Genomic DNA, 72,089 nt, shown 5'->3' with positions numbered 1-72,089 from the left:
GCCCTTGGAAAACACATCAACAAAGTCCTGGTATTCCACGGGAATGAGTTCGGGAATGGCAGCAGCTATTCTGACGGGAAACGTAATACATTCCTTATTACAGATGGTACCCCATTGTGAAATCTCCCCCGACTGCCAATCAATGATGGGATTATGAAAGGCCAGCCAAGGGTGACCCAGAACCACTGGAACTGCTGGGCAATGGGTAAGGAAAAACTCGATCTTTTCGGAATGAAGAGCTCCTACCGTAAGTAGTATAGGGGGTGTACGGAGGGAAATAACCCCATTGGACAAGGGACTCCCATCTAAACCATGCATGGTGATACACCTACCCAAGGCTAACTGAGGAATACCTAAGGCTTTGGCCCACGTTAAGTCCATAAAGTTCCCTGCAGCTCCACTGTCAACAAAAGCCGACACCGAAGAACTGAGGCTGCCAAAGGAAACTTTAGCTGGGACTAAAAGGGAGTTATTCGAGGAGATAAGCTGCAGACCAAAGTGAACCCCCTCACAATTCACTTGGTCGAGGCGTTTCCCGACTTGTTCGGACAATTACGGGCAAAATGTCCCTTACCCCCACAGTACAAACAAAGACCAGAGTTTTGCCTTCTGGCTCTTTCTTCTGGAGACAGCCAGGAGAGACCCATCTGCATGGGCTCCTCTATGTCCTCAGGAATGGAAAATACACATGGAGTAGACCTGACAGGTGCTCCTTTTTCAGCCCTCCGCTCTCTGAGACGACGATCAATCTTAATAGAAAGCTCCATGAGTTTATCGAGAGTCTCAGGAGCGGGATACTGAAGGAGACTGTCTTTTATAGACTCAGATAAGCCGAGGCGAAACTGACTGCGCAGGGCTGGGTCATTCCAGCCACAGTCGTTCGACCAACGGCGAAACTCTGTACAATAAACCTCTGCAGGATTTCTACCCTGTCTGAGAGCGCGTAACTGACTCTCAGCGGATGCCTCTCTATCAGGGTCATCATACAAAAGCCCTAAAGACCCCAAAAAGGCATCTACTGACAACAATGCCGGATCCTCTGCTTTTAAACCAAAAGCCCAGGTCTGAGGATCCCCCTGGAGCAAAGAAATAATAATTCCGACCCGCTGAGATTCAGTACCTGAGGAGATCGGTCTTAAACGAAAATAAAGTTTACAGGATTCTTTAAAATTAAAAAACTCCTTCCTATCACCAGAAAAACGGTCAGGTAAGTGCATTTTTGGTTCAGGGACTACCCTCGGGGAAGTTCGTAAAAGATCTTCCTGCGACTTCACCCGAAGGGAAAGATCCTGAACCATCTGAGTAAGTTCTTGAATCTGGCTGACTAGGAGCTGGCCAGGATTTGGCCCTAAACCTGTGGGATTCATGAGGCCGATAACTCTTACAAAACTGAATAAGAAAAAAATCAAACCCTGTTTAATTTTAAGTTTTGGTAAGGCCGGTAATAATGTTATGATTCCAGTACTCCTGACCGGAGGAGATCTAATGACAATGGCCAGAGTACTGGAAGGGGAATGCTGGTTACGGGAGCTAGAAAGACTAGTTGCCCCTGGCGCCCTAACTCTATTGTCTCACCCGTGCTATCGAAAATCCCTTGCGAGACTATGGTTTCTTGAGCCCCTGGCAGCCACGTTTGAAAGGCGGATTATGTCTGCCCAACTCCGGTGCCCCCCGGTCTTAGTGAGAGACAAAGGGAAATCCGAGGCAGGATGATGACAAGAGGACCTCTGACTGACAACAGGCCAGGGGCAACAAGCTAACTAACCAAACCAGAAGTATGCGCGGAAAAACCGCCAGATAAAAGGACAACCAAAATCCACTAGTCCGTTACTCCTACCCAGCACCGCTGGATACCAGAGTGGATCTGTGGGAGCGGAATCCTCCGCAAAAGCTCCGAAACACAAATAATAAATAATAAGTAATAAAGCGGCCAAGCCGCAACACACGGCTACGCCGTGACTCACGAACACCACTGGATGTTTAAAGGTGCTCAGTCAGGACTCCAGGAACAGATGACGACTTCCGAGTACAGGACAACTGAGGACAGGAACGACCGGGTACAGCAGGACTGGAAACACTCTCAGCAAACAGATACAGTATGCAGGAAGCTATTACCGGCGTCTGTGAGAAGCCCTGGAAGTGTACTTAACAGGGAGTCCTCCAATCAGCTGTTCAGAGGCTGATTGGATTAAATGCCGTGCAGCTGCCTTGCTGCACGGCCAGGAAACAGGTGCCCTATTAATTTAAATGGACCCAGCAACGGGGAACGTGGTCCGCCAGTGGCGTCCCCGTTGCTAGTGTCCGTGCGGCTCCGTGCGCCCGGCGTCTAGCGTTGCCAGGGAGCCGGCGGCTGTACGCGCACGGCGTCCCTGGTTGCTAGGCGCCGGGCCGCACCGACGAGCGGACCCCGGCGCCTAACACCAACATGCCCTGCCACAGTTTTACTATTAATGTATGCTAAAACTGAGGCAGGGCATGCTGGGATGTGTAGTTCCACAGCAGCTGAAGCTCCGCAGGTGAAGACCCATGCATTAGCACATACTGTATCACCAGCCTTCAGTGATTAGATTTCTTCAGTGCTGTTTTTGTAATGGATATGACCAACGCAGCCTAACAAAGCACACATAAATGTAGTTGCTTCTTTTTTTTTTATAGCCCTGACTTTATTCACGACCCCAAAATTACTGTATACCTGCCTACACTCATTAAATGTCGGGGAGACTACAGAATTTCTGGGATTTTTCCCACGCCTCCTGAATCCCACTCATATTTTCAGTGAAATTGGCCTTTCCAGGAGCTTGAGGATGAGAATCGCATAATCATGGCCCCACAACCTGCTGATCAATGCAGCTCATGGTGGCAGTGTACAGCAGTTGCATTCAGAGTCACAATTCCTGGCATCATGCCGCTTGCATCTACCATCTGGATCTCTTGAGGATAACCAAAAGGTCGGCAAGTTTGCCACACAAGAGTATGAAAACTGTGACTGTAAAAAACACATTTTGGAACTCCGCAATCAAATAATTATAACAGTTTCTTAAAGAATTTAGCTGGTTTGGCTCTTATTTATATCATAAATAACTCATGAACGTGAGGGGCCATTAATGTTTCCCTTATTTCATATGTCACCACTATACAGTATATTAACTTTCTATTGTATATTATTTATATTGGCTTATGTGCATATAGTAATGTAAGTCCCCCATGATCTGTGCCCTGAAGGAGGAAAACCTGTCCCTTCTGAAACAGGGGTCATTATTTGGTTACCACACCTCCAAAGTGACATGTACAAATTACTCATCCAGGGCAGGATTACATGTGAGTACTAGAGGGCCTGTGCTGCCCCCTGCCCCCATTTAGATATTTTTTAAATAATAATAATAATAATAATAATAATAATAATACTCTGGGGCTGGGAGGGGGGGGTAGAGGCTGGTTAAAAATTAAACATTTCTGTTACATTCCCTCAGACAGTTGGACCAAGAGTGATATTTTCTTTATTAAGAGCTATAAGTAGATCAAAACTATCCCCTGGCCATGGTAGAATGGTGCAGGAATGATGGGGGGGCCTCCTTTCAGAATGTACATATTGCTGCATAAGTCACCATGCAGTCACACTGTCACCATACGGGGTGCAGTTCTGCACATGCTATGCTACCTGACTTCTGCTCCTAGACCTGGATTCTACCTTCCTAATCTCAGCTACTCCCATTTCCTGTTTAGCTGTGTGCATTACGACAGCCCCTTCCACACATGTCTCTATGTCCCTGTGTCTCTCTGTCTCCTCTTCATGTGGGTATGTCCTTTCTTATATACCCCTACGGTGTCTGTCTACTTTACCCCAACTATTATTCCCTTGCGTCCCTCATCACTCACTGTTCCATTTGCCTCGCACTTTTTTCAGCTACCGGTTCTGAAACTTTTGTCCTCTCCACCCCTTACCGCAATCCTCCTATTTTACTCAAGACATTAGGATCCTGAAGTGACAAGGACGAACCTGATGAAGGCAGTTGAGGACAACATTATTACTTTATTATATAATGATTGCCTTGGTGCAAAGAGGTAAGTTAATACTTACCACATTGAAACAGTATCACCGGAGAAGCAGCTGAGTATTGCTGAGTTTCCCTAGTGATATTTTGTTTGATAAATTGTAGCTAATGTGGGTATTTTTTTTATCGCTATGTTTAATGACAAAAAAAAATGTTACATATTCCCACAAAGGGTCTGTTCATGATAAATAAGCCTCTGTATCTTTGAATAACTAATGTTTTTTGTAATATACTGAAAGACCTTAAAATTTCAGATTTGCAATAGCAAAATAATAATAATAATAATAATAATAATAATTTTATTTAAATAGCACTCTTTCTCCTATATGAGTCAAAGCGCTTAACAGTTAAGGTCCATACACACTTGACGATGCACACGTCGTTAACGACTGTCGTAAACGACTTCCCTTGAACTTCCCTTGAACAGCTGAGCAAACGACATGAGCATACACACTACCAACGACCAAAGACCGTTCATCGATGAAGCATCCAAGCTGAACAGTTTATTAAAATAATGGGCTGGGAACAGGGTTGGCGAGTCCAGTGTAATGGCGCTGGGTGTGTCCGGGGAGTGGCTTGGTCATTGGTCGTTCACACCATACACATTGAACGACGTCTCTGGTCGGTAACGACCATAGTGGAAATTGAGCATACATGCTCCACAGATAAGCGAGGGTCATTAACGTCCCGCGGGGCCGCGCATCGGTGGTCGTCGGATGCATACACACTTGACGATATAATGAGCGACGTCGTTGATGAGGGCTAAAATGAACGACGTCGCTCATTTTATCGTCAAGTGTGTATGGGCCTTTAGAATGAGCATAATACAGTACAAAAACAATAAAGTAAAGAAAAGTATTTCATAAAATAAAGAGCATGGAGATACATAAGGAAATGTTTGCATAAGCAGGAAAGTCCTGAGTCTGTTTCTGAAGGATTCTAGAGTGTAACATACTTACAGTACTTTGTATAGCAATACAAGCTCCTCACATGGATGGACTCCCTCCAGGGGAGTATTAAGAGAGGAGGGGACCAATGCTGTCTCCTTCTGTGACCCCTCCCTCTCTCTCTCTATTACTGGCAGCGTAGTCTCTCTGAGTTTCAGCACTAGTAGAAGCTAGCTCTGTGCTAGAGTCCACTGCGATTTCCCTACTGCAGAAGTGTACAGTGCAGCAACATTTTTCTGGTGATTTTGCAAGGCTGCCACAGCAGATGCCAGACTCCTGAGAGGTGAGTACTGAAGAAATGGGTGCAGCATGTACACCCATTATAGATGTGCCACTATCTCAGACTTGCCTACTCTCCCGGATTCTGCGGGAGACACCCGGTTTCTCAGGTAGTCCCCCGCAGCCCCGGAAGAGTGGGCACCCCTCCCACATTCTGCCCACTTACTAGGAAAGTGGGCAGAATGGGGAGCTAAACAGTGCTGAATCGAGGACCCGGCAGAGGGGGTGGGGCTTAATGACGCAATTGGTATTTGCTTGTGCAGTGGGTGTGGCCTGATGACATCATTGACCCGGCCCCACCTCCTTTGCCGCCCACCTGCTTCTCCTCTCCGAGTATCTCCCGGAGAGGAGAGGAGAGGAGAGAAGAAAAGTAGGTAAGTATGCACTATCTCCCTCCCCTGTGCTAGTCCAGAGAAGCTACAGCTGCAAAGCAAAGGTGTAGCAGACCAGCCAGGAGAGGGAGCTAAGCGTTGCCGGCTAGCCTCTCTAGCCGGCAACGCTTAGCTCCCTCTCCTGGAGCCTGCACCGTCCTCCTCTCTAGAAATGCCCCAGGGTAGGTGGCATTCAGTCTATGATGCTTTAGTTTTGTTAGTGCATATGGCTCTTCAGTGTTTTTGGTGGCTCCACACTCTGAGCAGGGGAGGTGCATCCTGCTGCTCTGTCACTTTAGAGAGCCAATCCCATGAGGTTTTCTGATGTGAAGAAGTGGAGTTCCTCCTTTGTTTTGGAGTGCCTGCATTTGGGAAAGCCTAATACTATTAGTGTAACTATAAAAAAAAAAAAGGTGCTGACCACAAAAGCCTTTCAGATCATTTCCTTTTTCTATAATACAGTAGTTTAGAAAACAAAAGCAGAGTTCTCCTTGATTGCCATGGTCCACACCACCTTTCATGCACTATTTTGTCAATCCTCCCCGTTAACAAATGCTTGTGGGGGTTATTCAGATCGCATCACTCAGCGATGCGGCCACAATAACCCCAGTGGCAGCATCACTGCGCACACACAGGCACTGTCCTGCACGTGCGCGGCTGCTGAATGCGATCAACGTGCAATGAGTGCGAACACCTGTGACTGATTGACAGGCAGAGGCATTCACGGGGCGGGCGGTAGGCAGTGACATAGCATTGCAGGCAAAACGTGGACAGGTTGGTGGTCACACACAGCTGCTCCGATGAGAAAAATGGTGGCTGACTGCCTGCATATGCAGCCCAGCTGCGGCTGCAGGGAGTTGTCCACAGTTACTGCGATTGCAATTAAATTGTGGTCGCAGCCTCTGGGCAGGCCATTCTGCGTGCTGGGCAGCCTGCGATGGGCGGCCACCAGCGTGTGAAAGAAAGGATTGCAGATACTGCTTTTTAGCAGTATCTGCATTCTGTACTGAATAACCCCGTGTCCTTAGAAACAGATACAATTCCCAAAAAAAAAGACGACACAACAAAGAACACTTTTGCATTTCATAAGTGATGTCTGGCCAATTTGCCATTTGATAATGACAAATCGCCTACATCACTCAGTTTGTGTGGGTGATTGCATGCTCCTGCATTCGCTAGCATGGTTTCTTGTTTTGATTGCTGCACATCAAACCCAGTGATAACACTAGTTACATTGTTTATGCTAGTGAAGGATGGAACGTGAGTGTTCCCTCCTTCATTAAAGTCGTTCTAATGTGTATGAGCAATCCCTGCTCAAGGGCATTCATTCCAATGTCAGAACGAATGGCCGTCGTTCTAGTGTGTACCTACCCAGCTACCGTAAGCCAGCATAAGAGGAAGGAGAAGTACTGTATGCTACCTAGTATCTAGGTACTATCGCATCCAAGAGAATTACATTTATAAGAGACATCAGGTGTGGTTTGCATGTTCTGCACTCATTCTCCACTACTGCTGCAGCTGAGTCTCATCGTAAGACACATATGGTGGAGAACAAATTACTAATGCTTTCCAGTTTTTTTTACCAGCTGCCTTATAGCGCTAGCTAGCAAACTGAGCAGTTTATTGAACAAGGGATAAAATGTTAGTATAAAATAAGGACAGGGATCAGGTGGACCATTATGAAACATAATGGGCAGTATTCAATTCTTTTCACCCCCTTCAACACCCGCTCTGTTTCTGCTGACGGGCGTGGTGTAATCATTTCAGCTCGGGCACCCAACCCATTACCCAGCTAAACCTGGTTACTATGGGTGCAAAATGCTCGATAACAGGGATCACTTTAGAAAGGAGATTGGGTGTGATATATCATTTGAATACCGCCCATTGTATGTACATTGAAGAGAGTGACTTGTGGTGTTATGCCACATAAAAGAGACAGATACATTTTGTAAACCATTATAATATACAGTATCAGCACTAACCACACTGCCATAGCCTTTGAATAGGCCCAATTCAATTTTCATCGAGAACAGTGATGATCCACTATATAGCTGTTTAGTCAGGGGCGTAAGTTATTACCAGACGCCCGGAGGCGAAAAAGTTTATATTGACCCCCCTCGGCCCAGTACAGGTATACACTCACAGCCACATATACAGGCTTACACGCACTCACATATATACAAATACACACCCAACCACACACACACACACACACACACACACACACACACACACACACACACACACACACATTATACCACTTATACACACACAGCCACATATCTACACACTCACAGCCACATACACATCTATACAAATACATACACACACACACACACACACACAGCCACATTGACACACACACTGTCCCCATCCTGACACTTTCCTCCATCAGTTACCTCTTCTCACCTGCCTCAGTGTCAGCAGCTGCGTTGTGGGCAGGAGCTGGGCAGCGGCGTTGTGGGGCAGGAGCTGAAGCCGGGCAGCTGTGCTGTAGTGCAGGAGCCGGAACCGGGCAACTGCACTGTGGGGCGTGATGTCATCAGGCTGAAGCTGAGTAGCTGTGCTATCAGGGGGCGGGATCTGACGAGACGCGGTAATATTATCCAGGAGCCGGGCAGCCGCACTTCTCAGCCGGGGTGTAATTCGGGGGATGGGAGTCGCAGCCGGACAGCCGCACTGTCAGAGGCAATGGAGAAGGTGCCCCCTCCATTGCTGGAGCCCGGCGGCATCCGACTCCATTGCCTCCCAGACTTCCGCCACTGTGTTTAGTAAGAGAGCATCTACAGTTGTCAAAGCAGTATCCATGCAGCAATGACTATTGCAATTTTTCCCCATCCCTATATACTATGGACAGCAGTGGTACAGTAACGCAGCTGTTCTCCAATGGACAAAGCCGCAGTAAAAAATATTCTTCCACCCAGCCTGTGACATGGCAGTTAGGAGCTGATTGGCTTGTACTCTATCACTGCACAGTTTATCACTTTTCAAGGCTTAGTATATCTCCTGTGGTTTATTTTTTATTTTTTATAAAACCACTTCAGGCATGCACGTCTTGGCACTTACCTGGCCTGGCAAATGATAAGACTACTCTTACCACCGCATGCCAGTGTTTCAAGAAAGCCCTGGTGTCTTTTTCTTAATTAATATCCAATAATGTATCCTATAACTTCAATGAGCAATGATTGAAGCAATATTTATTTGGAGGTGTTTTAATAAATAGATTCCTGTAGACAATACAAGAAAAATCTGAAAATAAGCCATTAACTTGATTTGGGCACAAGAGGTGTACACAGATAATCAGCAGTGACAGAGAGACAGCCACAGATGTGATACAGGCACACTAGTAGGCTCATGTCGAAAGTATGGACACAACTTCAACCACCTGACTATTCCAAAACTATAAATGTTATGCCTGCTTACACAGTAACTGAATTTCATCACATTTTGTACACACACATTGCTCCATTGCATTACTGATACAGAGAGCACTCTGTAAACTAATAGCTATTAATAAACAAATTTCCCCAGCACACTGCAACGGTCCAGCAAAAGACACTTGTATCCTACATAATAATACAATGCTGTGGACTCAGTTATCTATACAGTATTTACAAACATATGGTAAGGCACCAGCCATGACAAGTTTTCTCTGCTCTGGTGCTCCGACCTACACAACATAATAATAGCAACAATTTGGGTCAGATATTTGTATTTCTAAACTAAAAGCCAACTCACCTGGAGGCACCCTATGATCCTCCAAAATGGCACTACAAGGATCAGCATACCCTCCAGCATTGGTCCCATACATGCCTTTAAAAACAGTGATACACAGAATTGAAGTAGCTTAATCAATTTATTGGCCATCATAGGTGCATGTAAGGAAGCAGTGGCATCAGGGCCGGCTCTACCATTAGGCAGCTTTAGGCAGCTGCCTAGGGGCGCCAGCCACAGAAGGGCACCACTGAATTCATCTAGTGAAAACTAACTGAAACGTCTCTTTATACAGGTTAGTAATGAACTTACAGATGGGGGGATGGAACACAATAAGGAGCATACAAATATATATATATATATATATATGTATGTGTGTATATATGTATGTATACATGTACAATTAAAGGGATGTAGGTAGCATCCCGGCGGACGGGATATTGCATTCAGAATCCCGATAGCCAGCATCCTGAATGTCAGGATTATGGGGAGGGTTAGGGTTAGGCTGGGGGGAGGGAGGCAATAAAATATGTAATTATTACTGCGCTTGAGAAAATGTTAGCTGCTTCAATAAAAATTATTAAAGAGTTAAATATAGAAGCGCTTAATGTTAATTGTACCGCTCATACCTGTGAATAAAAGATAATGGTTACTTAAAATGTTTACAGACCCTTTTTGAGGTTTTTGTATTGGAGGGTTTAATTGTGGAGATTTGAGGATTCCAAATGTAAAAAGTCCGAGAACAATTGTTGTTATTTGTTCCGTGCAAAAGTCCCGTCCTATCTGACCCTGCTATCCCTACCTTGTAAGCCGCTGGCCGCGGCTTACTTCCAGCTTCCGGACCTGGTTTCCTCCCGCTGGCTAGCGGTGTGTGAGCGGGTTGCTCTGCCGTGTGCTCAATGATTACGTGTGTCAGCGTCTCCTTCCTCCGTCTTTCTCAAGCCAACGCGTTTCGGGCTTTGAGGCCCTTTGTCAAGGATGAGAGAGTGTTGTTTCCTTTTCCTTTTATTTTGTAAAAATTCAAAAAAACTTTATTAATCCTCTATCTAAAAACAGGAACTGGTAATCCCGGAAATTCTGTAATTTGGCGGCAAGCATGTGCCTATATTGCTCATTATATTTTATTTTCATTTTAAATTAAAAAATGGTGGTATGGCGGTTTTTAATTTATGTTAATAAATATTAATAAAGTCGTGGGGGGAGGGAGGGTTAGGGTAAGGGGTAAGGTTAATTAATTTCATTCAAATTTCAGAATTATGGTGGTCCGGATGCTGCTGTCGGTATTCTGCCCGGTGTATCCCATACCCAACCTCAAGTGAATATCACCACCAGACCCCCACATACAGTATTATAAAATATTTAAAGAATAGATGGCACTGAAGGACTTTTAAAGTGAACGTATATTGTGAAAAAAGTTACAAAAACTTTAAAAGTCCTTGAGTGTTGTCCCTTTCCTCTGTATATGTATAATGATGCAATTCATCCCAGCCCACCTAGTGGCCCCCCGCATCTCCCCTCCGAGAGGTGTTGGTGGTGGGATTTTCAGGTTAGGGGGATCTAGGCTAAAGATTTGCCTAGGGTGCTGCGAGACCTTGCACCGGCCCTGAGTGGCATAGTCACGTTTTGACATGTAGAGCAGCAAAGGGTAAAAAATGGGTGTTAGCAGCTGCAGGGCGGGCCATATAGTGGCAGATTGTTGCTTGAGCACACTGTGCTCTACAGTCACCGCAGTGCAGAGAGGAGCAAGGAGCTGTAGTTGCTGCAAAAATACATTTGCTCATTCACTGCTGGGGAGGCGCCTCTTGGAACTATTTATGTATTAGGTAGGCGGAGCATTCAACCCCCCTGCTTCCCCCTGGTTATGCCACTGTAAGGGAGGGGGTTAATCTATACAAGAAAAACTAAATCCCCCAGCACACTTCAATGGGCCAGAAAATGAGACTTGCATCCTACTGTATGTACATAATTATCAAATGCAGAGGACTCAGTTGTATACATTTGCAAACATGACAAGCCACCAGCTGTGTCAAGGTATCTCTGCTCTGGTGGTTGTACACTACATAATAATATCACCACTTTGAGTCATATACTGTATTTATATGTTTCTAAATTTAGAGCCAATAAATTGGTTGATCAACTTCCGTACTGTGTATCACTGTAATAATTACTACTAACAGCAACGCACAGCTATTTATCTTTATTTTCGTTATTCTTTATTTCTTTTTTATTTCAATGTTTTTATTGCTTGTATTCTACTAGCATGGCTACTATTATATGTATCCATTGTTTTTGTTCATTGATGTTTAAGCTGATTATTTCTATTTTTAGCTAGTTGATGTTAACCAGAACCATCTCCTGTGTTTATTGAGTACTCCAGATAGTTCTTGTCTACACAATAATTTTGAATAATTCCAGCGCATTGAGGCACTGCTTGTATGTTTGTTTGTTTGTCTCTCTCCCACTTGCTGAAGGTTATGTAGTTACTTATTAACCTATAATGCTAAACAGTATAGCGTAGAGGTTTCATTACTTATTTGTTAAGGATTGTTCTGTAAATATAATTTGTTGTTCTGCATGCGTTTCTGAAGGACACTGCATTTTTTCTATTCCAACTATCTGAAATTAAACCATCCTAATTACTTAAACAGTAATTTGTTGAAATGATCCTATATTTCCATTCAGGAGGATATATTGTCAGCTACATTGGATTCTTATTGTGATTGCAAAAGAAACATACAGACAGTGATATTAAGTTGCTACTAAACATTGTGTGTATTATGGAGAAAACAGATTGTTTTCTGTCTGGTTCTTTAGCACAACCTACGTTAGCTCTTTGTTTTGATTGAAGCAGCTACCCAAGTCTTCACTTACAGAAGGCTAAACACATATAAATGATCCCTGTAGTTTATAGAAGTGTTTCTGTTTATGCAAATACATTTCATGACTCAATGTTATTTCCAGGGTTCCAAATGTTCCATCAGTTGTATGAGACAAGACAGGTAGGGAAAAGAAAAAGCTAAAGGGAAATATTTAAAATATAAGAACCACTGGCGTTTATACAGGGACGGTTCGAGCCCTCTCTGCGCCCCGTGCAGGAAATGGGGGCGTGGCTTAATGCAGGGGGCATGGTCAGTTACGCCCCCTGTACAGTAGTAGCGCCGCTTAAATGCTGAGTGGTGCGCGATGACGTCACCGCGCACCGCTCAGCAAAGGTCCTCTCCACGAAGGGAAACTAGATGCTACGCGTCTAGTTCCCTTCACAGGGGACGCAGCCGCACAGCCAGGGGACACTGCGGGAAGCGGAGGGCACAGCAGTGGCGGATCTTGCCATGGTGCGGCGCCCTCCGGATGGCGCCAGCGCCCTCCTGAAGGCGGCGCCCCGGGCAAAAGTCCTGCTTGCCCGTGGCAAGATCCGCTACTGCGTTTATATAATGGGTGCAGTGTGTGCGGTGCACATGGGCCCCTGGGTCCAGGGGGGGCCCACACCACACACACTGCACCCATATTCTAATACTCATCTTTCCGGCGTCCAGCGCCGAGCGCTGCTCTCGCGGCTATAAGCCCAGGTAAAATGGCTGCCACGCATGCGCAATAGCTAAATTGGTCTCAGGAACATGGCGGGCGCCACGTTTCCGGAGACCTGTCCATGCGCAGTAGACTTTGGCATATTGCCGGAGACTACCACACCATGCAGGGGAGGGGGCCCACCTGGAGGTGCACACGGGCCCCCTCCTCTGTTAAAACGTCCCTGATAAGAACTTTTACAAACGCAAACTTTTCCTGAACAATGGAGCTATTTCAGAAATGGACACAGGGCCTAATTCAGATCTAATCGCTGTTGTGCATTTTCGAACAGCATGCGATCAGTTCCTAACTGCGTATGCCTATGCACCTCAATATGCATTGTCGGACAGCAACAATGGGCATCGCTGGGATGGTGCGAAAAATCCGATCGCATTGGTGTGCGCAAGGTGATTGACAGGAAGAGGCCGTTTGTGGGTGGCAACTGAGCGTTTACTGGGAGTGTTCGGGGAAATGCAGGCATGCCCAAGCGTTTTCAGGGAGGGTGTCAGCTCTGGCACCGGTCAGCCCGTTCTCATCGTTCTGTAGGAGTAAGTCCTGGGTTGCGCACAGACTGTGCAAAGTTCGTTTTTGCAGCTCAGCTACATATGCGATCGCAAACTTGCACGGCGAATTTACACTCCCCCTGTAGGCGGCGACTATCTGATCGCAGGATAGCAAAATTAGCAGCCCAGCGATCAGATCTGAATTAGGCCCATTATTCCCTCAGCAGCTTCATTGCCATCCAGCCCGGACAATAAGTAGGACTGACATGCTCTCCGTTTTCTGTAATGCTGACCTCCGTCGGCCCTTCCCCTCCCTCAGATGGCCACAGTATGTCAATCATGCTGTGGCTTATGGGGTACTGCGACTGTTATTGCAGACACAGATCTGCATATGCACAGTACAGAACCTGGAAATGTGCAGATCTACATACTTCAGAGCTGTACGTAAACCATTGGGTCTGTATACATCTCTGAATTATGCCCATAGTACATTACACCTCTGTTAAGTGAGGGTTAACTGTAGCAGCTTGATCTGTGTCATTTTAAGCATAAATACGTTAGGTAGATATGATATTATTCTACCATGAACAAATAACTGTATACCATTGGGCAGAATTAGCATGCATACTTGTGGTCATCACTTGACCATGCAGGCCTGTTGGATCCAGCCACATGGCTTGAGTTCTGGTTGATAGTAAAAATTGTCTGTACACGTTTATGGCCACATTTGACAGAAATCTGTGTGCTTTTTGGTAAGGCTGACCGACCATATCACCGAATCGATCAATATATGGTATAAGAATATTTGAATATTTCAAGTGCCCCTGCACACGAAGACACTGCCATCCATTTGATAATTATGTCCAATACACAATAAAATAACACATTTTCTACTTGTAATAATTGTTCTGTCAGTGATATGATTCACAGCTACAATACAGTTAAATCATAATCTGGGGAATGTATCAATGTACAAAACATGGCATTAATTAAAAATTAATGACTTTTTAAAATGTTTTAATGAGCAGCTAAAGGGAAGTATGATATAGGCCCTCATTCCGAGTTGATCGCTAGCTGCAGTTGTTCGCAGCACAGCAATCAGGCTAAAAATCGGCATTTCTGCGCATGCGTACAGGCCGCAGTACGCAAGCGCGAAGTACTTTCACACAAAACTATGCAGTTTTACACAAGGTCGAGCAACGCTTTTCTGTCGCTCTGTTGATCGGTGAGTGATTGACAGGAAGCGGGTGTTTCTGGGTGGTAACTGACCGTTTTCAGGGAGTGTGCTAAAAAACGCAGGCGTGACAGGTAAAACGCAGGTGTGCCTGGGGAAACGGGGGAGTGGCTGGCCGAACGCAGGGCGTGTTTGTGATGTCAAAGCAGGAACTAAACTGACTGAGGTGATCGCAAGGTAGGGGTAGGTCTGGAGCTGCTCAGAAACGACATGAAAATTTTTACAAGCAGTTCTGCTAACCTTTCGTTTGCACTTCTGCTAAGCTAAGATACACTCCCAGAGGGCAGCGGCCTAGCGTTTGCACTGCTGCTAAAAGCAGCTAGCGAGCGATCAACTCAGAATGAGGGCCATGGATGGAAAGTTTATTTCTAAACTTTGTTATTTGCAAGTGCACCACAAGCACCACTCTGCAAATTTATACACTGCCCCCCCCCCCCCACTTCCTCCAGAATTGCATTCAACAGATTCACCCTTACCTGCAAAGCCTTCAACAACCCCATCCCTTCATCCATCTGAAATCTCATTTCATTCTTGTTGAAAGAGTCTTTGTGTTCTCCAGGGAGGCTTTATGCCCTATCCCAAGATGGCCACCCAGATCTCTAATACTGTGCTGGGTCCATCTTGAAACTGTGTAGTGTGACTCTGTGGCAAACACAAGTCTCCACAATGATTCCAGTGTTCCTGCATCACTAAAAAGTAGAGATAAGCAGTTCAGGTTCTGAGGAGCTATAATCTGCTATACTGGCTGTGCTGTATCTAGACTCACAAGTGGCTGTACTGTATAGTGAGTGACTGTGTATAGGTGACATGCTGCATGCTGCTGTGTGCTGCGCTATACTCTGCTATACTGGCTGTGCTGTGTCCAGAGTTTCACAAGTGGCTGTACTGTTACTGACTGTGCAAAGAAGGATAGTGCTGTGTGCTATACTCTAATATACTGGCTGTGCTGTGCCAAGACTCACAAGTGGCTGTGCTGTAAAAATGCCTGTGTATAGGGGGCATGCTGCACTCTGCTGTGTGCTGTGTTATACTCTGCTATACTGGCTGTGCTGTATAGTGACAGTGTAGAGATGGCATGGTACATGCTGCTGTGTGCTGTACAATACTCTGCTATACTGACTGTGCTGTGTCCAGACTCACAAGTGGCTGTGCTGTATAGTGACTGTGTTTAGGGGGCATGCTGCTGTGTGCTGCGCTATACTCTCCTGTCCTGTAAATTGTACTATTTAGCACGCTTTGTTTATGTGAATCCATAAGCCCCATGATTCACGTAGTTCAAACTGAGCTGCAAGCTTAAAAATTGAATATATATATATATATATATATATATATATACACACACACACACACACACACACACACACACATATCAATCATATATCTATTGTTTTTTTTTTATTTGTTGGTGCACTTTCACGTGCATCTATAAGCCCTGTGTGTCCACACAGTTGGAACCGAGCTGCAGGTTTAAAAATGAAAACATGAAATATATATATTGTTTTTGTACTGGTTGGTTTGTGCGCTTTATTCAAGTGCATTTTGTTCACATGCATTTATGAGCCCTGTGATCCACGTAGTTGGAAATGAGCTGCAGGTTTAAAAATAAAAAAATAAAATGTATATATCTATTGTTTTTGTACTGGTTAATTGACGCACTCCACTCAAGTGCATTTTGTTCACATGCATCTATAAGCCCTGTGATCCACGCAGTTGGAAATGAGATGCAGGTCTAAAATAGAAAAATAAAATATATATCTATTCTTTTTGTACTGGTTTGTTGGTGCGCTTTACTCAATTGCATTTTGTTCACATGAATCTATAAACCCTGTGATCCACACAGTTGGATCCAAGCTGCAGGTTTAAAAATACAAAAATAAAATGTTAATATCTATTGTTTTAGTACTGGTTGATTGATGCACTTTACTCAAGTGCATTTTGTTTATTTGCATCTATAAGCCCTGTGATCCATGCAGTTGGAACTGAGCTGCAGGTTTAAAAATACAAAAATAAAATGTATATATGTATTATTTTTGTACATGTTGGTTTGTGGCTTTACTCAAGTGCGTTTTGTGCATGTGCATCTACACTGTATAAGCCCTGTGATCCATGCAGTTGGAACCGAGCTGCAGGTTTAAAAATAGAGAAATAAAATACATTTAATATATCTATTGTTTTTGTACAGGTTGATTGATGCACTTTACTCAAGTGCATTTTGTTCACGTGCATGTATAAGCACTGTGATCCATGCAGTTGGAACTGAGCTGCAGGTTATAAAATAGAAAAATAAAATATATATATATTCTTTTTGTACTGGTTTGTTGGTGCGCTTTACTCAATTGCATTTTGTTCACATGAATCTATAAACCCTGTGATCCACACAGTTGGATCCGAGTTGCAGGTTTAAAAATACAAAAATAAAATGTATATATCTATTATTTTTGTACTGGTTGGTTTGTGGCTTTACTCAAGGGAATTTTGTTCATGTGCATCTACAATGTATAAGCCCTGTGATCCATGGAGTTGGAACCGAGCTGCAGGTTTAAAAATAGAAAAATAAAATACATATAATACATCTATTGTTTTTGTACTGGTTGGTTGGTGCTCTTTTCTCAAGTGCATTTTGTTCACTAGCATCTATAAGCCATGTGATCCACACAGTTGGAACTGAGCTGCAGGTTAAAAAGTAGAAAAATAATCATCAACCTTCTCATTAGTGATCGAAGGTAGTCCTTCCAAAAAATTGTGTTGTGGAAGCCCAAACAAAGCAAACACCTCGGCCACAAAAGTGTCAGTACCTATCACTGAAGTGCTTGCTTTCTTAAATTGTGCATATCCTTTTTAATATCCAACATAAGGGTGGAAGGCACATCCCAAGGACAATTCCATTTTGCACCAATTTTCATTTCTGCCAATACTGTGTGGCAATGTTTCATAGATGTGCTATAAACTGCTATGTGTTTGTGCCACTGCTCTGTCACTTAGTAACCAACCAGGTTGCTGTAGCCTTTACCCAATAATGGTGAAAACAATATTGTAAACTGTGAGGTGGTCAAATTGACTGGAAATGACTGGAAATTAATGTTATTGAGGTTAGTAATACTCTAGGAACAGAAAATGGCCCAAATTAAGTGATTTTAACTTTTTCTGTACATTTTTCAAACAAATCCAAAACCAGTCACAGCGGTTTGGCAAATCCAAATCCAAAGCAGGACGATGAATCAGAGCCATATCCAAAGCCAGAACAAATGGTCTGGTGCACATCTCTACTACAAAGTGCCTACATAGCTGTATGATACCCTCCTACACTCCAGCGACTATGCATCCCCAATGTAACATGTAACAGTGAGTACGACTGTATCTGCCATCTGTCAATAAACCATCACCACTGGTTAAGTAACTGGGCTGTTCATAGATTGAGTCATCAACTGGTGTGTGTGCCTATATAACTGTGCAATATCAACACCTGCACATGATTTCCAACAACTCTCCCACTCTTAAACCATGTTAAGGTACAGTGGGCCTAATTCAGACTTGATCGTAGCTGTACAAAATTTTGCACGGCTGTGATTTGTTACTCAGACATGCGGGGGGACGCCCAGCACAGGGCTAGTCCGCCCTGCATGTCTGGCTCTGCCCCTCCGCATAGCGCAATGCTTTTGTACTTGACGAGTAGCTCCCTACCAGCGCAGCTCCTGCGCGCTGGCAGGGAGCTACTTGTCGCTGTTGGGGTCGCAGTGGCTGTGTGTGACGTTACGCAGCCACCACGACCCGACCCCCGCACGGGCCGCACCCCTAAAATGGCATCCAAATGCCACTGGCCTGCCCCCTCCCACCCAGTGACCGCCTCTGCCTGTCAATCATGCAGAGGTGATCGCTGGGCTGAGATGCCCATCGGCTGTCTAGAATGCGCTGGCGCACTGCGTCGCCAGTGCATGCACAGTTCAGACCTGATCGGCTGCTGTGCGAAAATGCACAGCAGCGATCAGGTCTGAATTAGGCCCAGTGTCTTCACAACTCTTCCAATCTCCACTCTGAGCCACACTTGCTCATGTTGTTTCACTTTTCTTCATATTAGAATGTAATCTCTTTAATAAACATTACTCTCCCTATCCTTTGTCTTTATGTTTGCATTTATTTTGTGTACTGAATATGTCCTTGTTATGTCCAAAATGTTTTGTTCTTCCCACTCTATAAAATGGTAACTAAAATATACTGGTAGGTAAATTGGCTTCTGACAAAAAATAACACTAGTGAGTATGTACTGTAGGAAATATCGATTTTAAACTCCCCTGAGGCAGGACTGAAGTGAATAACTAAATATTTTCTATAGAATGCTGCGGAATATGTGTACACTATATATATATATATATATATATATATATATACCAGTGACGTGCGGTGGGGTGAGGCAGGTGAAGCAGAGCCTTTCCTGTCATACTTACGTTTAAACCAGAGTTTTGACTGAATAAAATATATGAAAAATACTGATAATTTGTTTGAAATATCTTCTTTGCATTATTCTAATAATTTTTATAGCTCAAACTCTGGAGTAAAAAGTCTATGGCAGGTAAGGCAGTGCCTCACCTGTGTATCCTTTCCACCCATCTCTAATCAAAACTCACCAGATTTTCAGGAGTTTATAATGCTGCACCTGTGTATAATGCCCAGATGTACCCTTTGGCTCATATATTGCATGTAAATCTGGCTCTGGGGTTAGCCAGTGCCTCCTGAGCCATTTAGCTCACCGCACGTCCCTGATATATACACATATACGCATCAAAGTATGAGTTTATTTGAGAGAGTTATTATCTTTAGAAGATATATTGATGATATATTGTGTGGAAAGGTGAGAAAGGAGAGCTTGAAGAGTTCATGAATCAATTAAATGTGAACAAATTCAATCTTAAGTTTACATACACTTATAATGAGAATAAAATCGAATTTTTGGATCTAGTGTTAAACTCCACGCAAGCTGTATCCACAGGTAAAGTAAACACCTATACCCACTTCAAAAAGGTAGATAGTAATAGTTATCTTGATTTCTCAAGTTGCCACTTTCCATCTTGGAAGACAAGCATACCCTTTTCACAGTTCTCAAGGTTGAGACGCAATTGCAGCACTATTGAGAAATTTGAGGAGCAGTCATTTATTTTTAAAGAAAGATTTGAGGAAAAAGGATATCCAAAGAACCTTATAGAGGATTCAAAAGAGAAAGCGAAGGATACGAAAAGGGAAGATCTGGTGGTATATAAAGATAAGGGTGGTAAAAAGGAGGAAAACAGTAAGAGATTTGGTTGTCCCTTTGTGACTAATTTTAATAGTGATGTACATTGAATTAAAAAATGTTTACACAAAAATTGGCACATACTGAGAGAAGATCCTATACTCTCAGATTATTTACCTAGTGCACCTAATATGGTATTTAAGAAGGCCAAGAACCTTAAATCATATGTCTCCAAAAGCAAGTTGGAAGTTATTATGGAGAGAGAAAAATCAAATCCGTTTGGTGATATAAAAGGTTTCTTCACTTGTGGTAAATGTAAAACTTGTAAACAAGGAGATAAAGGAAAAAACGTTCCAAACGAGTAATGGTAAAATAAAAAATAAAATATGTGGGCAAAACAAAAAGAGTTCTAAAAATCCGGATATTAGAACATATGAGAAATATTAAAAATAAAGTCACATATCATAGTGTCCCGAGACACTTTCAAGAATATCATAGGAGTGATTCCACTAAACTTAAATACAAAGGGATTGAAATAGTACTTCCAAATAAGAGAGGGGGAGATAGAGAAAAGGATTTGTTAAGAAGGGAGACATACTGGATCATTACCCTTGATACCCTACTGCCGAGGGGCTTAAATGAAGGCATGGAGATCACGCTATTCATTTAAAGAATACTTTTTAGTGGGTCAAAAGTTTAGTAACATTACATTTGATTCTTGTATGTGCTGTGCTATTAAGTGCTCTGATTTCTGATTCATGTTTGTTAAATCTTGTTTAAATTATGTGGGCTAAATTAGTATGTCACTCCGGTTTTAATAATTAGCCTGGTGCTTTGGGTTTAGAAACTCTTAAGAATCTATCTATGTGGATGCAGTTGCCAGCAATGTAGATTTGACTGCAATAATAATGGATAATGATGGGGCAGCTAATAGCACTTATGCTTATGTGACTGGCCTTATATATCCCTATTTGTTTATTATTATTACCAACTTACTATTGTAAACTGTCTGCAAAATGTGCGGAAGTGGGATGGAGTGTTTTATCTATATTTGGCCCGTTGGTTTGATGAGATGCTCTATTTGGTAATGTAAAATGTCATTGAGTATGTTGATTCTGCTGTTTTTCTGTTTTTTTCCGTTATTAGTATGCTGGTCCCTTAAATTGAGCGTGAGAGTAACGCTCATATTGATGGTATTTGGGAAAGAAGTGATGGCTAGCTTTGAAAAATCTATCAATATAAATATGTCTAAATATAGACTTTAAAGCGTGTTGTCATATATAGGAATGGAATGCTAATATTGCTACTTGTATCAGTTTTTAAATGTATCATGTGAAATTGTATTCGGAGCTACAATAGTAACATTTGTAACAGGTGCTTCCTATGTGAAGTAATTAACAATGCAAGGAGGTGTATACAGTATATGAGATGTGTAACGCCAGGAAACCCAGCTCTCTGATGAAGTTGATACGAAATGCGTTAGGGCGGGTCTTCCTGATGTCATCGGAGCAGTGCTGTTCACCCCACATAATCCCACTGTGGTCCGACATGCTTGAGCCAGCGGTGAGAGAGCCGGCGGCGTGGTGCAAGTATCCGGGAGGAGACAAGCGGGGAGCGTCTGTAGCATTGCCCGGTGCAGTATATGTTGAGCCATGTGGTAATCAGCCCACAGAGTTTTGTTCTTAAGGTACGGTAGAGGAGATTCCTGAGGGACACTCTCAATCTGTATTTGTGTGATATAAATCTTTTAAATGCACAATGGAGCGCCACTTCTCTTTCTTTTGATATATATATATAAAATACATAGAAACAGAGGGCGAATATTGGGGTCTGGCTGCCCCTAGGCGCAACATTATTGGCTGCCCCCAATTTTTTTTTCATTCATTTTGAGCCCCTTTGACCTCTCCATAGTATAGAATATAATGTGCCTCCTTCTAGTATAGAATATGTGCCTCTTCTTCCCTATAGTGTAGCGCAGGGGTGTCAAACTTGCAGCCCGTGGGCCGCATCCTTTTGCGGTTCACGAACTGGAGCCTGATTTAAGATACCCGCGCCGCCACTGGTACCTGGAGTCGGACTGAGGAGAAGGAGAGGCGCGCGCACTGCGCTCTCCTGCCCTTACGCACAGCCAGGCAGCAGATCCCAGGCAGCAGAGGAGGATTTAGACCTCATGGGGCCCTAAGCAAGACACTGATTTGGGGCCCACTTTCCTCAAACAATCCATAACACTGTTCCTGAATTATTCCCCTTAAATATTTGTAATTTTTCCTCCTTATATTCAACTTTTTAAACCTTTAAACACTACTGACATTACGAAAGCACCGTGGATGAACCTGCGCAGTATTACCTAGGTGCTGAAGATATTAGAGGGAGGAGCACCCAGGAATATGCGTTCATATAGCTCTCTCTACAGTTTATCTCTAATGACGATGGTTGAGGATTGGGATACAGGCATAAGCAGTCTTACTATAGCTTCTGTGCTACAAGTAATGTAACCTGCTTGGAACAAGGTGGCTGTCTGCACAATTCCTACTGGGGAAGATGGAGGATTTACAGTATCTCTCCCACTATTTTTGTAACCGACTACAGGTGATACCATTAACAATTAAGTTCATTTGGATTTGCAGATCATGATCATGGCTGATCTTGTGATGGTTCTTTCAGCCTTGCTTAAACAGTGAAAGGAGTCTGGAGTCGCTGTAGTATTACCTCCTTATTACTCTTCATTAATTTTCCATCATACAGTATGTTGATGTATATTCAGTTCTATGAAATATTAATGCCCTCTGCTCCACTAAATTGCCAAACTTAATCACTGTAATGATGGCAATTGGAATGAAAGAATCTGTGCCAAGGAACAAGCAGTTTTGTGTAGCACCCGTAGCCACTCACCCCCAGTTTTGTCTATCACCTGCAGCCACCCCTACCCCCCGCTCCCCCCTTACCCCACAGCTTTGTCTAGGATCTGCAGCCACCATTGTCCACATACCCCCGGGAACCAGTTATCACTTGCATGTGGACATCTCCGACCGCCTGCCTCCCACGGCGCCGCCATGAGCACACAACTTCTGTACAGCTGGTGACACCATTCAGGAACATCACCCCCAGCATGGCTTCTGCCGTTGCTGTTCAGTTAAACCCCGGCAGTGCTACTCATTTTCATAGAAGGATACACAGTAGTGTGCACTAGATCCGGCAGCTGTCATGTGCGGACATTCTGTCGGGTACTGGAAGTATACAAGTCCAGCGTGCAAGAGCAAGCACAAATGACCTCCCATTAAAATGCCCTGTTCGCGGGGCCCCCTGGGATTCGCTGGACTCTAGTGTTGCTTAGCAGTAAATCTGCCACTGGCAGCGGTGAGCCTACTGAGGGCATATGTTATCTGGCACTGTGGGGGCATATCTTGTCTGGCACTGTGGGGGCATATGTTATCTGGCACTGTGTGGGCATATGTTATCTGGCACTGTGTGGGCATATGTGTATCTGGCACTGTGTGGGCATATGTGTATCTGGCACTGTGGGAGCATATGTGTATCTGGCATTGTGTGGGCATATGTATATCTGGCACAGTGTGGGCATATGTATATCTGGCACTGTGTGGACATATGTATATCTGGCACTGTGTGGACATATGTATATCTGGCACTGTGGGGGCATATGTGTATCTGGCACTTTTAGGGGCATATGTGTATCTGCCACTATTGGGGGCATATCTGTATCTGGCACTACTGGTGGCATATGTGTATCTGGCACTATTGGTGACATATGTGTATCTGGCACTGCACTACTGAGGGCATATTTGTATCTGGCCCTCATATGTATATCACACACCCATTTTTTTGGCACAAGCACCGAAGGCGCGCGCACACAGTACCACTAAGACATTTTTCCTACTTGCACGACTGCATTAAAGTAAATGTTTTCTTCCCGATACTTGACATCTTCTCGATTATACTTTATTGTTTGTTTTTATTTTTTCTTGTGGCCCACACCAGATTTAGACCTTGATCATTCGGCCCAGTTGGGATTTTGAGTTTGACATGCCTGGTGTAGAGTGTAGTGTGACTTCCCCTAGTATAGAATAGAGATGGGTCCACGGTTATCTTGACTAGTTTTCTGCACCTAGGCACAACATGATTTATTAGCATAAACCATTTATCTATTGTTCTCAGCTGCAATACAATACAGAGAACAATACAGCAAGGGATTAAGTCATTACAGCAGGGGATTAAGTCCGACTGCCCAGTCTCATTTAATCCTATTAAAGGTCAAGATAAATGTGGACCCATCTGTATAATGAGTAAGCCCAGGATTCTTAGGTTCTTAGGTTCTAACCTAATTTTAGTTTTTAGATCCTAAAAATCCTGGGCTAATAATGAGCATCCCCCTTCCTTGGGAGAATGGAGCCTGGTATAAGCAAAATAGATACACAACAGCTAGAACTGCCACATAAGGACTTTGGAGAGCGCTATAGTGACATGAAAGCCTCCAGCAGCAGTTTATGGTCGGAATTCGCCCTGCAGCTCTGGATTTCTCTCCCCACTCTGTATTCATAATCAGAGCCCAGCCTTTAAGCCCAGCCATGTGTCCCATTGCTGCTTCCCCATACCCCTGCAGCTCTGCCCAGACCGCTGTCTATTTGATATCCCCGAGTCTCTGTGCATTCAGTTTGACCCTGTGCAGGATGTCATCCGCTGACCGATGGCGGAGGGGAGTTCTTCTCTTTCATCTTTGGAAGCAGTGGGGAGCTGGACCCTACCAGCAGCCCGGCTTTGCAGGGTGGGAGCTTCACCGGTATAGAGTCTGAGGGGCCCATATGGGCACTGGATCCCCGCACTGCCTTTAGATCCCACTGATCTGTTCCAGCAGCACTTCTCCCTGCATCATGCAGAGGGGGGAAACCTGCCATGCCGCCCCTAGACATTATAGATACACTGCAGTTATATCTGCCACATAAGGACTTTGCAATAATTTGTTAAGCTGGCCAACTACATATTGATATTTTAGTCAATATCACTCATTTTTCCCCTTCTCACCGATATTGACTAAAATATAGCACAGTGTGTATGCCGCAAATGACGGCCAATTCCTGGGGGTCGTTAATGACCACCTCTGCCAGCTTTACATGCAGCTCAATTTTGCAAAAATATCAGAGGCTGCATGTACGGGCCAGCCACGGCGTGACATCACTGAGCGATATCGTTTTCGGTATTGCACACGGGGGGTCATTCTGAGTTGATCGCTCGCTAGCAGTTTTTAGCAGCCGTGCAAACGCTAAGCCACTGCCCTCTGGGAGTGTATGGATCACAGCGCGGCTACAAAAAAAATTGTGCAGTTTCAGAGTAGCTCCAGACCTACTCCTAGCTTGCGATCACTTCAGACTGTTCAGTTCCGGATTTGACGTCACAAACACGCCCTGCGTTCGGCCAGCCACGCCTGCGTTTTTCCTGGCACACCTGCGTTTTTTCGAACACTCCCTGAAAACGGTCAGTTGACACCCAGAAACGCCCTTTTCCTGTCAATCACTCTGTGGCTGGCATTGCGACTGAAAAGCGTCGCTAGACCTTGTGTAAAAATACATCGGCCGTTGTGTAAGTACATCGCGCGTGCGCACTGCGCCGCATACGCATGCGCAGAAGTGCCGCTTTTTCACTTAATCGCTGCGCTGCGAACATTTTTCACTAGCGATCAACTCGGAATGACCCCCACTGTGTATACTCTATGTCAGGCGACCCAGGAGGAAAGGGAACACACTATGTGATATCGCTCATGGAGCATATCACACCGTGTGTATGCACCTAAAGTGACCGAGGTTGGGAATGCCTGATCTACAGTAACAGCTACAGCAATTGTACGAGTTACTAGTCATATCCTGATAGCACTCTTCAATGATTGTTCCAGTTGTGTGAGTGAAGGCTTCTAGCCATTCTCACTGTGTAACTGCTTTGTCCTGCCCAAAATAAAACAATGTTAAAGGACTCTATTATGTATGTGTCCCCTGTGACTGAGCTGCTTAAACTGAGGTCATTTCCTATATTCACACGTTTCTACCACATTAATATTATATACGGCAGTTATGCGGCCAACTCTAGTAAATGACACTTGTAGCTGTTCTAGCAGAGAAACACATAGGGTCACATTTATTTTATTTTCTCTGTATCAGGACCTTCCAAAGCACAGCTCCCGGGTCAAATACAGCCCATCACGTGCTACAGTCTGTCCCCCCGTGTTCTAGCAGGGGGCACCTTGTGCAAGACTACTGCAAGCACCCCACACAACGTGATCCTGCCATCTGTGGCCATTTCAGATTGAATATTGGTTTGATGGCCAGCAGTCAGCACGACTCCACAGCAGGCGCTCTGCAAATGCAACAATCTAGTCTGAGGTACACACATGTATTGCATGTCACATTGATGTGTGGCATATTAAGAAATGGGGCAGTACGGACGGTGTAGTGGTTAGCGTTAACGCCTCACAGCACTGAGGTCATGGGTTCAATTCCCACCATGACCCTAACTGTGTGGAGTTTGTATATTCTCCCCGTGCGTGCGTGGGTTTCCTCCCACAATCCAAAAATATACTAGCTCCTAACAAATATTTGGCTCCCAACAAAATTAACCCTAGCGTGAATGTGTGTGCGTGTACATGTGATAGGGAATATAGGTTGTAAGCTCCACTGGGGCAGGGACTGATGTGAATGGGGGCAAATACGCTCTGTAAAGTGCTGCGGAATACGTGTGCGCTATATAAATAACTGGTAATAAATCATAAATAAACTGGGGTACTGCTGTGTGGCATTTTCTATTTGTGGCATAATATGAATTGGGGACATTGCTCCCAACTTCCCAACTTTTGAGAGACAGTCCCGTTTATTGGGACTGACCTGCTGTCACACCCGCAGGCCACAGTGTCCCGCGTTGGGTGCTGTTGTAAGGCTCCTGTCACTTGCTGCTCTGTTAGCAGAGCAGCGATGAATAGATGCTCCCGGGTGACAGGGGAGGTGAAATCGACATGAATCAAAATGACGGCGCCGGTATCCCGTACACCAGGATCCCAAACGAAAGACTGCCAGGACTCTACAGAAGTAATCTGTGTGTGTGTAAAGGGGGTGGATGTGTTAGTGTTAGGTTGCGGTGGTTGGTGGGTTAGGCTGCGGGTAAAGAGTGGTTAGGGTTACGTGCCCCCGGGGAGAGTTAGGCTGCGGAGGAGGGAGGGTCAGGGGTTAGGGTCACCTGCGGGAAAGGTGGGTTAGGGTTAGGGGGGTTTGGGATCAGGGTTAGCTTTCTTAATAAGTGTCAGGATTTTAATCACCTGGATGCCGCTGTTGGTAGTTGGACAGCTAGCATCCCAAGCGCTGTGATATCATATGTATTCCATACATTATATACACTTTCCAATAAAAGGTTGTTACGATGGAAGTCAGGTTCCCAGAATTACAAGGTAAATGTTCACCGACATTGAGAATGCTAAGTGCACAGTGAAGTGACGCTGTATTTTTCTCTGCAAACTCCAGTCTCTCTGGTCTCTCAGGACCCAGGTCTCACTTACCTGACCTGCATACCATGTGCACATATTTGTACACTCATAAATGTAAGAAGGAGAGAGTGATTACTTATCTGACCTGTTCTTATTGTATCTAAGCAGATGCTATTTTCACGATGCTTTTGCTGAATGTTTCTTTTTTTCATTCCACATATGTAAACATTTAGGAACAGCCAGAAACCCACCTCTCCAATATTTCCTTTACTCTTACTTTATTCACACTACCGCACACAAATACTTCTTTAATGTGCTGCAGTCCATCCAAAGCTGCAGCAAAATGCAATGTGTGACTATTCTGTACAGCCATGTGTACATGCACTAAGTTATCACTAAGGTAAGTACCAGTGAATATACAGGGAAACTGCGTCAGGGAAGGACATAGAAAAAAAGAAAGAAGAGGATGCTTGGGTCATTTGTTCAGATAACAGGATTTCAACTATTTGCACTGTATAATCCTAAACTGCTGCTGTTGGCAGATGACGAGATGTTTGATGGCAGGCATGTCTGAATGTCTGCAGAGTATGCCAACCCCCCTACGAGAGTACAGAAAGGGCTTGTTCATGTAATTCCAACTCAATAAGACTTGTATGCTGGTGTCAATACTTCTGCATGGACACCAGCATCCCTCCCATGAATAAGGACAGAGGGTATGTCCATGTCACAATAGTGCTGCCCCATACACCCCTGCTATGCGCAAATGTAGGATATCTGAAGGGGGGGTTTCCAAATGTTTGGAAAATCTGCTGCCACTGGCCAAGTGCAGTAGCTCCATTCTGCCCTGTATACTGCATGTAGTGGGTGCTGGCTAGGCTGTGGGCAAGGGGGATTTACGGTCAACTGGAAACCCCCCCTCCCCTTGCATTTGCCTATGCCTCCAAATATATGCTCATAGACGCATCTTGCAGGTGCTGGTGCAATTATTTGCAATGATAGCTATCAGCAATAATACATAGCCAGTGCTGATTAGCTGATTACAGATTTCACCTGAGAGAAATGAAAACATTCACATCACTTAAATGTCACTTAAGTACTGTATGTAATGCTGCAGGAAAAAAGAATGCCAGAAAGATGACGCCGTTACTTGTGTACACTGAGCCCGCTGCATCCAGCTCTACAACAGTAGCATATGCTGTAAGAGAAAATAGTAGCGTATGCGTTTAGCTTATGCCAGCAGATGTGGCTTAACAGTGTTTACAGTGTTAATAGTGCCCATTTTGCACACAACCATATCTAGTTGAATTGTCAACAGTAACCATATCAATGTTCATAAGGTCGACACCACAATGTCAACATCAAAACAACTACATGATTCAAAATGTAAACAAGCACCAGGTCAACATCCTCAAACTGTTGACAGGTTTACAGTGTCAACATGTGAAATGCCATCATGTGGAATGTCAGCAGCTTCAGTATGTCAACAGTGTTAGGCACCGTCAGGATGGTTAGGGTTAATCTGCGGGGGGGGAAGCTTAGGTTAGGCACTAGGGGGAGGTAAGTGTTAGGGAAAGGGGTAGAAATACTCACAGGGATGCTGCAGCATCAGAGATCCATGCAGAAAGTGACTGTCACATGGCTGCTGGGACCTGGAAGAAGCCACTGGTGTGATTGCTACCGCCGGGAGAAGGTGATAAGCCACTAGACCACCAGGGATAGTTTGTCAACAGTTCATCATGTCGACATATCATCTGGGTAGACATGCTGACTGTCAACTTCCTGATCATGCTGACATGCTGCATGTCAACAGTTCAACCATGTTGACATTCTTGTGTCGACCTGATGACTGTTGACCAATCATAACCACGCCCATGCACAATATGATACTGTAAGTACACTTACCTTCCTGTCGGGATTTTGATCATCAGGATGCCGTGGTTGGTATTCTGACTGCCGACATCCCATCTCCTGGGATATCCATCCCAACCCTGTCATTTAGGGGGTAATTCCAAGTTGATCGCAGCAGGAATTTTGTTAGCAGTTGGGCAAAACCATGTGCACTGCAGGGGAGGCAGATATAACATGTGCAGAGAGAGTTAGATTTGGGTGGGTTAGTTTATTTCTGTGCAGGGTAAATACTGGCTGCTTTATTTTTACACTGCAAATTAGATTGCAGATTGAACACACCACACCCAAATCTAACTCTCTCTGCACATGTTATATCTGTCCCCCCTGCAGTGCACATGGTTTTGCCCAACTACTAACAAAATTCCTGCTGCGATCAACTTGGAATTACCCCCATAGTACCATGTACATAAGAGTAGTACCTGGAGTCTGGACAGTGATATTAATAAATGTGGATGTCAAATTTACCATGTAAAATATATTTAAAGCATCCGTTTTCTCTCTCTTTGTCAGTCAAGTATTCCAAACTGCTGGGGTCCGTATACAAATAACAATTCAGTAAATGTGAATAGATGGCTGCAACTTTGTATAATATAGCAGACACATTTATAAATTGTATACCATCAGTAGAAGAAGGCAAGCCACCTCATTGCGTATTCTGCACCAGTGGTCAGATGGGATGCGGTTAAGATGCCGGCTGTCTGGATACTAGCAGTTGGAATACCGATGCTGGAATCCCGACAGCCATCAGAATGCCGACGCCGGGATCCCAACAGGGTCAAGAGACAGAAGCCGGAATCCCAACAGCTGGCACCCCGAACGTAAGGATAGCGGGCGGGTTAGGGTTAGGGCCAGGGGGAATTTAGGTTTAGGTGCCTCCCGGGGTGGTTAGGGTTAGGCTGCAGGGGGGGAGCGGTAGGGTTAGGCACCATGGAGGAAGGGTAGGTTTAGGCACTAAGGGGGAGGCTTAGGGTTAGACTGTGGGAAGGGGGGATCAGGTTTAGGCACCACTGGGGGGAGATTAGGGTTAGGTTGTTGGAAGGGAGGGAGGGTTAGGGGGTAGGGCAGAGTGGGGAACATACTTACCTCGCTCCTGTTGGGATTTCAAACATCGGGATGCTGGTGTCAGTATTGTGACTGCCAACATCCCGTCCAACCGTCAATCGTACTGAACCTGGTCAGACACCTGCCTCTAAACAATACTAATATTAAAACTAAAAGATAAATGCATCTTAGGACAAGTTAATATTTATATTTAGAAAACTCAGTACCCAGTGGGTAACATCATCTCTGCTTCATTGTTCATGCTCCTGTACTCTGTAAAGAGAATAAAACTGTTCCATCACTAGCATTTAAATGCAAAGGAAACAATGGCCCTCATTCCGAGTTGTTCGCTCGGTATTTTTCATCGCATCGCAGTGAAAATCCGCTTAGTACGCATGCGCAATGTTCGCACTGCGACTGCGCCAAGTAACTTTACTATGAAGAAAGTATTTTTACTCACGGCTTTTTCTTCGCTCCGGCGAACGTAATGTGATTGACAGGAAATGGGTGTTACTGGGCGGAAACACGGCGTTTCAGGGGCGTGTGGCTGAAAACGCTACCGTTTCCGGAAAAAACGCAGGAGTGGCCGGAGAAACGGTGGGAGTGCCTGGGCGAACGCTGGGTGTGTTTGTGACGTCAACCAGGAACGACAAGCACTGAAATGATCGCACAGGCAGAGTAAGTCTGGAGCTACTCTGAAACTGCTAAGTAGTTAGTAATCGCATTATTGCGAATACATCGGTCGCAATTTTAAGAAGCTAAGATTCACTCCCAGTAGGCGGCGGCTTAGCGTGTGTAACTCTGCTAAATTCGCCTTGCGACCGATCAACTCGGAATGAGGGCCAATGCCTCAGATAATGCTTACAAATCCTATTTCATTGATTTAAGAAGCAAATGATTTAATGGACACTATTTTATGTCCATCAGGTTTATTTATTCAAGAATAAAGATTTGTATTTTTGTCTCTTCCAACAGTGTATATTATTAGGCTGGACAAAAAGGAAATATATGGAGGAAAAATATACTGCACCATCATTTTGCACAAATTAGAGACCTCTGTTAGCGATGATTTATTCCTTGGATACTCAAGTCTAAAAATGTCTTAATTGAAATTCCATTTAGGATTTTGACACCCCGCATGCTGTATCTGGCAGACACTTTACATCTATCTCTCTAAAGTTCAATTTACCCAAAGCACCTGCTGGATTATTTTCTTTATCTTTTCACAGGGGAAATATCTTCTTTCTAGGCATCTGGCAGTTTTATAGCTTGCAGTGAGTGTTCCCACAGGCGGGGAAGTTACTGCACTTTCCCAAAACCATTTGATTTGTATCTCCAAGAAATCCATCAACATTTCTGTGATATAAGACAAAAGACATGCAATTATTTCTTCCTTGTAAATCTTGTCTAAAGACTGAGCAAAGCCAAAGTAAAATTGTTTCCATACTCTCACTGTATATAATTCACCCACAATTCAACTCTGTGACTGTTTAATGCATAGGCTCAGACAGCAGATTTTGGCTCATGTAACGCTGGTGAAGATATCGGTAAAATTGTGAGACTGTGAAATAGTCCTATATAATATATAGGCTTATCCAGCAGCTATTAACACAACTACACAGGGACAGATAAAGATTTGTGGTCCCCTGGTAAGAAACCTTGTGAGGGAAAGCTCTTACACATTTGTTTTTTCATGGAAGCAGCCTAGGAGAGGTGTAACCATGTGAACCAATGGGATCTACCACACACCCTCAAACATCCTTAAAAAAGAAATCGGTACAAATTCAGAAAAGGGGCGTGGCCATGGTTAAAGGGGGCATGGCCACGCAGCACTGCCATAGGAATCTAAAGGACAAGGGAGACACTGAAATCGGTAAAAGGCCCCTTTCGGTCAGTACAGACCATAAAAAAACCAAGTACTGTACCGGCCAAAAAGGTACAGTTGGAGGGTATACTACCAGCAGACAGCTTTTGGTATCTAATTGGTATGTGCTGTCACCCTGACCCCTGCTTTGTAGTCAACATTTTGTGGCAGTGGTTCCAAGACATTTCTTAGGCCAGTTACACACTAGATTAGAAGAATGTGTACCCGGACGATATGCTAGCCGAAGGCGCCGCATGTTATATCATCTGTTTGGCCATGCAGCACGGACTTCTTGAAGATATGGCATGAGACCACGGGAGTGCGCAGATTGGGCATACAAACTGGCACATATGTCTTTCTGATTTGTCTGGAAACAACATATCGGGCCAAGATCACTCTAGTGTGTACCCATCCTTTGTTTGGTGGTGTCCCTGTTGTATGAGGTTACCATGGCAACCATTCTAGTAGCACCATATATAATTCCCTATACTGTTTATAATTCAGCTCTGCAATTATCTATAACTCACTTTACCAAGAACTAGTGAAGCTAAGTACCATACAACTCATTATGAGCTGAGTATCTACAGTAATAAAATACAATTTTGTTGTAACTGAAAAATGTATTTTGGCATACAGTATGTTGAGGGAATGTGCAGGAAACCATACCTTCTGCACTTTAGTATGGGAGTGTATTCAAAGAACATGAATAGATGCTCCTCAAATGAATCCCACGTTCAGGTTATTTGAAAGAGAGTCTAGGCAACATATTGTATTTAAGTATGTAGTTCATTTAATGATGTTGTCCAAGGGCACAATAACAAGTGCGTAACTTGATAGCTGGAGAAAATACTTGTTTCCACAATGGAATGGCCTTTTCTAATGATACAGTAGGCCACGAACAGTTCACGTATACCAAGTCTATTCATAAATTTAATGAAAAAATATTCATGCTGGTCTAATTCAAGGGTTGTGCTGTAACCTCAGGAAGCTGAATCTGCATAAAATGGCCTCCGCGTCTCCCTTGCTGTGCATCGCCAGATGTCTATCATCATGTGAAATGCAACAAATTGCACACTCCCCCACCTCCAGGCTCGTACTGGCCCACAGGGGTACAGGGGAAACCACCGGTAGGCCCACTGCCTGGGGGGCCCTCCTCCTCTAGGGATCAGGTTTTTAGACTGTGCACTTGAATTATATATGATACATATGTTACCTTATACTGCACAGGATTATGATGTATTCTCTACAGTACATTGCTGACATTAATCTGGCACATTAACATGCATGCACTAGCATTAATTACTATATAAATTATCAATGAGTCCAGACCAGGTTCTCTATAATGGTTAGCCAAAACTCTGTGGTGGCTGGCCATACCCCCTATGGGGTTGGCCACACCTCTAATCATGGGCCCCTACCACTGCATACCCCCGTGGGCCCTTCATGCTCCAGTCCGACACTGCCCACCTCTAAACAAAGTCGGAATAACAACAGGGCAACATTGGTGGTTGTCTAGGGGGCCCCACACACAGAGGCGGCCCCACACATAGCTACATTACCAGCATGTAGGTTTTATGTGTGGCATAATGTAATCTGGGGCACTATAGTGTATTTAACACGTGTGGTGCTGGGAGCATTTACATTTATCTTTTTGTTTTATAATTTTGCAAGTATATCTTTTTTAAACTTTTACGGTGAGTGGCCCCCACAAGCTGGTTGCCCTGGGTCAACCTTCTTATGTCTTAGAGCAGATAGGAACTAGCATGTGAAGAAAAGGAAAGCCTAACAATAAGTGACAGAACTGAACAAGTGTACAGAGGAATTTAAACTCTTTTACATTTTAAAGAATGCAACCTCCATAAATATGACACATAATAAATGCAACCCACACAATTAAATTCAACCATTAGATCTTTTTCCACCACCAGATGTGTCGACTGTGAAATGAGAATGGAAAGCTATGTTCTTTTAGGAAAGAAAATGGCAAGGATCTTTTGTAAGTCAAGTTTAAAAAACCCTGAGTATGCTATTAGATTAATTAAATAGAACTCCTAAAGTAGGACAGCATATAAATTATAGGATTTAAGGGGCATAAACGATTTAAGTGGACAATGGGGGTAATTCTGAGTTGATCGCAGCAGGAACTTTGTTAGCAAATGGGCAAAACCATGTGCACTGCAGGGGGGCATATATAACACGTGCAGAGAGAGATAGATTTGGGTGTGGTGACTTCAATCTGCAATCTAAATTGCAGTGTAAAAATAAAGCAGCCAGTATTTACCCTGCACAGAAACTAAATAACCCACCCAAATCTAACTCTCTCTGCACATGTTATATCTGCCCCCCCCCCCTGCAGTGCACATGGTTTTGCCCAACTGCTAAAAAATTTCCTGCTGCGATCAACTTGGAATTACCCCCAATATGCACGATAAAAATATAGATATTATCGTGCATGTCTTTAAGTGTGTATGCACGAAAACTATAATGATGCGCGTTCCCACAGGTCGTTATCGTTTATCTTTATCGACTGAACATACAGTCCAATTTAGGCTATATCTTTCATGACTGCAAGTTCAGGGATGGGAGGGGTGACGTCACTGAATGATATTGTTCACTATATAGGCCCTCATTCCGAGTTGTTCGCTCGCAAGCTGCTTTTAGCAGATTTACTCACGCTAAGCCGCCACCTACTGGGAGTGAATCTTAGCTTCTTAAAATTGCGAACGACGTATTCGCAATATTGCGATTACACCTCTCTTAGCAGTTTCTGAGTAGCTCCACACTTACTCGGCATCTGCGATCAGTTCAGTGCTTGTCGTTCCTGGTTTGACGTCACAAACACACCCAGCGTTCGCCCAGACACTCCTCCGTTTCTCCAGCCACTCCCGCGTTTTCCCAGAAACGGTAGCGTTTTTCCGCACACACCCATAAAACAGCCAGTTTCCGCCCAGTAACACCCACTTCCTGTCAATCACACTACGATCACCAGAACGATGAAAAAGCCGTGAGTAAAATTCCTAACTGCATAGCAAATTTACTTGGCGCAGTCGCACTGCGGACATTGCGCATGCGCACTAAGCGGAAAATCGCTGCAATGCGAAAAAAATTACAGAGCGTACAACTCGGAATGACCCCCATTGTTCAGTGTGTATGCTCTATATCTTTCATTCTGCTGCTGGGGAAATTTCAAGGGAAATCTTTATCTTTTTTGGTTCAAAATCACCTAGTGTGTATGTGTACCTGCCTTTAAGACAGGTAGCTGATGACACCAGCTGATGTGTGTACCCGGCAATATTGGCTGCGACGGGGACCCAGCGAGGTGCCGGCATTGGCAAGTGCATACACACTTGCCTATGCCGGCGGGGAGGGAGCGACGGCGGGAGTAGTGACGGGGGGAGCGGAGGCCATGCTCTTTAACAAGGTCCTCCCTCGTCTGAACTGTTCAGATCAGGGAGGGGGTCGATGTTGAGTGTACACACTAGACGAGATAGTAAAAGGGGTGTAGTACGGTATGCCGGCGACCAGCATACCGGCGCCGGGAGGCCGACCGCCGGCATACCGACAGCGTGGCAAGCACAAATGAGCCCATTGCGGGCCTGCTGCACTCGCCACGCTGCGGGCGCCACACTATATATTCTCCCTCCAGGGGGGGCGTGGACCCCCACGAGGGAGAATATTTGTCGGTATGCCGGGTGTCGGGATTCCGGCACCGGGATTCCCGAAATTCGGTAACCTGAAGACCACCCAGTAAAAGATATCGCTCAGAATGGCCATTCTGAGCGATATCTTTTACTTTCTCGTCTAGTGTGTATGGGGCTTTAGCAGAGACGTGCGGTGAACTAAATGGCTGAGGAGGCACTGGCTAGCACCAGAACCACATTTACATGCAATATATGAGCCAACGGGTACATATGGGCATTATACACAGGTGCAACAGTATAAAATCCTGGAAATTTGGTGAGTTTTGATCAGAGATGTGTGGAAAGGACAGGCACTGCCTCACCTGTCATAGACTTTTTACTCTAGAGTTTTGGCTATAAAAATGATTAGAATAATGCAAAGAAGATATCTGAAACAGATTTTTTGTATTTTTCATATACTTTATACAGTCAAAACTCTGGCGCAAACATTAGTATGACAGGAAAAGCTCTGCCTCACCGAACCGCACGTCACTGAGCTTTAGACATAAATTGTGCTACTTCTAAACATTAAAGCATGATTAATGGGAAAACTCAGGGATTTCATTCATACAGTATCATATACACAGTCGAGTTACATTATTATGACCACCTCATACTTGCCTACTTAGTGAGTAAAGTGGATGGTCCGGGCAGTCGATGATGCAATTCTCGCTGAATCCCGTCATCATATCCACAACCTCTGCAGTAGAATGCCGGTTATCTCGGCATTACAGAGCGAGGATGTGGCTACAATGATGCAATTTCTGTTACCACGTCCCCGTTCCGCCTCCACCCTGTCCCCTCAACTGGTCATACCTCTGCTCCGCCTCCCTGCTGTGCAGACCTGAGAGAGCAGCCAGGATGTTGGCAACCATGGGCCACCTCCTACATTTGACGTCGGCAGCGCGTAGCATATAGTAGTATGTCACATGTCATGCACTTGCTTGATGGATATATAAGGTATGCGATAGGCTGTCTGCACACATATCACTCATTGCTGTCATGGGTAAAAGGGGCGATTTATCCGAGTTGCAAAAAGGGATGATTATCGGCTTTTGGGCCAAGGGTGGCAGCATTTCTGAACAGTGCAGTTTATGAACTGTTTGTGTGCTGCTGTAGTGCAGGAGGGCTGAGCAACATGCTACATTGGAGCAGCTCACGGTCATATTGAACCTGGGGGCTACCAGACATGGGTCTAAAATGACAGTTTAGCCTGTCTAGATGCTGTCCATGCTGCACACGGCAGTTACTCTGGCTATTAGCTGGTGGTCATAATAATGTGACTCGACAAAGTATAATAATATACTGTACATACAGTATATCTCATAAATATATAACACCATCTAAACACCACAATCTAAACCACTAAGGTAGTAATACCCCTTTCAGATTGACAGAGCCGGGTTACACCAGGGAATGTGTTCCCAGACGCATCCCGGGATTGACCCCTTTCAGACTGCACTTAGACCTGGGATCGACCCGGAACAGCCCCATTCACACTGATCCCAGGAAATCCCTGCAAATGCATATGTATGTCATTAGAAATGGAAATTTTTCTGGCCAGCCCCACTCTTTTTACAGTTGTTGTCATGCACCTTCAAGAACTGCTTCTTTAGAATCTTCATTTTATTTACAACTTGCTGTTGTGTATCTATAATGCCTCTTACTTCAAGCAGCTTTGCAATGTTTTTAGCATCCTTCACTGTGCCTGTGATCTGTTTTTTAATCTCCTCCTCACCCCTTATGGTGAGCAGCTCTCTCTCTCACCTCCTGATCTGTCCAGGTCGCCCTGACTGACTCCTCAGCTTCCTGGATGCTTCCACTGGCTCTCGATGATGACATCATCTTTTCTGAGCCCGGGGAAGCTCCAATGAGAGGCCTTTTAACAGTCCCGGGTACTGAATACTAGAGATGAGCGCCTGAAATTTTTCGGGTTTTGTGTTTTGGTTTTGGGTTCGGTTCCGCGGCCGTGTTTTGGGTTCGACCGCGTTTTGGCAAAACCTCACCGAATTTTTTTTGTCGGATTCGGGTGTGTTTTGGATTCGGGTGTTTTTTTCAAAAAACCCTAAAAAACAGCTTAAATCATAGAATTTGGGGGTAATTTTGATCCCAAAGTATTATTAACCTCAAAAAACATAATTTACACTCATTTTCAGCCTATTCTGAACACATCACACCTCACAATATTATTTTTAGTCCTAAAATTTGCACCGAGGTCGCTGTGTGAGTAAGATAAGCGACCCTAGTGGCCGACACAAACACCGGGCCCATCTAGGAGTGGCACTGCAGTGTCACGCAGGATGTCCCTTCCAAAAAACCCTCCCCAAACAGCACATGACGCAAAGAAAAAAAGAGGCGCAATGAGGTAGCTGACTGTGTGAGAAAGATAAGCGACCCTAGTGGCCGACACAAACACCGGGCCCATCTAGGAGTGGCACTGCAGTGTCACGCAGGATGTCCCTTCCAAAAAACCCTCCCCAATCAGCACATGATGCAAAGAAAAAGAAAAGAAAAAAGAGGTGCAAGATGGAATTATCCTTGGGCCCTCCCACCCACCCTTATGTTGTATAAACAAAACAGGACATGCACACTTTAACCAACCCATCATTTCAGTGACAGGGTCTGCCACACGACTGTGACTGATATGACGGGTTGGTTTGGACCCCCCCCAAAAAAGAAGCAATTAATCTCTCCTTGCACAAACTGGCTCTACAGAGGCAAGATGTCCACCTCATCTTCACCCTCCGATATATCACCGTGTACATCCCCCTCCTCACAGATTATCAATTCGTCCCCACTGGAATCCACCATCTCAGCTCCCTGTGTACTTTGTGGAGGCTATTGCTGCTGGTCAATGTCTCCGCGGAGGAATTGATTATAATTCATTTTAATGAACATCATCTTCTCCACATTTTCTGGATGTAACCTCGTACGCCGATTGCTGACAAGGTGAGCGGCGGCACTAAACACTCTTTCGGAGTACACACTTGTGGGAGGGCAACTTAGGTAGAATAAAGCCAGTTTGTGCAAGGGCCTCCAAATTGCCTCTTTTTCCTGCCAGTATAAGTACGGACTGTGTGATGTGCCTACTTGGATGCGGTCACTCATATAATCCTCCACCATTCTATCAATGTTGAGAGAATCATATGCAGTGACAGTAGACGACATGTCCGTAATCGTTGTCAGGTCCTTCAGTCCGGACCAGATGTCAGCATCAGCAGTCGCTCCAGACTGCCCTGCATCACCGCCAGCGGGTGGGCTCGGAATTCTGAGCCTTTTCCTCGCACCCCCAGTTGCGGGAGAATGTGAAGGAGGAGATGTTGACAGGTCGCGTTCCGCTTGACTTGACAATTTTGTCACCAGCAGGTCTTTCAACCCCAGCAGACCTGTGTCTGCCGGAAAGAGAGATCCAAGGTAGGCTTTAAATCTAGGATCGAGCACGGTGGCCAAAATGTAGTGCTCTGATTTCAACAGATTGACCACCCGTGAATCCTTGTTAAGCGAATTAAGGGCTGCATCCACAAGTCCCACATGCCTAGCGGAATCGCTCCGTGTTAGCTCCTTCTTCAATGCCTCCAGCTTCTTCTGCAAAAGCCTGATGAGGGGAATGACCTGACTCAGGCTGGCAGTGTCTGAACTGACTTCACGTGTGGCAAGTTCAAAGGGCATCAGAACCTTGCACAATGTTGAAATCATTCTCCACTGCACTTGAGACAGGTGCATTCCATCTCCTATATCGTGCTCAATTGTATAGGCTTGAATGGCCTTTTGCTGCTCCTCCAACCTCTGAAGCATATAGAGGGTTGAATTCCACCTCGTTACCACTTCTTGCTTCAGATGATGGCAGGGCAGGTTCAGTAGTTTTTGGTGGTGCTCCAGTCTTCTGTACGTGGTGCCTGTACGCCGAAAGTGTCCCGCAATTTTTCTGGCCACCGACAGCATCTCTTGCACGCCCCTGTCGTTTTTTAAAAAATTCTGCACCACCAAATTCAAGGTATGTGCAAAACATGGGACGTGCTGGAATTTGCCCATATTTAATGCACACACAATATTGCTGGCGTTGTCCGATGCCACAAATCCACAGGAGAGTCCAATTGGGGTAAGCCATTCCGCGATGATCTTCCTCAGTTGCCGTAAGAGGTTTTCAGCTGTGTGCGTATTCTGGAAAGCGGTGATACAAAGCGTAGCCTGCCTAGGAAAGAGTTGGCGTTTGCGAGATGCTGCTACTGGTGCCGCCGCTGCTGTTCTTGCGGCGGGAGTCCATACATCTACCCAGTGGGCTGTCACAGTCATATAGTCCTGACCCTGCCCTGCTCCACTTGTCCACATGTCCGTGGTTAAGTGGACATTGGGTACAACTGCATTTTTTAGGACACTGGTGAGTCTTTTTCTGACGTCCGTGTACATTCTCGGTATCGCCTGCCTAGAGAAGTGGAACCTAGATGGTATTTGGTAACGGGGGCACACTGCCTCAATAAATTGTCTAGTTCCCTGTGAACTAACGGCGGATACCGGACGCACGTCTAACACCAACATAGTTGTCAAGGACTCAGTTATCCGCTTTGCAGTAGGATGACTGCTGTGATATTTCATCTTCCTCGCAAAGGACTGTTGAACAGTCAATTGCTTACTGGAAGTAGTACAAGTGGGCTTACGACTTCCCCTCTGGGATGACCATCGACTCCCAGCGGCAACAACAGCAGCGCCAGCAGCAGTAGGCGTTACACGCAAGGATGCATCGGAGGAATCACAGGCAGGAGAGGACTCGTCAGACTTGCCAGTGACATGGCCTGCAGGACTATTGGCATTCCTGGGGAAGGAGGAAATTGACACTGAGGGAGTTGGTGGGGTGGTTTGCGTGAGCTTGGTTACAAGAGGAAGGGATTTACTGGTCAGTGGACTGCTTCCGCTGTCACCCAAAGTTTTTGAACTTGTCACTGACTTATTATGAATGCGCTGCAGGTGACGTATAAGGGAGGATGTTCCGAGGTGGTTAACGTCCTTACCCCTACTTATTACAGCTTGACAAAGGGAACACACGGCTTGACACCTGTTGTCCGCATTTCTGGTGAAATACCTCCACACCGAAGAGCTGATTTTTTTGGTATTTTCACCTGGCATGTCAACGGCCATATTCCTCCCACGGACAACAGGTGTCTCCCCGGGTGCCTGACTTAAACAAACCACCTCACCATCAGAATCCTCCTGGTCAATTTCCTCCCCAGCGCCAGCAACACCCATATCCTCCTCATCCTGGTGTACTTCAACACTGACATCTTCAATCTGACTATCAGGAACTGGACTGCGGGTGCTCCTTCCAGCACTTGCAGGGGGCATGCAAATAGTGGAAGGCGCATGCTCTTCACGTCCAGTGTTGGGAAGGTCAGGCATCGCAAACGACACAATTGGACTCTCCTTGTGGATTTGGGATTTCAAAGAACGCACAGTTCTTTGCGGTGCTTTTGCCAGCTTGAGTCTTTTCAGTTTTCTAGCGAGAGGCTGAGTGCTTCCATCCTCATGTGAAGCTGAACCACTAGCCATGAACATAGGCCAGGGCCTCAGCCGTTCCTTGCCACTCCGTGTGGTAAATGGCATATTGGCAAGTTTACGCTTCTCCTCCGACAATTTTATTTTAGGTTTTGGAGTCCTTTTTTTTCTGATATTTGGTGTTTTGGATTTGACATGCTCTGTACTATGACATTGGGCATCGGCCTTGGCAGACGACGTTGCTGGCATTTCATCGTCTCGGCCATGACTAGTGGCAGCAGCTTCAGCACGAGGTGGAAGTGGATCTTGATCTTTCCCTAATTTTGGAACCTCAACTTTTTTGTTCTCCATATTTTATAGGCAGAACTAAAAGGCACCTCAGGTAAACAATGGAGATGGATGGATTGGATACTAGTATACAATTATGGACGGACTGCCACGGTTAGGTGGTATAAAAAAACCACGGTTAGGTGGTATATATTATAATAATAATACAATTATGGATGGACGGACTGCCTGCCGACTGCCGACACAGAGGTAGCCACAGCCGTGAACTACCGCACTGTACACTGGTTGATAAAGAGATAGTAGTATACTCGTAACAACTAGTATGACACTATGACGACGGTATAAAGAAAGAAAAAAAAATACCACAGTTAGGTGGTATATATTATAATAATAATACAATTATGGATGGACGGACTGCCTGCCGACTGCCGACACAGAGGTAGCCACAGCCGTGAACTACCGCACTGTACACTGGTTGATAAAGAGATAGTAGTATACTCGTAACAACTAGTATGACACTATGACGACGGTATAAAGAATGAAAAAAAAACCACGGTTAGGTGGTATATATTATAATAATAATACAATTATGGATGGACGGACTGCCTGCCGACTGCCGACACAGAGGTAGCCACAGCCGTGAACTACCGCACTGTACACTGGTTGATAAAGAGATAGTAGTATACTCGTAACAACTAGTATGACACTATGACGACGGTATAAAGAAAGAAAAAAAAATACCACAGTTAGGTGGTATATATTATAATAATAATACAATTATGGATGGACGGACTGCCTGCCGACTGCCGACACAGAGGTAGCCACAGCCGTGAACTACCGCACTGTACACTGGTTGATAAAGAGATAGTAGTATACTCGTAACAACTAGTATGACACTATGACGACGGTATAAAGAATGAAAAAAAAACCACGGTTAGGTGGTATATATTATAATAATAATACAATTATGGATGGACGGACTGCCTGCCGACTGCCGACACAGAGGTAGCCACAGCCGTGAACTACCGCACTGTACACTGGTTGATAAAGAGATAGTAGTATACTCGTAACAACTAGTATGACACTATGACGACGGTATAAAGAATGAAAAAAAAACCACGGTTAGGTGGTATATATTATAATAATAATACAATTATGGATGGACGGACTGCCTGCCGACTGCCGACACAGAGGTAGCCACATCCGTGAACTACCGCACTGTACACTGGTTGATAAAGAGATAGTAGTATACTCGTAACAACTAGTATGACACTATGACGACGGTATAAAGAAAGAAAAAAAAATACCACGGTTAGGTGGTATATATTGTAATACAATTATGGATGGACGGACTGCCTGCCGAGTTCCGACTGCCGACACAGAGGTAGCCACAGCCGTGAACTACCGCACTGTACTGTGTCTGCTGCTAATATAGACTGGTTGATAAAGAGATAGTATACAATACATACAACAATATACTACTATACTGGTGGTCAGGCACTGGTCACCACTAGTCACACTGGCAGTGGCACTCCTGCAGCAAAAGTGTGCACTGTTTAATTTTAAATTAATATAATATTATGTACTCCTGGGGGCTCCTGCTATAACAACCTGCAGTGCTCCCCAGTCTCCCCCACAATTATTATAAGCTTTGCCTTTTATACATTGATGTGCAGCACACTGGGCTGAGCTGAGTGCACACAGACTGAGTCACACTGTGTGACTGGCTGCTGCTGTGTATCGTTTTTTTTCAGGCAGAGAACGGATATAGCAGAGAACGGATATATTATATTAAAATAAATAAAAGTTAACTAACAACAACTGCACTGGTCACTGTGGTAAACTCTGTCTGACTCTGCACAATCTCTCTCTCTCTTCTAATCTAATTTCTAATGGAGAGGACGCCAGCCACGTCCTCTCCCTATCAATCTCAATGCACGTGTGAAAATGGCGGCGACGCGCGGCTCCTTATATAGAATCCGAGTCTCGCGAGAATCCGACAGCGTCATGATGACGTTCGGGCGCGCTCGGGTTAACCGAGCAAGGCGGGAGGATCCGAGTCTGCTCGGACCCGTAAAAAAAACATGAAGTTCGTGCGGGTTCGGTTTCAGAGAAACCGAACCCGCTCATCTCTACTGAATACCGGGTAGGGCCCATTCACACTACACAGCTTCCCGGGACGGTCCCGGATTCAACCCAGGTCAAGACCTGGGATGAAATCCCAGGACACTCATCCCGGGATATTATTCCTGTACCCTTTCACACTGAGCAATTTCCCGGGTTGATGCGCATTCATGTGCAATAACCCAGGAAATTTTTGTCAGTATGAAAGGGATATGTTGTTAGTGAGAGCATGAGCATTTTTTGGTAATTTTTTCCTCCTAGTCCTATAAGCATTGCGGCATCAGTACACCATACCATACCCACAAAGCATAATCCTTCAGTGTGACTCATTCTTGTAATATACATCAAAGTGTAAAGAAGGTTACTCTCAGTCTCATCCTATACATTGCAGGAGTTCAAAGGAGTGGAGAAACTTACGTAAAGTCCTGCTCCCATTTGGAGTTGAAGGGGGGTGGGGCTTGATAGCATGGCCTGGTTGGGCACATGGTTTTTTATTTAGAAATTTATGTGTAAGGGAAACTTTCTGGATTCAAGCTATACATTGAGGAACGAGTGTCCAGAGGGACTCAATGAATCATTGAAATTGGCCTATGGAGGGGAAGCAGTTAGCATCCCGACGGACAGGATCACGGCAGTCGATATACCAACACCAGGATCACGTAGGATGCTGCAATCCCGGCATCTAGATAGCGACGTTGCATGGGATACGGTTACTGGTGTCACAATACCGACAGCCGACATCCCAGTCGTCCTGACAGCGGGACTCGCTGACATACTGCCGTGAGGGGGATGGGTTTAGGCAGGAGAAGGGGGGTTAGGGTGCAGGGCCGGGAAGGTTAGGGTTAGGGACCGGGGAGGGTTAGGCACATAGAAGCGCAGGTTAGGGTTAGTCACCAAGCAGGGAGGGTTAGGTTTAGGCAGCGGGGAACGGAGGGTTAGGGCTAGGCACCACCCAGGAGGGTTAGGGTTATGCACCACCAGGGAGGGTTAGGTTTAGGCACCCACAACGGAGGGTTAGGGTAGAAGGCAGGGTAGGATTAGGGTAGTTTACAGGGGGGTGTCAGAATTCTGATGGACAGGATGCCGCTGTCGGTATACTGACCGCCGGCATCCCGTCCATCAGGAAATCATACTGAACCCCTATAGAGTTTAATTTAGGCATAGTGCTTAGTGCTGGTTGTATTATTTTTTTAATTCATTTTTCTACTGGGAATAATTTTATTATTATTATCATTATCCTTTATTTGTATGGCGCCACAAGGGTTCCGCAGCACCCGATTACAGAGTACATAAACAAATAATCAAACAGGAAAACAGCAACTTACAGTTGATGACAATATAGGACAAGTACAGGGTAAATAAACATAGTTACATCAGCAGATGACACTGGAATAAGTATCAGGTGTCAGAAGACTGCTGGATTTGGTGCAGTTGAAGATTATTAAATTAAGAAAGGATAAGCACATGAGGGAAGAGGGCCCTGATCGAGAGGGCCCTGATCGTGAGAGCTTACATTCTAAAGGGGAGGGGTAGACAGACAGGGGTGACACAGATGGGGTACATAGAGAGCGTAGAACAGAGGGTTAGGATGAGATTTGGCTGGGTTTGGTGAAGAAGTGGGTCATGAGAGCCCATTTGAAGTTTTGTAGAGAGGTGGAGAGTCTGAGGGGGAGAGGTAGGGAATTCTAGAGAAGTGGTGCAGCACATGAAAAATCTTGGAGATAGGAATGGGAGGAAGTAATCCGTAGGCAGGAGAGTCGGCGTGCATTAGCAGACCGAAGAGGACGGGTGGGAGTGTAAAGGGAGATAAGGTCAGAGATGTAGATGGGAGAGGAGTGGGTGAGGGCTTTGTAAGCGAGTGTGAGAAGCTTGAAATGGATTCTGAAAGGGAAGGGGAGCCAGTGAAGGTCTAGTAAGAGAGGAGAGGTGGACGTAGTGCGTTTGGTGAGGAAGATGAGCCGGGCAGCAGCATTGAGGATAGATTGGAGTGGAGAGAGGTATTTGTCAGGAATGCCAGTCAGGAGGAGATTACAGTAGTCCAGTCTGGAGATGACCAGTGAGTGGATAAGAGTCTTAATAGCATCCTGGGTCAGAAAGGGTCTGATCCTGGAAATATTTTTTAGATGAAAACGGCAGGTTTGTGAGAGGTGCTGAATGTGTGGTTTGAAGGAGAAGGAGGAGTCAAGGATTACTCCAAGACAGCGCACTTGGGGGCTAGAGGAGATAGTAGTGCCATCAATAGATAATGAGATTGTAGGAGGTGAGGTTATGCGGGAGGAAGGGAAGATGATCAGCTCGGTCTTAGACATGTTAAGTTTAAGAAAGCGCTGGGACATCCAGGAAGAGGTAGCAGAGAGACAGTTGGAGATACGAGTGAGGAGAGCAGGGGAGAGGTCTGGAGAGGAAAGATAGATTTGGGTGTCATCAGCATAGAGATGATATTGGAAACCAAAAGAACTAATGAGCTTACCCAGGGCCGAAACTAGGATTTTCGTCACCCGATGCATGGCGGTAATTTTCCGCCCCCCCCAAAAACAAAAAAACAAAAACAACAATGCAAACACTGTCAGACTAAAATAATCATATTATCAAAATAATGTGAAACAAAAAGGGGATACTATTGGACAATATTCCCCTATGTGCCCCAAATGCCCTAAGCGTCACATGCCCCCCCCCCCCCCCCAGGAACGTGTTCCACTACATGCCCCCTGTGTGTCCCCATACATTGCACTATATCACTGCACTACATTCCCATATCCACTGCATTACATTACTTGTACATCCCCTACATGCTGAACTACATCAATACACTACAGCGTGTCTTCTCAATGGTGTGTAGGCGGCAGCTTGTTATCGGTTGGTGCTTGCCAGGCAGCTGGGATCATAGCCTGCTTAAAAACACAGCACCAACAGCTCACCTCTATAGCTTGCACAGTTCACTGCATGCTAGTCGCAGCACTGCATGGCAAAGAAGAGAGTTTAAGACAGTAGCCGGCATAGGAGAGATCCCAGGTACTGGAGCTCATCCGCACAGCGTCGGAGCGAACTGTGGGCAGACAGGTGGGTCAGAGACATTGCCCCTGTGAGCAGTCTGCTGTCTCACTGGAGCATTACAGCACTGCTGGTAAAAAAAAAACCAAAAAAACCCTGTTCCTCTGTAACTCTTCAGCACCCCCTCAATTCCTGGACCCGGGGCGCATGCCCCCTTAGCCCCCCCCACCCCCCTAGTTACGGCCCTGGCTTACCTAGTAAGGACGTATAGAGAGAGAAGAGGACAAAGTGCAGAACCTTGGGGTACCCCTACAGTTAGTGGAAGTGAGGTGGAGGTGGAGTCATGAGAGGAGACAGAGAATGAACGGTCAGAAAGGTAGGAGGACAGCCAAGAGAGGGTAGTGTCACGCAGACCAATGGAGTGATGGATTTGCAGTAGGAGAGGATGGTCCACAGTGTCAAAAGCAGCAGAGAGATCAAATAGAATAAGTAGAGAGTAGTGTCCGTTAGATTTAGCAGCATGGAGGTCATTGCATACTTTTGTAAGGGCAGTTTCAGTGGAGTGGAGAGGACGGAAGCCAAACTGGAATGGGTCAAGCAGTGAGTGTGAGGAAAGAAAGGAAGTAAGGCGGTTGTAGACAGTACGCTCAAGGAGTTTGGAGGCAAAAGGGAGGAGACACAGTTGGGACACAGACAATCATTATCACTTATTAGATAGAACTATAGATTTGAGTTTAGTATCTCCATACTACTAGCTTCACTTACTCCTGTGTGTTTTCCTACCATGTGTTTTTCTTTAGGAACACAGTGAAAAATATTGACATTTTTTATTATTTATCATTTATTGTATTTATAGAGTATTGCAACATTTTGGTTTAATATGTAACAATCACATAAGAAACAATTTATTACTCTCAGTGGGCCTGATTCAGAGGTGGACGCTACTGTGTCTGTAATAGCGGCCATTGTCGGAACAACTTTCCCCTTGTGCACCAGTGTGCGACAAAGAGTACAAGCGATGAGACTTCCACTTGCAATGTCCATGGACAGTGCAACTGTGTCGGAGGCTCATGACTCTTCACCATCAGCGCACCATAGCTTGCATCATCAACACATGTGGCAGCCTATGGCTGGTTCCTTGTTTCCTTCACAAAATCCTCTAAACATGGCCTCTAGGGCTGTGGATCTGCGTTTGTGAATGCAGCCATGTTCACTGACATTCCTGTGACACTCCCATAACACACCCATAAGATGGATTTTTTTTGCAAGTTTATGCACTGTTTTGCATTTTTTATTTTTAACTGATGACATTGTAGACATGTTTATACTGTACTATGGCTTATAAACAAATCTCTTCATTCAAGTACAGGTTGAGTATCCCATATCCAAAATGCTTGGGACCAGAGGTATTTTGGATATCGGATTTTTCCGTATTTTGGAATAATTGCATACCATAAAGAGATATCATGGTGATGGAACCCAAGTCTAAGCACAGAATGCATTTATGTTTCATATACACCTTATACACACAGCCTGAAGGTAATTTTAGCCAATATTTTTTATAACTTTGTGCATTAAACAAAATGGGGTAAATTTACTAACATTCGTAATTTTCCGTTTGAGGTCAAAGTTCAATCACGAATGACATTGAAAGTGTAAATATGCAACTTTTTGAATTTATTACGACTAATTTACTAAGCTGCCGTATTCTGCATTTTCGTTTTTTCCGATGTCGATGTCATTCGTTTTTTTAGGCAGTGTTTTACGTGAGTGACTTGTAAAACACTGACGACTTTAATACAATGAATCTCGGCCGGATCTGAGAGATCCGTGCTGTGCTTCATTGTGCACCTTGTAAAAAAAAAAAAAAAAATGTTTAAACTTTAAAAAAAAATTGCGTGGGGTCCCCCCTCCTAAGCCAAACCAGCCTCGGCTCTTTGAGCCGGTCCTGGTTGCAAAAATATGGGGAAAAAATTGACAGGGGTTCCCCCATATTTAAACAACCAGCACCGGGCTCTGCGCCTGGTCCTGGTTCCAAAAATACGGGGGACAAAAAGCGTAGGGGTCCCCCGTATTTTTGAAACCAGCACCGGGCTCCACTAGCTGGACAGATAATGCCACAGCCGGGGGTCACTTTTATACAGCGCCCTGCGGCCGTGGCATTAAATACCCAACTAGTCACCCCTGGCTGGGGTACCCCGGAGGAGTGGGAACCCCTTAAATCAAGGGGTCCCCCCCTCCAGCCACCCAAGGGCCAGGGGTGAAGCCCGAGGCTGTCCCCCCCATCCAAGGGCTGCGGATGGGGGGCTGATAGCCTTTGTTGAAAGTGTTGAATATTGTTTTTAGTAGCAGTACTACAAAACCCAGCAAGCCTCCCCCGCAAGCTGGTACTTGGAGAACCACAAGTACCAGCATGCGGCAGAAAACCGGGCCCGCTGGTACCTGTAGTACTACTACTAAAAAAATACCCCAATAAAGACATAAGACACACACCTTGAAAAAGTATAACTTTAATACATACATCCACACCACCATATACACATACTTACCTTATGTTCACACGAGGGTCGGTCCTCTTCTCCATGTAGAATCCATGGTGTACCTGTTGAAAAAATTATACTCACAAAATCCAGGGTAGAAGGCTCTTCTGCTTGTAATCCATTTGTAATCCACGTACTTGTCAAAATAAAAAAACGGACACCCGACCTCGCACTGAAAGGGGCCCCATGTTTTCACATGGGACCCCTTTCCCCGAATGCCAGAAACCCCCTCTGACTTATGTCTAAGAGGGTTTCTTCAGCCAATCAGGGAACGCCACGTTGTGGCATCCTCCTGATTGGCTGTGTGCTCCTGTAGTGTATGACAGGCAGCACACGGCAGTGTTACAATGTAGCGCCTATGCGCTCCATTATAACCAATGGTGGGAACTTTGTGGTCAGCGGGTGACCGAAAGTAACCTCACCGCTGACCACAAAGTTCCCACCATTGGTTACAATGAAGCGCATAGGCGCTACATTGTAACACTGCCGTGTGCTGCCTGTCATACACTACAGGAGCACACAGCCAATCAGGAGGATGCCACAACGTGGCGTTCCCTGATTGGCTGAAGAAACCCTCTTAGACATAAGTCAGAGGGGGTTTCTGGCATTCGGGGAAAGGGGTCCCATGTGAAAACATGGGGCCCCTTTCAGTGCGAGGTCGGGTGTCCGTTTTTTTATTTTGACAAGTACGTGGATTACAAATGGATTACAAGCAGAAGAGCCTTCTACCCTGGATTTTGTGAGTATAATTTTTTCAACAGGTACACCATGGATTCTACATGGAGAAGAGGACCGACCCTCGTGTGAACATAAGGTAAGTATGTGTATATGGTGGTGTGGATGTATGTATTAAAGTTATACTTTCAAGGTGTGTGTCTTATGTCTTTATTGGGGTATTTTTTTAGTAGTAGTACTACAGGTACCAGCGGGCCCGGTTTTCCGCCGCATGCTGGTACTTGTGGTTCTCCAAGTACCAGCTTGCGGGGGAGGCTTGCTGGGACTTGTAGTACTGCTACTAAAACAATATTCAACACTTTCAACAAAGGCTATCAGCCTCCCATCCGCAGCCCTTGGATGGGGGGGACAGCCTCGGGCTTCACCCCTGGCCCTTGGGTGGCTGGAGGGGGGGGACCCCTTGATTTAAGGGGTTCCCACTCCTCCAGGGTACCCCGGCCAGGGATGACTAGTTGGGTATTTAATGCCACGGCCGCAGGGCGCTGTATAAAAGTGACCCCCGGCTGTGGCATTATCTGTCCAGCTAGTGGAGCCCGGTGCTGGTTTCAAAAATACGGGGGACCCCTACGCTTTTTGTCCCCCGTATTTTTGGAACCAGGACCAGGCACAGAGCCCGGTGCTGGTTGTTTAAATATGGGGGAACCCCTGTCAATTTTTTCCCCATATTTTTGCAACCAGGACCGGCTCAAAGAGCCCGAGGCTGGTTTGGCTTAGGAGGGGGGACCCCACGCATTTTTTTTTTAACAAATTCAAACATTTCCCACCCCTTCCCACTGAAAAACATGCACGGATCTCATGGATCCGTGCATGCCTATCCAATCACGGTAAAAAAAAGCAGGTCTGTTTTTTTTTAGCACTTTTTCACGAATTGTATTTCAGCACGGCAGTGTTTGGCTATTGTCGGCAGTGTTTGTGATTTGCACTTTTTAGTAAATGACCGATTTCTACCAAATTGCTGGCGTATTTGACCGATGGTGTATTGATTCGTGATTTTTTCCTAGGACTTCCAAAATATTACGAATGCCCTCATCACTGCCGTGATTTTTGCTTAGTAAATTACCGAGATGACACTTTGAAGAAAAAACGGCATCTCGGTCAAAATCGGGAGCTTAGTAAATATACCCCAATGTGTCTACATTCACACAATTCATTTATGTTTCATATACACCTTTTACACACAGCCTGAAGGTCATTTAATAAAATATTTTTAATAACTTTGTGTATTAAACAAAGTTTGTGTACATTGAGCCATCAGAAAACAAAGGTTTCACTATCTCACACTCAGTCAAAAAAGTCAGTATTTCGGAATATTCCGTATTTCGGAATATTTGGATATGGGATACTCAACCTGTATTACCATGGGCCCTCATTCCGAGTTGTTCGCTCGCAAGGCGATTTTAGCAGTATTGCACACGCTAAGCCGCCGCCTACTGGGAGTGAATCTTAGCTTCTTAAAATTGCGAACGAAAGATTTGCAATATTACGATTACACATCTCGTAGCAGTTTCAGAGTAGCTTCAGACTTACTCGGCATCTGCGATCAGTTCAGTGCTTATCGTTCCTGGTTTGACGTCACAAACACACCCAGCGTTCGCCCAGACACTCCTCCGTTTCTCCAGCCACTCCCGCGTTTTTTCCGGAAACGGTAGCGTTTTTTCCCACACGCCCATAAAACGGCCTGTTTCCGCCCAGTAACACCCATTTCCTGTCAATCACACTACGATCGCCTGAGCGAAGAAAAAGCCGTGAGTAAAAATCCAAACTTCATAGCAAATTTACTTGGCGCAGTCGCAGTGCGGACATTGCGCATGCGCACTAAGCGGAAAAACGCTGCGATGCGAAGAAATTTACCGAGCGAACGACTCGGAATGACCTCCATGGTGTGCTGGTCTTCTGTTTTTAACTGGATATTTGCAGCAATCAGTTATGATATGATCAAGTACCCAAATAGTTTTGTTTTGTTTGAGTGTGCTAGATGGTTTGATGGATCTGGACCGAATTTGGGGCCTAATTCAGACATGATCGCAGCAGCACAATCCAAATATACTGGTAGGTTAATTGACTCTCAACAAAATTAACGTGGTAGGGAATATAGATTGTAAGCTCCACTGGGGCAGGGACTGATGTGAATGGCCAAATATTCTCTGTAAAGCGCTGCATAATATGTGTGCACTATGGAGGTCATTCCGAGTTGTTCGCTCGCAAGCGGATTTTAGCAGATTTGCTCATGCTAAGCCGCCGCCTACTGGGAGTGAATCTTAGCATCTTAAAATTGCGAACGATGTATTCGCAATATTGCGATTACACACCTCGTAGCAGTTTCTGAGTAGCTCCAGACTTACTCGGCATCTGCGATCATTTCACTGCTTGTCGTTCCTGGTTTGACGTCACAAACACACCCAGCGTTCGCCCAGACACTCCTCCGTTTCTCCGGCCACTCCCGCGTTTTTTCCGGAAACGGTAGCGTTTTTTCCCACACGCCCATAAAACGGCCTGTTTCCGCCCAGTAACACCCATTTCCTGTCAATCACATTACGATCGCCAGAACGATGAAAATGCCGTGAGTAAAATTCCTAAGTGCATAGCAAATTTACTTGGCGCAGTCGCAGTGCGGACATTGCGCATGCGCATTAAGCGGAAAATCGCTGCGATGCGAAGATTTTTACCGAGCGAACAACTCGGAATGACCTCCTATATAAATAACTGGTAGTAAGATAATAATAACCGGACAGACAAACAAATAGACCAATGATTTTATAAATATCAGATAAATGGCCCTGGCCCTGAAAGGGGTGGATATTTTTAGTTTAAACCCCGCCAGTATTGTAAGTTGGATAATGAAACATGTGTACCTACGGCCTAATTCAGACCTGATCGCAGCAGCAAATTTGTTCTCTAATGGGCAAAGCCATGTGCACTGCAGGGGGCGGGGGGGAGGGGGGCAGATATAACATGTGCAGAAAGAGTTAGATTTGGGTGGGTTATATTGTTTCTGTGCAGGGTAAATACTGGCTGCTTTATTTTTACACTGCAATTTAGATTTCAGTTTGAACACACCCCACCCAAATCTGACTCTCTCTGCACATGTTATATCTGCCCCCCCCCCCCCCCCCCCCTGCACTGCACATGGTTTTGCCCATTAGAGAACAAATTTGCTGCTGCGATCAGATCTGAATTAGTCCCTAGATACACGTTTCATTATCCAACTTAAAATACTGACGGGGTTTAAACTAAAAATATTCACCCCTTTCAGGGCCAGGGCCATTTATTTGATATTTATACAATCATTGGTCTGTTTGTTTGTCTGGCCGGTTATTATTATTATTATCTTATTACCAGTTATTTATATAGCGCACACATATTCTGCAGCGCTTTACAAAGAATATTTGGCCATTTACATCAGTCCCTGCCCCAGTGGAGCTTACAATCAGGGCCATTTCTAGACAATTTGGCTCCCAGTGCGAGATTTCAAAATGCGCCCCCCCCCCCCATTGCTATAAAAAAAAATTGCGCCCCCCCCATTTAGCCATAAAAAGAAAAAGCATGCGCGCGCCTTCGGCGAGCGCGCTCCCGACAAGGTTGTGTGGCCTGATTAAAACGGGCGTGGTCTCATTAAAGTGGGCGTGGCCTCGTCTGATATCATCACACCCACCACAGGGGAAAAAAAATAAAAATATAAAAAGTCCCCTTTTAACACATTACAGCAGGCAAGTGTCCCCATATTACACAGCGCTGCAGGCAGGTGTCCCCATTTTACACAGCGCGGCAGGCAGGTGTCCCCATTTTACAAAGTGCGGCAGGCAGGTGTCCCCATTTTACACAGTGCGGCAGGCAGGTATCCCCATTTTACACAGTACGGTAGGCAGATATCCCCATTTTACACAGTACGCAGGCAGGTGTCCCCATTTTACACAGTGCGGCAGGCAGGTATCCCCATTTTACACAGTACGACAGGCAGATATCCCCATTTTACACAGTACGCAGGCAGGTGCCCCCATTTTACAAAGTGCGGCAGGCAGGTATCCCCATTTTACACAGTGCGGCAGGCAGGTATCCCCATTTTACACAGCGGGGCAGGCACGTGCCCCCATTTTACACAGTACGGCAGGCAGATATCCCCATTTTACACAGTGCGGCAGGCAGGTATCCCTATTTTACACAGTACGGCAGGCAGATATCCCCATTTTACACAGTACGCAGGCAGGTGCCCCCATTTTACACAGTGCGGCAGGCAGGTGTCCCCATTTTACACAGTGCGGCAGGCAGGTATCAAGTGGGGGGGGAAGGAAGGGGGAGAGAGAGAGAGATAGAGATAATACTTACATCTTCCCGCTCTTCGGGTCCCGCCGACTCACGTCCCTCGCGCCGGCCGCCTCCTCCTTCCAGGCTTATCTCCTCTCCTCCCTCTCCCCGAGCGCTCCTGCTCGGGGGGCTTCGCGGAATGACGCGTTTGCGTCGTGACGTCACGATGCAAACGCGTCATTCTGCGAAACTCCGCCCCCCGAGCAGGAGCGCTCGGGAAGAGGGAGGAGAGGAGATAAGGATTCACAAAGTGCCGCGGCGGGCGCCCCGTGCGGTTGCACGGCTCGCCCGGCGCTAGAAACGGCACTGCTTACAATCTATATTACCTACCACACACATACACATTCATGCTAGCCTTAATTTTGTTGATAGTCAATTAACCTACCAGTATATTTTTGTATTGTGGGAGGAAACTGGAGCACTCCATCTTGGGAAGTTGTATAAAGGATTAGGACTTGCAATGTAAGTTTCCTTCAGTGCAATGAAAATATCAGATGTATGGGGTTAATTCATTGTCTGCTGAAGGCTTCCAGAGACAGCCATGTCCAGTCTGATATGCCCTTTGTAGCGTGTGGAGGAATCATTTACAAATATCTGAGAAATCACCTGCAAGTGACATCATGGAACATCAGTTAAGAAAGAACAAGACTGAACTTTGCATGGGTAATTGTCTCACGGAAGCACCAAGAAGGGTGTGTTACTGTATGTAACTTGGGGGCCAATGAGATATTCACAAACTTTAAACATGAGCTACATTTTCCATGCTCTACTTCACAAAGGAAACAACTATTGTAGCATCTGGGATACCTTTGCATTTCTTTCTATAGTATAATTGTAGAAAGGATGGAGAACATGTTGCAGATAAATGATGCTTAGCAGCAAATTTTCTCACCAATTTTTTTACTTACATAATGTGAAAAGGGGTGTCTTCGCATCCTTTTCACATTATTTTAGTTTCACTTAGATGCATTTAAGGACTTTTGGAGCAGGTATTTTTTGTGAAAAACTGCTCCAAACCCTTTAATTCACATTTGTTTAGTAACCAGATACCATTTCACATACTTACAGTATAATGGGAAATGCAATCTAACCGAATTTACGTAATTTAAAAAAAAAAAATACAGCAGTGAGCCCTGTGGAAATAACGGTGTCTTGAGATAGCGTTATCAGAGGGCTCACTTCAATATGCTGCCTCCTGTACAGCTTTCATGTAGACACAAGCTGATCACTGTGAAAAAAAAAGTAAAAATGTTTTTAAAAAATCATACTCACCTACCCAGGCACTGTTGATCAATCCTCCGAAGCGGGCTGCATGTCATTGGGGCTCCCTGCTGCTCCTGTGACCCCCATGCAGTAAAGTGATGCTGCAAAGCGCCAGGCCAGCTCACTTTACAGCACCGTAGGTCACAGCAGCAGGGAGCTCTAATGACCGGAAGCCCTTCAGGAGCAACGATCACCTATCCCTGGGTCTGGTGAGTATGAGCACAGCGGTGGTAGGATAGCGGCAGTAATCAGGACGGGGGGGGGTGTTCGGTGGTGACAGTAGCGGAGGCGATATCGGCAGTGGCGCATGCACATCACGTACTAGTTGTGCTTGTCTGAGTAATGGCATACTAGATGTGTTTGTCTAGGTAATGGCATCGCTGGAACATAGCTTTCTCACAAGCTCTGTCCCTGCATGCAATTATTGATACATCCATGCAATGTAATTAATAATCGCAGTGCGGATTGGGACGATGTTATCATTTCACATCCACAGCGATTCAGATTGTGATAAATCGGACCCTTATTCTTTTATACTAATAATAACCATACACTCCAGCTGTACCTTTTTGGCAGGTACAGTACCTTTTTTTATGGTCTGTACCGATTTTTGGCTCTCCAAACTTCCATTGAAAGTATAGGAAAAGGGGCATGGCCACGCCACTTTACCCGTGGCCACGTCCCCTTTTCAAATTTGTACTGATTTTTATGTGTAAATTGTTGGAGGGTATGTAATAACTAATGTAACACTTGTTATGTTTAGACAAGTCCTGGCTATGATTTGCAACTTTGTAATGGAGTTACCATATATAACATACATTGTAAAATGTCCTGTTTTTGCAGAGTTGTTACTAAAATCATGTCTTGCGTATGTTCTTATTCTCTATGTGTTAGTCTCCTCCTTTGGATGTGACACTCTGCCGCTTGTTGCATCATCTTAAAATGTACATGTAACTTCACATAGAAATAAACCTCTTATTTCTGCTCATTGTGGCCTGATCCAGGGGCGGAACTGCTGGCAGTGCAGCCAGTGCATTGCACTGGGGCCCCACCGCACTCAAAGGGCCCACAGCCACCGGCATTACAATGAGTCACAATGACTCATTGTATCATGCCGCGGCCGCCGTGCACCAGGCACCAGCAATGCTCCCGTCGGGTCTGCCCGCCCGTGTCACGAATAGATCATGGCAGCACCAGACACGCTGCCGCAGCTGCCGCCCACTGCCTGTATAACACACTCAACGCCTGCAGCAGCCCGGCTGAAGGGGAAGGAGGGGTCCCGGCCGAAGAGCGAGGAGGGTCCGTCCCTCCTTCATACAAACTTACTGGTCAGTTAGGTCTCACTGGCTGCTGCTGCTGCTGCTGTAAGGAGGGAACCCTCTCTCCAGCGCCTCCTCCTCCACACGTCCTCCTATAATAAAATGCTGCTGCAAGAGGTCAATCAGGAAAGCGAGGAGGGGCAGCTAACTCAGCTCCTCCCCCTTCCTGTTTATATTCCGCCCCTCCCTCGGCTTCCTCTCTCTCTCTCTGTGTGTTTGGGCGCCGGGGATCTGACAAGCATCACGCCAAGATCTCGTGGCCGTCCCCGGCACCCACTGTCATAATGGGAGGGAGGGAGAGAGAGTAGCTGGAGCTGGAGCTGCTGGTCATTCCCTATGTGCAGCAACAACCCCTGGTAGGAATTAGTTATTTTAAATGTCTTTTTAATTGTGTTGCATATGTATAAACACAATTTTATATATATATATATATATATATATATATATATCAAAACACAATTATACCTAATTACTGCGCTGGTGCGGCAGACCTCTAATTCGATCCTCCTGTTAGTGAGGACCATACAAAACAACACCTCCAGCAAATTGAATCAGAGGGCGCTCTCAATCACTTTATCTGGTTACCAACTAAAAATTGACCAAATGATTATGGCTTTACACAATTTATTAAAAGCAAAGTATTGCCCAATCTAATAATAATAATAATAATACTTTATTGTCATCAATAGTTCAAGAAAAAAAATACATGAACAATCAACGAAACTAAAAGCAAGCATATACAAAGACCATGAGAACAGAAAGAGCACTCCTGAAACCAAGACATTCTCAATTATCAATTTATCTCGGTTTTGTCCGGTTTAACATGTTTACTGCTGTTGGGAAAAAACTACCCCTTAACCGGTTAGTCCGACAAAGAATAGAACGATAACGCCTATTAGATGGCAACACAGAAAACATCCCCACATTAGGATGAGATAGATCTCCCAAAATACTTCTCACCAATGTGAGGAGCCTCTTTTCATATATATCCTGAATACAGGGCAAACTAACTCCAATAACCCTGCTCGCAGTTTTAACCACTCTCTGAAGGGACTTACGTTCTACGGCAGTACAGTTACCAAACCATACCATAATCCCGTATGTAAGGACACTCTCTAAGATGGCCGAATAAAAATTTACTAAAATCTCCTTACGTATTCCCGCCATACGCATTTTCCTTAGTAAAAACAGGCGTTGTTGGGCTTTTTAACAACACATCGAGTATGAGTAACCCAGGACAAATCATTGGAGATGTTAATACCCAGGAATTTAAAAGACTCAACTGTCTCCACTATCTGGTTATTTACAACTATAGGGCAAAAGGGCTGCTTAAGCGATTTCCTAAAATCTACAATCATTTCTTTCATTTTTTTTACATTTAGGATTAAATGATTTGTTTGACTCCAAGCTTCTAACCTAGCGACCTCAGATCTATATTCTGAGTCATCGTCCTTACTAATTAAACCTACAACTGCAATATCATCGGCAAATTTAATAATGTGAACTGACTCCAATTTAGACCTCTAGACAGAGGTAACCCTTTTACACAATTATAGATCACAATATATGTCAAATGTACAATAGTGTAGGGTTTCTTTTCTCTCTGTCTTCAACCCTGACGCGTTTCGTCCTTCGTGGACTTCTTCAGAGGGATGGTCAACACAGCTGGTAAAACATACATATTATAATGTATAAACAAAAATATACATATTACAATGTACAAACAATAACAAAATACATAAATTTACACTTATTAGAAAATTGTTAATCAAACTAAAATACTAGATATTCAATAAATCGAGCAGGAGATGAGGATGTTCCATACTAGCTGGTCAGAGAACATATGCAGGAGAGTGACATATTGTGTAACTTCACTATATATGCAGTGTGTTATTTTACTACACCGTTCCATAGGGATAAGATGATAATAACAAATTACATGAAGATGAAAGATTCCATAAAGTACATACCAAATGGTCAGTCCATGAAGCAACCATATATGAATTCAATGGGTTGAAACACTCTAATGCTCAAAAATGTTGAACACTTTCTACAAAACAATATGTTATCACTATGTTACATTCCATTCTAATAGAAAAAGTACCATTATGCACTCAGCATATATATTACTTACAGACTAAATTAGCAAAGGACCTCAGCTCAATTGGAGACAACACAGGAACATAGGAAGAAGTAAATATTAGGGATGTGCACTTGAAATTTTTCGGGTTTTGTGTTTTGGTTTTGGGTTCGGTTCCGCGGCCGTGTTTTGGGTTCGACCGCGTTTTGGCAAAACCTCACCGAATTTTTTTTGTCGGATTCGGGTGTGTTTTGGATTCGGGTGTTTTTTTCAAAAAACCCTAAAAAACAGCTTAAATCATAGAATTTGGGGGTCATTTTGATCCCAAAGTATTATTAACCTCAAAAACCATAAGTTCCACTCATTTTCAGTCTATTCTGAATACCTCACAATATTATTTTTAGTCCTAAAATTTGCACCGAGGTCGCTGGATGACTAAGCTAAGCGACCCTAGTGGCCGACACAAACACCTGGCCCATCCAGGAGTGGCACTGCAGTGTCACGCAGGATGGCCCTTCCAAAAAACACTCCCCAAACAGCACATGACGCAAAGAAGAAAAAAAGAGGCGCAATGAGGTAGCTGTGTGAGTAAGAAAAGCGACCCTAGTGGCCGACACAAACACCTGGCCCATCTAGGAGTGGCACTGCAGTGTCACGCAGGATGGCCCTTCCAAAAAACACTCCCCAAACAGCACATGACGCAAAGAAGAAAAAAAGAGGCGCAATGAGGTAGCTGTGTGAGTAAGATAAGCGACCCTAGTGGCCGACACAAACACCTGGCCCATCTAGGAGTGGCACTGCAGTGTCACGCAGGATGGCCCTTCCAAAAAACACTCCCCAAACAGCACATGACGCAAATAAAAATGAAAGAAAAAAGAGGTGCAAGATGGAATTGTCCTTGGGCCCTCCCACCCACCCTTATGTTGTATAAACAGGACATGCACACTTTAACCAACCCATAATTTCAGTGACAGGGTCTGCCACACGACTGTGACTGAAATGACGGGTTGGTTTGGACCCCCACCGAAAAAGAAGCAATTAATCTCTCCTTGCACAAACTGGCTCTACAGAGGCAAGATGTCCACCTCATCATCATCCTCCGATATATCACCGTGTACATCCCGCTCCTCACAGATTATCAATTCGTCCCCACTGGAATCCACCATCTCAGCTCCCTGTGTACTTTGTGGAGGCAATTGCTGCTGGTCAATGTCTCCACGGAGGAATTGATTATAATTCATTTTAATGAACATCATCTTCTCCACATTTTCTGGAAGTAACCTCGTACGCAGATTGCTGACAAGGTGAGCGGCGGCACTAAACACTCTTTCGGAGTACACACTTGTGGGAGGGCAACTTAGGTAGAATAAAGCCAGTTTGTGCAAGGGCCTCCAAATTGCCTCTTTTTCCTGCCAGTATAAGTACGGACTGTCTGACGTGCCTACTTGGATGCGGTCACTCATATAATCCTCCACCATTCTTTCAATGGTGACAGAATCATATGCAGTGACAGTAGACGACATGTCCGTAATCGTTGTCAGGTCCTTCAGTCCGGACCAGATGTCAGCATCAGCAGTCGCTCCAGACTGCCCTGCATCACCGCCAGCGGGTGGGCTCGGAATTCTGAGCCTTTTCCTCGCACCCCCAGTTGCGGGAGAATGTGAAGGAGGAGATGTTGACGACAGGTCGCGTTCCGCTTGACTTGACAATTTTGTCACCAGCAGGTCTTTGAACCCCAGCAGACTTGTGTCTGCCGGAAAGAGAGATCCAAGGTAGGTTTTAAATCTAGGATCGAGCACGGTGGCCAAAATGTAGTGCTCTGATTTCAACAGATTGACCACCCGTGAATCCTTGTTAAGCGAATTAAGGGCTCCATCCACAAGTCCCACATGCCTAGCGGAATCGCTCCCTTTTAGCTCCTCCTTCAATGCCTCCAGCTTCTTCTGCAAAAGCCTGATGAGGGGAATGACCTGACTCAGGCTGGCAGTGTCTGAACTGACTTCACGTGTGGCAAGTTCAAAAGGTTGCAGAACCTTGCACAACGTTGAAATCATTCTCCACTGCGCTTGAGACAGGTACATTCCACCTCCTATATCGTGCTCAATTGTATAGGCTTGAATGGCCTTTTGCTGCTCCTCCAACCTCTGAAGCATATAGAGGGTTGAATTCCACCTCGTTACCACTTCTTGCTTCAGATGATGGCAGGGCAGGTTCAGGCGTTTTTGGTGGTGCTCCAGTCTTCTGTACGTGGTGCCTGTACGCCGAAAGTGTCCCGCAATTCTTCTGGCCACCGACAGCATCTCTTGCACGCCCCTGTCGTTTTTTAAAAAATTCTGCACCACCAAATTCAAGGTATGTGCAAAACATGGGACGTGCTGGAATTTGCCCATATTTAATGCACACACAATATTGCTGGCGTTGTCCGATGCCACAAATCCACAGGAGAGTCCAATTGGGGTAAGCCATTCCGCGATGATCTTCCTCAGTTGCCGTAAGAGGTTTTCAGCTGTGTGCGTATTCTGGAAACCGGTGATACAAAGCGTAGCCTGCCTAGGAAAGAGTTGGCGTTTGCGAGATGCTGCTACTGGTGCCGCCGCTGCTGTTCTTGCGGCGGGAGTCCATACATCTACCCAGTGGGCTGTCACAGTCATATAGTCCTGACCCTGCCCTGCTCCACTTGTCCACATGTCCGTGGTTAAGTGGACATTGGGTACAACTGCATTTTTTAGGACACTGGTGAGTCTTTTTCTGACGTCCGTGTACATTCTCGGTATCGCCTGCCTAGAGAAGTGGAACCTAGATGGTATTTGGTAACGGGGGCACACTGCCTCAATAAATTGTCTAGTTCCCTGTGAACTAACGGCGGATACCGGACGCACGTCTAACACCAACATAGTTGTCAAGGCCTCAGTTATCCGCTTTGCAACAGGATGACTGCTGTGATATTTCATCTTCCTCGCAAAGGACTGTTGGACAGTCAATTGCTTGGTGGAAGTAGTAAAAGTGGGCTTACGACTTCCCCTCTGGGATGACCATCGACTCCCAGCAGCAACAACAGCAGCGCCAGCAGCAGTAGGCGTTACACGCAAGGATGCATCGGAGGAATCCCAGGCAGGAGAGGACTCGTCAGAATTGCCAGTGACATGGCATGCAGGACTATTGGCATTCCTGGGGAAGGAGGAAATTGACACTGAGGGAGTTGGTGGGGTGGTTTGCGTGAGCTTGGTTACAAGAGGAAGGGATTTACTGGTCAGTGGACTGCTTCCGCTGTCGCCCAAAGTTTTTGAACTTGTCACTGACTTATTATGAATGCGCTGCAGGTGACGTATAAGGGAGGATGTTCCGAGGTGGTTAACGTCCTTACCCCTACTTATTACAGCTTGACAAAGGCAACACACGGCTTGACAAATGTTGTCCGCATTTCTGGTGAAATACTTCCACACCGAAGAGCTGATTTTTTTGGTATTTTCACCAGGCATGTCAACGGCCCTATTCCTCCCACGGACAACAGGTGTCTCCCCGGGTGCCTGACTTAAACAAACCACCTCACCATCAGAATCCTCCTGGTCAATTTCCTCCCCAGCGCCAGCAACACCCATATCCTCCTCATCCTGGTGTACTTCAACACTGACATCTTCAATCTGACTATCAGGAACTGGACTGCGGGTGCTCCTTCCAGCACTTGCAGGGGGCGTGCAAATGGTGGAAGGCGCATGCTCTTCACGTCCAGTGTTGGGAAGGTCAGGCATCGCAACCGACACAATTGGACTCTCCTTGTGGATTTGGGATTTCGAAGAACGCACAGTTCTTTGCGGTGCTTTTGCCAGCTTGAGTCTTTTCATTTTTCTAGCGAGAGGCTGAGTGCTTCCATCCTCATGTGAAGCTGAACCACTAGCCATGAACATAGGCCAGGGCCTCAGCCGTTCCTTGCCACTCCGTGTGGTAAATGGCATATTGGCAAGTTTACGCTTCTCCTCCGACAATTTTATTTTAGATTTTGGAGTCCTTTTTTTACTGATATTTGGTGTTTTGGATTTTACATGCTCTGTACTATGACATTGGGCATCGGCCTTGGCAGACGACGTTGCTGGCATTTCATCGTCTCGGCCATGACTAGTGGCAGCAGCTTCAGCACGAGGTGGAAGTGGATCTTGATCTTTCCCTAATTTTGGAACCTCAACATTTTTGTTCTCCATATTTTAATAGGCACAACTAAAAGGCACCTCAGGTAAACAATGGAGATGGATGGATACTAGTATACTTATGGATGGACGAGCGACTGCCGACACAGAGGTAGCTACAGCCGTGGACTACCGTACTGTGTCTGCTGCTAATATAGACTGGATGATAAGGAGATTAAATTAATATATATATATATATATAATATCACTAGTACTGCAGCCAGACAGGTATATATATTTATTATGTAATGACTGATGACGGACCTGCTGGACACTGTCAGCTCAGCAGCACCGCAGACTGCTACAGTAAGCTACTATAGTAGTATGTATAAAGAAGAAAGAAAAAAAAAACCACGGGTAGGTGGTATACAATTATGGATGGACGAGCGACTGCCGACACAGAGGTAGCTACAGCCGTGGACTACCGTACTGTGTCTGCTGCTAATATAGACTGGATGATAATGAGATGAAATCAATATATATATATATATAATATCACTAGTACTGCAGCCGGATAGGTAGATATATTTATTATGTAATGACTGATGACGGACCTGCTGGACACTGTCAGCTCAGCAGCACCGCAGACTGCTACAGTAAGCTACTATAGTAGTATGTATAAAGAAGAAAGAAAAAAAAAAACCACGGGTAGGTGGTATACAATTATGGATGGACGAGCGACTGCCGACACAGAGGTAGCTACAGCCGTGGACTACCGTACTGTGTCTGCTGCTAATATAGACTGGATGATAATGAGATGAAATCAATATATATATATATAATATCACTAGTACTGCAGCCGGACAGGTATATATATTTATTATGTAATGACTGATGACGGACCTGCTGGACACTGTCAGCTCAGCAGCACCGCAGACTGCTACAGTAAGCTACTATAGTAGTATGTATAAAGAAGAAAGAAAAAAAAAAAACACGGGTAGGTGGTATACAATTATGGATGGACGAGCGACTGCCGACACAGAGGTAGCTACAGCCGTGGACTACCGTACTGTGTCTGCTGCTAATATAGACTGGATGATAATGAGATGAAATCAATATATATATATATATATATATATATATATAATATCACTAGTACTGCAGCCGGACAGGTAGATATATTTATTATGTAATGACTGATGACGGACCTGCTGGACACTGTCAGCTCAGCAGCACCGCAGACTGCTACAGTAAGCTACTATAGTAGTATGTATAAAGAAGAAAGAAAAAAAAAAACCACGGGTAGGTGGTATACAATTATGGATGGACGAGCGACTGCCGACACAGAGGTAGCTACAGCCGTGGACTACCGTACTGTGTCTGCTGCTAATATAGACTGGATGATAATGAGATGAAATCAATATATATATATATATAATATCACTAGTACTGCAGCCGGACAGGTATATATATTTATTATGTAATGACTGATGACGGACCTGCTGGACACTGTCAGCTCAGCAGCACCGCAGACTGCTACAGTAAGCTACTATAGTAGTATGTATAAAGAAGAAAGAAAAAAAAAAAGCCACGGGTAGGTGGTATACAATTATGGATGGACGAGCGACTGCCGACACAGAGGTAGCTACAGCCGTGGACTACCGTACTGTGTCTGCTGCTAATATAGACTGGATGATAATGAGATGAAATCAATATATATATATATAATATCACTAGTACTGCAGCCGGACAGGTATATATATTTATTATGTAATGACTGATGACGGACCTGCTGGACACTGTCAGCTCAGCAGCACCGCAGACTGCTACAGTAAGCTACTATAGTAGTATGTATAAAGAAGAAAGAAAAAAAAAACCACGGGTAGGTGGTATACAATTATGGATGGACGAGCGACTGCCGACACAGAGGTAGCTACAGCCGTGGACTACCGTACTGTGTCTGCTGCTAATATAGACTGGATGATAATGAGATGAAATCAATATATATATATATATAACATCACTAGTACTGCAGCCGGACAGGTAGATATATTTATTATGTAATGACTGATGACGGACCTGCTGGACACTGTCAGCTCAGCAGCACCGCAGACTGCTACAGTAAGCTACTATAGTAGTATGTATAAAGAAGAAATAAAAAAAAAAACACGGGTAGGTGGTATACAATATTATATATATATTATATACAATTTTATATATATATATATATATATATATATATATTAAACTCACTGGTGGTGATTATTAAACTGGTGGTCAGGTCACTGGTCACACTATCAGCAACTTGCAAGTAGTACTCCTAAGCAGACAATCACAATATATATTATACTGGTGGTCAGTGTGGTCACAATGGCAGTGTGGCACTCTGGCAGCAAAAGTGTGCACTGTACGTTATATGTACTCCTGAGTCCTGCTCTCAGACTCTAACTGCTCCCCACTGTCAGTGTCTCCCCCACATGTCAGATAATATACAGTCACACTATCACTTCAGCAAGTAACTAGTACTCCTCCTAATGCTCCCCAAAATTACTACTGTGTCTCTCTCTACTGTCTCACTCTCTTCTCTATAAACGGAGAGGACGCCAGCCACGTCCTCTCCCTATGAATCTCAATGCACGTGTGAAAATGGCGGCGACGCGCGGCTCCTTATATAGAATCCGAGTCTCGCGATAGAATCCGAGCCTCGCGAGAATCCGACAGCGGGATGATGACGTTCGGGCGCGCTCGGGTTAACCGAGCAAGGCGGGAAGATCCGAGTCGCTCGGCCCCGTGTAAAAAAACATGAAGTTCGGGCGGGTTCGGATTCCGAGGAACAGAACCCGCTCATCCCTAGTAAATATTATATACTATCTAGTGAAGTGATAATTATGTGAATACGTGAGTGTTAAACCTAATTTAAGAAATATATAAAATTGACCGGAAGTGACATCACTAACGCCCTTTATGGAGATATAAAGTGTTAAGGTGAAATAAATCACAATTTAATATATTAAATATAGGATTTAAAAACCCTATGAATCACTATTGCACTGTGAGTAATAAGGGCGCCGGTATCACTAATACAAAGATAGAAAGACGAACACCGCGTTTTTATGCGTTCCACCAAATGAACCGGTGGAACGCATATTACCCACTTCCGGCGGAAGTAGCACTCGCGCTACTGGCCGGCGGTGGACCGCAAACGTGGGCAGCGGGACACAGCCCTATCTGTGGCCGCTGCTGACATACACAGCGGCCACACATAGGGCACAGAGGGACAGCGGACGCCACTGGCACATAAGTGATTAATACAATATGAACCGATACCAGGCGCTCCTATTTAACTTCCGGAAGTGACGTTTGCGCTCCACCAACCCGACGGTGGAACGCAAATAGGAAATGAACATATTGTCATCTCTATGTTATAATTATGACATAACTAAATTGAGAAAATACACATGGTGTCTATTAAAGTGAATATAATAGTGTCTGTTAGGGTAAATTATTAATATTAATATTTCAATGGATCCTAGCTATTTAATATCAAATAAAGTGGAAAACATTAAATCCCTTAATTAAAAAGTAAAAAGATGTGGCTCATTATACTTCTATTTAAACTACGATCTTAATTTATAATGAGGGTTTCCCTTGAGAATAGTTAATTCCATATGAAAATATGCTACTTAGTATTTAAAAATGGGCTAACATACCATCCTGGGTATATCACCATAATAATGTGAATATAAAAGTGTCTGTTAATCCCTAATACCTCTTGGCAACCATAATGAATTGGATAATATATATCCAGATAGTAATTAAATAGCCTTTGCATATATCCAATAACTATCTGCAAGTTACAATTTATAGAGAAAAGTGCTCAACATATAGAGTCAAGTCTATTCCCCTGTGGAGTGTCCATATAAGAGTCCATAAAGGTACTGTTCCTTTACATTATTTCAATTCCACAAGTCTTATGGAAGCCCAGTATAACTTCTTTATCAAAAACAAAAAGCCTGACCAATTAGTAATGCAATTTACTAAGAACCAAAAGTTAAATCAATAACACATATACCCGAAACAGAGTTTATAAGGGTACAACTATACTATATTTAAAGAAACGATACAATAGCGAGTCCCTCATTCAACCCTCGAGGTGACATTGTGTTCAGAGTATAAATCCAAAAGGTTTCACGACGAGACAGTGTTAGGTCTATATTGCCTCCTCTATTATGAGGCTTAATTAATTCCAAAATGGTAAAGCTGAAATTTTTCACATCTGAGTTATGCACTTCTTTAAAGTGTCTCGGAAGGTTATTTGAGACTACTTTGTTCTTAATACTTCTCAAATGCTCCTGAATTCTAATTTTAGCCTGTCTTTTGGTTTTCCCTATATATGATAGACCACAACCGCAATCGATCTTGTAAATCACATATTCCGTTGTACACGTGACTCTATCCTTGAGCTTATAAAGAAAACCATTATCCAGTTTGACTTGGAATTGAGATTTTGAAATGTATTTGCAACATATACAATGTAAGCAAGAGAAAAAGCCCCCCCTGTTCCCCAATGTAGATCTGGTGGAGTTGAGCAGCTCTTTAACGGGCTTAAGTTGGCTGGGTGCTAGTAAATTCTTCAGATTACTGGCCCTTCTATAAACCATACAGGGTTTATTATGAAGACTGGGTCCTAATACCGGATCCTTTAAGAGAAGACCCCAGTGTCTTTCCATGATCTTTCTTATGCATCCTGCATCACGGCAATATTGCGTGATGAAGGGTCTGTTAGAACCGGAGAAACTATCAATTTTTGCTACTTTATCTTGTAGTAAAGTTTTTCTTTCACGCCGAGATGCTTTATCCCTAGATTCTTCAATAGACCTGGGGTCGTAAACACGTTCAATGAATCTTTTCTTAAGAACCTCAGTTTGTGACCAGTAATCTGAAATCCTGGTACAATTTCTCCTAATTCTCAAAAACTGAGAATAGGGTACGCCTTCCTTCCAAGCTGGATGATGGCAACTGGATGTGGGTATATAGCTATTGGTGTCTACTTCTTTGAAGAAGGTTTTGGTGGATATCTTGCCACAACTGGACCCTTCTAATTCCAGATCTAGATAATCAATCACAGACCTGTTAGATTTATGTGTGAATTTAAGATTCACATCATTTGTATTCAAATGCAAGATAAATTTGTCAATACTCATGCCAGATGAACAGGAGGTCATCAATGTACCTCCTGTAGAACCTAATGGAGGAATTTTCATAACAAGTTCCATAAACATACTGTGCTTCCCAGTCACTCATAAATATGTTAGCATATGAGGGTGCGAATTTAGTACCCATGGCCATTCCCTGTTTCTGCAGGAAATATGAACCATCAAATTCAAAAAGTTGTGTTCCAAAATAAATTTGATGCACTCAAGAATAAAAGCAATCTCTTCCGGTGATTTATTGGGATCTCTCTTGAGTACATCATTAACCGCTTTCATACCTTTGTCATGGGGGATAGAAGAATACAGTGCTTGTGCATCTACAGTGATCCAACAGTCCCCCTCAGACCACACACATGATCTTCCAATAGTCTTATGACACTTGCGGAGTCCTTAAGGTATGATCTGGACTCTTTTACATACGGTTGTAATTTGATGTCCACAAAATGCGAGACATTAGCCGTCAAAGATCTACTCCCCCGATGATGGGACGCCCCGGAGGGTGATTCCTATCCTTATGGACTTTGGGTAGTTGGTAAAACATAGGTATGACGGGCTATTTGGTATATAAATAATCATATTCACATAATTATCACTTCACTAGATAGTATATAATATTTACTTCTTCCCATGTTCCTGTGTTGTCTCCAGTTGAGCTGGCAGATTGTTAATTTAAAAAAAAAATTTGATTGGCCATCATTCTTCAGTGGGAGTGGTTAGTGGTATATAATGCCCCACCATTCACACAGTCAGTCAGTTGCACTTGGGAGAGCACATAGGAACTACTGCTGTATCTGTAAGTATAGGACTTGGTTCCCTTTTTTCAATTTATGAGAATCTAATTAATAGTAGTTTATTTAATTGTAATCAATTAGTAATTGGATAGAAGGGGAAAAGGAGGAAAAAGGGGGGAAAAAATCCACCCTAATAGATTATATCAATTCATGATTTTCAGGTGGTCTATTTCTCTCACACATCATTATTTTGAGGCTCACCCAAAGTGGGTATGTATAATGACTTTGCAAATTAGTCTTGCTAAAATTATTGAGTGTTTCCAATTATATTTAGACATAGAGAAAGTTTTTTTTTATATAAAAAGAATTTCTCTCTCTATGTATAGGATATTTATCCATTGACCATTTGGACCAGCATGTTTTTTGGAAAGAGGTCCTTTGCTAATTTAGTCTGTAAGTAATATATATGCTGAGTGCATAATGGTACTTTTTCTATTAGAATGGAATGTAACATAGTGATAACATATTGTTTTGTAGAAAGTGTTCAACATTTTTGAGCATTGGAGTGTTTCAACCCATTGAATTCATATATGGTTGCTTCATGGACTGACCATTTGGTATGTACTTTATGGAATCTTTCATCTTCATGTAATTTGTTATTATCATCTTATCCCTATGGAACGATGTAGTAAAATAACACACTGCATGTATAGTGAAGTTACACAATATGTCACTCTCCTGCATATGTTCTCTGACCAGCTAGTATGGAACATCCTCATCTCCTGCTCGATCTCTTGAATATCTAGTATTTTAGTTTGATTAACAATTTTCTAATAAGTGTAAATTTATGTATTTTAATTGTTATTGTTTGTACATTGTAATATGTATATTTTTGTTTATACATTATAATATGTATGTTTTACCAGCTGTGTTGACCATCCCTCTGAAGAAGTCCACGAAGGACGAAACGCGTCAGCGTTGAAGACAGAGAGAAAAGAAACCCTACACTATTGTACATTTGACATATATTGTGATCTGTAATTGTGTAAAAGGGTTACCTCTGTCTAGATTGGGCAACACTTTGCTTTTAATAAATTGTGTAAAGCCATAGTCATTTGGTCAATTTTTAGTTGGTAACCAGTTAAAGTGATTGAGAGCGCCCTCTGATTCAATTTTCTGGAGATATATATATATATATATATATATATATATATATATGTGTATTTATTTTATTTATTTTTATATTGAGTTTGCATCTCTTGCCTTGTAAAAATGGGACACTGTCTGCCATAATGTGTAAAAATGTGACACTGTCTGCTGTAGTGTGTAAAAATGGGGACACTGTCTGCCGTAGTGCGTAAAAATGGGACGCTGTCTGCCGTAATGTGTAAAAAGGGGACGCTGTCTGCCGTAATGAAAAGGGGATGCTGTCTGCCATAATGTGTAAAAGGTTGACGCTGTCTGCCGTAATGTGTAAAAATGGGGACACTGTCTGCCGTAATGTGTAAAAATGGGGACGCTGTCTGCTGTAATGTGGAAAAGGTTGACGCTGTCTGCCGAAATGTGTAATAGGTTGACGCTGTCTGCCGTAATGTCTAAAAAGAGGAATCTGTCTGCCGTAAAGTGTAAAAGGGGCTCTACCTAGTGTAGTGGTGCTACCGTGCGGCGTAATTTTAATAATGTAGACTACTGTGCACCGTTATATGAATTGGTATTATTTTGTGGCCACACCCCTTCCCCGCGAAGCCACGCCCCTATTTTTTGCACGCGCCTTCGGCGCGCACTGCCCCTGTTTTGCATGGAGTAGGGGGGGCTCTGATACCGTTTCTTGCACACAGTGCTAAAATGTCTAGTTACGGCACTGTTGCTAGGTATCCATTTCTCTGGCCCTGATCAGGTCCCCCTCACCAGATCCTCTCCAGGGGTGAGGGGGTGGACTTGGATGGGATGAGGGGGGGGCCCAAAGCATTTTGTCGCACATGGGCCCACCGCTCGCTAGTTCCCCCACTGGCCTGATCTTAAGTGGGGCACATGAAGTAGTGGAAACCAAGTTTACTGTACTATGCTAATGCAAGATTCTGCATGGTTAATGTGAGAATCCATGTCAGTGGCTTAACTAGAGGCTGGGAGGTCCCTGGCAAACTCTCACAGTGGACCTCCTATTTGATTTCTATAAACCCTTAGGTCTAGATGTGCAGCTACAGCAGGGAACCGAGAACCGTCAGACGAGGAGGGAGCTTTACAGAATGCTGGTCAGAGGCACTACCAGGGGACAGGCATACTAAAGGTGAAGCCTCCACAGGCCGACCCTAATGACAGAGGAGCCTCCTCAGGTAAGCGCCAGAAAGCAGGGTGTCAGGTGAATCCAGCAGGCAGCAACGTTGGCATGGTCGTGGAAAAATCCCGGCCATGGCTTCAGGCCTCTACAGACACCGGAGTTTGGATGCTGGACCTCGGTGCGCCCCATTCAATTTGTGGACCCTAAAACATTTGCCAGTCTGCCACCCTGTAGTTAGACCCTCTAGAAATGCTTGCCATCCTCTAGAAACGCTGCATAAAACTTTTTGACATATATCATACCACCTTGTTCTCTGATGTCATTTTACACTATAAATCTCCTATAAAGCAAAAAAAAGGATCATTTGCACCTTGGTAAAAAAATGTTGCTCTGCAGGTGCGGGTGGGGCAGATTTAAAATATGCAGATAGATGTTTGAGTTATTCCCCCCCCCCCCCCCCCCCATAGATCTGTGATTTCCTGATTAAGCATGTTAAAAATGCCCTATTCCCTGATCCCCACTGGGTTTGGAGGATGTTTAGTATCTCCAATCCGTCAATGCGACCGTCAGGGGTTTGAAGAATTGTCCCAATACATCGCTAGTGTATGGGGGGCTTAGGGCTGCAGTTAAGGTTAGGCTTAGGCTCCAATTAGGGTTAGTTTAGGCTAACATATCAGTGTCGTCAGTGTGACTGTCGATATTCACAATGTCGACACCGAAAATGTAAAATGACATGCCAATTTCAACATTGTGACTGTT

Source organism: Pseudophryne corroboree, chromosome 3 (assembly GCF_028390025.1).
Source record: "Pseudophryne corroboree isolate aPseCor3 chromosome 3, aPseCor3.hap2, whole genome shotgun sequence".
NCBI lineage: Eukaryota > Metazoa > Chordata > Amphibia > Anura > Myobatrachidae > Pseudophryne > Pseudophryne corroboree.
The sequence above is the reverse complement of the archived record's forward strand: the minus strand, read 5'-3'. Positions refer to the sequence as shown.